The 72,089-nt window shown below is 36.5% G+C and overlaps 3 protein-coding genes across 8 annotated transcripts; 2 read left to right on the top strand and 1 right to left on the bottom strand.

Moving 5' to 3' along the window:
* The first annotated feature begins 5,948 nt into the window (after positions 1-5,948).
* Positions 5,949-8,520, top strand: LOC108984681 (agamous-like MADS-box protein MADS9). Its single transcript, XM_035690841.1, has 7 exons — positions 5,949-6,268; positions 6,456-6,525; positions 7,203-7,264; positions 7,363-7,465; positions 7,574-7,603; positions 7,803-7,847; positions 8,031-8,520. The coding sequence occupies exons 1-7, from the start codon at positions 6,081-6,083 to the stop codon at positions 8,172-8,174; spliced, it is 642 nt and encodes a 213-aa protein (XP_035546734.1). The 5' UTR covers positions 5,949-6,080; the 3' UTR covers positions 8,175-8,520.
* Positions 8,521-34,195: 25,675 nt separating this feature from the next.
* On the top strand, positions 34,196-64,844 carry LOC108983994 (histone-lysine N-methyltransferase ASHH2-like). 4 transcript variants are annotated; one of them, XM_018955800.2, is made up of 18 exons: positions 34,196-34,391; positions 34,561-37,609; positions 37,873-38,026; positions 39,537-39,703; positions 39,838-39,917; positions 49,493-49,624; positions 49,724-49,840; positions 50,528-50,620; positions 57,385-57,462; positions 57,797-57,853; positions 58,529-59,315; positions 59,406-59,461; positions 59,996-60,075; positions 60,240-60,322; positions 60,443-60,522; positions 61,525-61,604; positions 62,839-62,884; positions 63,065-64,844. In XM_018955800.2, exons 2-18 carry the CDS (start codon positions 34,813-34,815, stop codon positions 64,316-64,318), a joined length of 6,141 nt encoding a protein of 2,046 aa, XP_018811345.2. In that variant the 5' UTR covers positions 34,196-34,391; positions 34,561-34,812; the 3' UTR covers positions 64,319-64,844. The 4 variants fall into 4 exon arrangements, with proteins under 4 accessions (XP_018811345.2, XP_018811343.2, XP_018811344.2 ...); XM_018955798.2 differs by having other exon boundaries at positions 37,819-38,026; XM_018955799.2 differs by having other exon boundaries at positions 34,561-37,612.
* Positions 64,845-66,126: 1,282 nt separating this feature from the next.
* Positions 66,127-70,406, bottom strand: LOC108983995 (glutathione S-transferase TCHQD). Of its 3 annotated transcripts, XM_018955804.2 has the most exons (4): positions 70,165-70,371; positions 69,392-69,426; positions 68,140-68,414; positions 66,127-67,067 (listed from the first exon to the last, which is right to left on the bottom strand). In XM_018955804.2, exons 3-4 carry the CDS (start codon positions 68,346-68,348, stop codon positions 66,476-66,478), a joined length of 801 nt encoding a protein of 266 aa, XP_018811349.1. In that variant the 5' UTR covers positions 68,349-68,414; positions 69,392-69,426; positions 70,165-70,371; the 3' UTR covers positions 66,127-66,475. The 3 variants fall into 3 exon arrangements, with proteins under 3 accessions (XP_018811349.1, XP_018811347.1, XP_018811350.1); XM_018955802.2 differs by lacking the exon at positions 69,392-69,426 and having other exon boundaries at positions 70,165-70,406; XM_018955805.2 differs by lacking the exon at positions 69,392-69,426 and having other exon boundaries at positions 68,140-68,342; positions 70,165-70,334.
* Between the last annotated feature and the right edge of the window lie 1,683 nt (positions 70,407-72,089).

Genomic DNA, 72,089 nt, shown 5'->3' with positions numbered 1-72,089 from the left:
GTCACAGTTGAGAAGGCTCTCTATTTGGTTGTTGAGCAAATGTGGGAAAAGAGAGGAATAGAAAAGGAACAAATGGGTTTCATATATTATGTGGGTTGGGTTTTGGCCTTTTGGGGCAACTAGGGAACTCCCCTATTGAGCTAATCAGTGGGTCTAGGTCAGACTAATTGACAAATATTGTTTTCTATGATATTTCTTTAAGCCATCGGATTGCTTTTTGGATGATGGGTTCATGAGTTGTAGTTGGGTTTTTAACTTGATAATTCGTGTTTGGGATTTAGAGAAGCAAGTGTTCATGAACTTGTTAAAAGGCAAGGCATAAAAAAATTGTATGGTGTTGGCTTGAACATCATTGAAAAGTCATTCTTGTGATTGGCATATCAGAATATAGTTCCTTCTGAAGTGAAATTAAGGCAAGAAATAACTTTCGCCCTTTCTAAGGTCTATTAGGGAAAGCTCATTTCTCTTTTTTTAATCCCCATTCATGTCTGATTAGGAAATTCACTCACGACAGTATGATCTGCTATATAAACATCTTTATTTAAGCTTGATATTGGTTTGTCAGAATTTATAAATAAAAATTAAAATAATATAGTTTAAACACTCATAGTAAAAAGAACTGTAGTTGATGATATTGTACAATTTTTGTGATAAAATTAGAAAAGTAGGAAAAAAAACCAACAAAATATATGTTTTTTAAATTACCTTAGTACCCGCATACGACAGCTCTGCAAAGTTTTACGGGTCGATAACTTGTTCGACGTCAGTGTGTGCAAGGCGCTGTAAGTAATGTCGCTTTAGGGGAAAAAGAGACAATATAAAAATAAACACCTATCATCAAATAAATCAGAAAATGTTATGAGATTTAGATTAACCTCATTTAGTATAAGCTCAAGATGCAAAAGTGCTCTAGCATCATTTACCAAACATCTCTCTTGCAGTTCGAGAGTTTCCTTAAAGTCATTGTAATTCTCCCACAGTTGCTCTATCATTGGTGTGTTTGAAAATTTAACATTCTTTTTGTATCTTTGGATGTCCATTATCATTGGAGATTCAAATTGACATGGTTTTTTCCAATTTCAATTTTCACAGCTTGCTCTTTCAGTAGTCTAAACCAATTAAAATGCAGGCAGTCTTTTAAAGCCTCTCTGGTGGTTGAAGATTATAATCCCCCAATATTTCAACTTGGGTGAAGCCTTGAAAGTAGATGTAGGGATACTTTTCTTGTGATTAAAGGATTCAGAAAAGGGTAACTTGTTAACATTCAAATGGAAGGTGACTGCCTTAAGTCTTTTAAAGCCTTTGTGGTGGTTGAAGGTTATAATCCCCCAGCATTTCAGCTTGGGGGAAGCCTTGAAAGTAGATGTAGGGATACTTTTTCTTGTGATCAAAGATTCAGAAAGGGGTAACTTGACAACGTTCAAATGGAAGGTGACTGCCTTATTTTCATTGAAAGCTAGGGGTTCGAGTGGACTCAGGAGCCCATGTGCATCAATGAGAATCTTCTATGTTGTTTGGAAATGGGCTGTAAATACTTGTTACCTTGATGTGCAGAAGAGAATCAATTAAACTTTTGTTATTGGAAATTTGAGGGAACTGCATTTATCATTCCTTTTCATGGATCTTTGTTTTTCTTTTCTATAATGCTTTCAAATAACACTTCTAATTTGTTTAAAAGTGTGCACCCATAAATGTAGGACCCTGACAACTCCGGTGGAACTTATTGAATGTCTGAAATCCATTAGAGAGCATGCATTTTCTTCATCACCATTCCCTGTCATAATAACTCTTGAGGACCACCTTACAGCAAATCTTCAGGCTAAAATAGCCCAGGTATTTTTCAGTTCCTTCTATTAGTTAGGACCACCTTTCTTTTTTGGAGTTATAGTCTAACGGTTGCATTGTTATTTTTTAGTTGATCACTCAAACATTTGAAGATATGTTGTTTTATCTCGAATCTGAATGTTTAAAAGAGCTCCTTTCACCAAAAGAATTGAAGCATCAGTTTATTATCTCAATCAAACCTCAAAAGTAGCGAGGAAAATACAGTGAAGTCACTCAAGGGAAAGAAGTCTGATGAACAAGATGATGATACAGTGTTTTGAGAAAGAAAATTCACCACATAAGAACTTCATTCCTATCTGGTTTCCTGCCTATTAGGTTTTTAGTTATATAAATCTTGCTCAATTCAATTGTAGAGTGATAGTGATTCAAGTCAGCACAAGCAGGATGATGAGGATGATGAGTCATGTCCACTAGGTCCATGTTCATACAAGTGTCTAATTGCTATTAACGCTAGAAAACCAAAGGGTGGTCTAAAGGAGGCGTTAAAAGTTGAACTCAACATGTATTATTAGATTGAATGATATTTTATTTTGAACTAATGTTTTTATATTCTGCACTATGTCTTAAATTACTATGTGAAATCAATCATTTTTATAAAATATATATTATTTTTTATAAATAACCATTTCATAAAACTAAGTAAACGTGCTTGCACGTTATTCCCGCCTAGTATATATATATATATATATATATATATATATATATATATATATTATATCTCCCACCTCGTGCAACACTTGTACTCTCCATACGGGTTGATAGGTGGCAAATAATGTCTACATTGTTCATTAATGAGTGGTGTCTAGATAGTCATTTTTTTAAATTATTTTTTTTATAAAGAGGATAATTAACACCATTTCATGATTTATGAGTTAAAAAACACGTGGAAGGTTTAACAAATCAAAGGTAAACATGGATCTCAAAATTAACCCTTGATTTTTGAATCGGGGTTTCAAAGCCTAAAAGTGCACATGAATGAATATAAAACATACTTTCCCTTGTAGAAAATATTCAACTCATTAAAATTATTTTTTTTATAAAGAGGATAATTAACACCATTTCATGATTTATGAGTTAAAAAACACGTGGAAGGCTTAACAAATAAAAGGTAAAAATGGATCTAAAAAATAACCCTTGATTTTTTAATCGGGGTTTCAAAGCCTAAAAGTGCACATGAATGAATATAAAACATACTTTCCCTTGTAGAAAATATTCAACTCATTAATTTCCTGGCACTTTTTTTTTACTTAAATGAAGCAACTTGGATTGAGTGAGGATCACACTACAATAAAAACAAGTATTTGTGATGATAACGACTATTTGCAACAAAACTGACTTATTTTGACAGGAAATAATCATTTTCGTTGGAAATAACTCCGGAGTTTATCTTCAATTGCCTCCAATACTTTCTAGCTCATTTATTTTGCATCCCTCTCCCCCAATTTTCTCGTAGTTATAATTTCAGTTTAATTCTTTCCATTTATTTTGCATATATAACTTCCTTCAATTTAAACATTTTGTTTTGACATGCACAAATTTGGTGGGTCTTACTACTCTCTTATAAGACATCAATTAAGTACCAATAACTAATCAAGACGTACGTGGTTCATTAATTATTAGGCTTGCTTTATATGCATGCTGTGGACGCAAACTTCTTCTAATTAGGTACATAACATATATCGCTCATTCCTCGTGTTCCTCTCTCCATATACATCATGTGTTATTTATCTTTCATGTGAAAAAAATTTGGGACCATATCCCAATCCATTTCATAGTGTTACTAATCGGGATTGCACAGTGTTCAAACCCCCATGGATATTATAGAACACGAACGTACAACTTTGTTAGGGGGGTCGCCAATAACCAAACGGTTTAATTAGGTAATCTTTATTGTGATACCTCATATTGATTGATAAGTGATAGGTTAGGATACTTGGTATATGAGATCCCACCTACCCTTTTCATGATTGAGAATAATAAGTTATAATTACTCTTTATAATAATTCCAAAGAAGCTGATATAATTGTTGTTGAGTATTGTGAAACCTGGCTCAATCTGCTCGAGCGGGACATTCATGCCGCTCAAGTGGAGACGTCAAGCAGAGAGTTCATGTGTGATCTGCTCGATAGGCAGCTCAAGTAGATGCGATACAGAGAGTTCACTCAACACTCGCTTGACATACCGCTCGAGCGGAGTTCAAGTCAGATAGTTTGCTCGTAAGCCACCCAACACATGGCTTGAGCAGTTGACGGGAAACAGATTCGCTCGAGCGAAAATTGCTTTTTATGAAATTTTAGGGTTTCCGCCGTATACCCTATTATATATTTGTGTTTTGTGTTATAGTGGCTGTACAGTGTGTGCACAGTAGTCGCCCCACTATTATATTGTGATTTCTTAAGTAATAAAAATCCTCTACAGCTCTCGTAGATGTAGGCAAGTTGCCGAACCACGTAAATATTGTGTCGTGTGATTGTTTGATTATTCTTTTCGTGTTTACTTTCAATTATTGTCATCATTTTTCACAAAAATTGTATCATCGATTAATCTAAAACTGCAAGAAAAACCTCTTTTCTCAACCACACAAAGTCGCCAAAAATAGTAGCAAAATGGCCACATATATATATATATATATATATAATTTTTTATAATTTTTTCTTGCCATGTTGTCACCGCTGTTAAAGTTTTACAAATAAGAGCACTAATAGTGGAATCAACAAAGTTTGACCAAAATTTAGCTAGAGAATTCATTTTTATAAATTTAGTTAGTCACTTTTTAACAACACCAAATAAAAGACTCAACAACTATTCTATTACAATATTAATTTTGATATTTTCATTTATTTTAATTCTAATTGTAAGTTGAATATTTATTCGTTATTTTATGGTTGTATTAATGTTTATGGTTATATTAATTTAATGCTTATTGTTCTATTGATATTTATTGTTGTATTAATTTTTCGTCATAGATATAACAACTTGGTAAATATCTGACACAGAAGCAACATCGAAAAAGAACAACTTCAAGCGCAAGCATATTAAATCATCTTTGAGAAATTGGAAGCATGGCGAATTCGTGCTTCAAGTGGAATGTGCGAAACGAAAGCACACGGGAGATGAAGTTTTTATGCCTTTAGTCATAGATACAATAACTTGGTAAATATTTGACACAACAGCAACATCGAAAAAGAACAACTTGAAGCCCAAGCATATTAACTCATTTATGAGAAATTGGAAGCCTGGGAAATTCGTGCTTCAAGTGGAATGCGCAAAATGAAAGCATGCGAGAGATGAATTTTTTATGTCAAAATAATATCTTGGCCAGCAGTTGGGGCTTAATAGATTTGACAAGTAAAATTAAAAAAAAAACTAAAAATATTGTAACTTTGTCGAGTCCACTACAACCTTTTTTTATGCAATCTAGTTAATTTTGGCCAAATTTTGATTTTATTAAGTTCACTACTAGTACTCTAACATTTACCGGAGATTTTTAAAAGTTGGAGTTTTCATTTGAATTTGCGGTTTCTCATTTAAAATTAGGCGTTCGTCTGTATATATAAGTTTCTTTATCACTTCACTAGCTAATATTAATGTCACTAGTGTACAAAATGATCATTTTGATTTGATGGTTTAGATCTGTTTGTTCTACCTTATTTAGTTCCATCACTCAAACGCAAGACATGATCACCTTCACAGAATGCATACAATCCACTGGTTCGATGTACGACATGCAGTAGTTCCACGTTTTCCGTACCAAACATAAACTTGTCCTGGTCTTAGTTCCCAACTTGACACGTTAAAATGCCCGACTTTAAATCCCTAAAAACTAAAAAGTGTTTCAGTCAAAGAGGGGTTTTTTTTTGTTGGTTTCATTGAAACCCTAAAAAACCATCAAATTGATATCAGTCACCGCGTAGTTAAGGGGAAAGAGTCAGATAGAGAGAATAAGAGACCAATGGTCAAGAAGGTGCAGTGAAACTAACAAGGCCAATGAACATCAGATAAAAGCAGTCGGCTTAGCTTTTTCAGGACCCATAAACAAAACCTCCCCTTCTGTATCACTTAGAAAGTTTCTTGTCCACCAACTCAAACTAGAAATGGTCCTGATCTATTGCTTTCTGGCCTTTCTGATCTTTATTAAGTTCTCTATATCTTCCTCTCTCCTTCCTACATTTCACAAACAAGGAGAAGAAGAAAAGGTTAGTGAGGAGGAGGAGAAGTAATTAAGATTGTGAGATATGGGGAGAGGCAAGATTGAGATCAAGAGGATAGAGAACTCAAGCAACAGGCAGGTCACCTACTCAAAGAGGAGGAATGGGATCATAAAGAAGGCCAAGGAAATCAGTGTCCTATGTGATGCTAAAGTTTCCCTTGTTATCTTAGGGAGCTCCGGAAAGATGCATGAATACTGCAGCCCTTCAACTTCGTACGAACTCCGGCCTCTTTCTTAACTTTTGTTTTCCTATATATATATTGATCTCTGGGTGCTTGGGTTTTCTTAGATCTTTGTTTTCCCGGAGAAAAATGTAAAAAAAAAGGTTTTTTCTGACTCTCTCTCTCTCTCTCTCTGCGGGTTTGGGGTATATGGGAAATATTATATTTTGATGATGAAGGCTGGTCGATCTGTTGGAGGATTACCATAAGCAGTCTGGGAAGATCAGGTTGTGGGATGCGAAGCATGAGGTGGGTTTCTCTCTCTCTCTCTCTCTCTCTCTCTCTCCCCCGGTACTCTCTGTCAATCTTTTACTTAAAAACTTCTAATGCATGGTTCTTGCTTTGTCCATGGGAAAATGACCTGTTTTTTGCTAAAAGTATGTTAAGAAACATGAACTACGAACTTTATGAACAGATCCACAAATGATATCGACTCTCTCTCTCTCTCTCTCTCTCTCTCTCTCTCTCTCTCTCTCTCTCTCTCTCTCTCCCTCACACACACGCACAATATTCCATTGATTTTCACCGATGAGAAAGAAAACTAAAAACTACATATGATTTGTAACATCTATAAACAGATCTGGTAACAAAACATTATTCCCCACCTTCCTTTTCCTTGCTAAAACATTGCAACAACCGAATGCATGCAGGATAGCCGTTACATATAATAAATGTATTAAATTCGTGGACAAGATGATCTACGTCTGTCTTATTCAGTTTCTTGACTAGAAGCATAGTAAACATGAGCAGATACACAACTTCTACTTTTCAGATCTGAAATTTGGTTTTTCAAAAAAAAAAAAAAAACCAGCAGATCTCATAAATAAAGTCTGACTCTCCAAGAATTTGTATATTTATTTTTGTTTTTCCTTTTTGCCGTTGAGACAAACTAATTTTTAGGGTTTGCAACCGTGTCAAACTCACAGAACCTCAGCAATGAAATTGATAGAATCAAGAAAGAGAACGACAACATGCAGATTGAGCTGAGGTGCGCTTTTTCTTTTTTTTTCTCTCTCTCTCTCTCTCTTATGGCTTTAGCTCTCCCTCTCTCTTTCTCTCACTTATTCGTGTTGAAGTTTGTTTCAGGCACTTGAAGGGGGAGGATATCTCATCAATGAACGACGCCAAAGAGCTCGTGCTCCTGGAGGAAGCCCTTGAAAATGGTCTTTCCAGTATCCGCGAGAGGAAGGTTTGAATCCAAATACCAGTTATTTGGCCTAAGGTCTTAATTATAGGGCATAGATCGAAGAGATGGTTTAACTCTGCCGTTTGTTTTTTTTTTGTGCATGCATGGCAGATGGACTTCTTGAAGATGGCTAAGAAAAATGTACGTGAAGATCATCAATGAACGACTTCACCATATTGCCTCGATTGAGCTTATTTTATATCTTATGAATGATAGTTGTTGAAGTTACTTATGCAAAAGAGCTTGTCAATCTTCCTAAAAGTACTATGTATATGAAATATTTGCTCATGATCTTTGCTGGCCTGTCCTTGACATTTCTACCTGGATATTGCGCATGCAGGAGAAGATTTTGGAAGAGGAGAATAAGCACCTTAATTTGATTCTGGTATTCATTATTCTGAGATCCCCATTTTTTCTTCAATCATGTCTGCGCATATGCAGATATCTATCAAGTATTCCTTGTTCATGTTTGTCATGAACATAAAAAACTTTCATATCGATTGCAAATTCCATATTTAACAGTACCCTGGCTAGCTAGCTAATTCCCTGCTTAATTTTCTGCATGCAGCACCAACAGGAGATTGCCATGGGAACAATTAGCAGAGATGTGGCAGATGATTATGAGCAGCGAGTGATCAGGGACTATAATTCTCAGATGCCTTTTGCCTTCCGTGTGCAGCCAATTCAGCCTAATCTACAAGAAAGGATGTAATCGGAGTAGCACTACTCATGGTCCTGATGGCATATATGGATCTAAGCTTCTGATCTCTTGCTTGCTAGCTATAATATCTTGAAAAATATCTTTAAAATAGCTTTATAATTTCCATGGTTTGTAATAGCTAGCTAGCTAGCTAGATTTGATCATGCATGCCTAGCCGTTGTGCTAGCTTCTAATTAAGCTTATAATTATTATAAGTACTTAGCACTAAATTAAACGTCCCAGCTAGCCTCATATATAAAGTACTGTGTGATCAACTTGGATTGTCGTACGGCTACTAATTCATCATGTAGACCTACTATGGTATATATTGGTATATATGTTCAACCTAATTTTATAATCTAGATTAATTATATATAATGAACCTGTTTGCGGCTCATAATATTCTCATATCTGGTAGCTTATCATGATCACGTACTACTACTAATATTATACGTTGATGTGATGTTAAAATAAAAATAAGAATTAAAGCGATAATAAGTAATATCACGTCAATAAAGATTGATAGGAGGATCGAGTGGAATAAGATATAGCATATATATACATTTATTGTGCTATATATTTTAACAGCTTGAATTGTTAAACTATTGGTTAAGATCAAGCATTTACCCATCATTGATTTCATCATGATCATCATCTTCATAATTAATCGATCATGTGCGAGAGCTATATATATGTATGTGTATATATATATATATATATATGTTAATTTTTACGAGTTTTTTCTTAATTTCTTTGAAATAATTAATGCAGTTTGTTTCTAGCTAATTACTAGTATATAATATGCACCCATGCACACAAATGTGGAAGTCATGTCCTTAAATATTCTGAATGTGTTCCTTGATCAGTAATTTTGATTGCATTCGCAGAAAAATTGCCAATCAGCTTCATGTTGATGACCCAAAAACATTTAAGTTATTCACATAATTTATTTGTTCAAATATTTGTTGTATAACTCATTGCCAATATTGCATGGTTAATTATGAGGATTTCCTGAAAATTTATCTCCAATCTATTCCAAGTATGTATAGCTTATAATTATTAATCTATATAAGTAATATTTAAACTGTTCCAATTAGAATCCTAGCTCCAAGTTGTCCATTAGACTAATTAATAATCTGATCTAGATCATAATAGCTAGGAATGGCTAATTGATGATCAAGAGCAAGTCAACTCAAAGTATGGTCGATCGAAATATAACCAAGAATAAAGCTTATATATCTATCTCTATTATATAAGAGCCTATCTCAAATGAACAGGAATGAACAGTGCATTTTCTTATTTTTCCGTGTGACATCCGTGTGGCACGTTTAAGTTTACAATTCCGTTTGACATCTGTAAACGTTTACTGCAAATTAGCTGTAATTTTTTTATTTTATTTTAGCTGCAAATTAGCAGTAAACGTTTGACATCCATGTGACATCCGTGTCCAAATTAGCTGTCGATCACATCATATTATATAATATACCAGTACTGGTCCACCATAAGTAATTAATGGGGCAGGTTGCAGCTTTCTATATATGAATATTCTATACTAATCTCTAGCAAAGGGCACTACCAAACCAGTTTTGTTTATGAACAAATCATCAACGAATGGTGATGTTCTGCATTTACTGACATTTTATACTGATACAAGCATTTACTCACATGATGAACCCACCAAAACCACCGCAACCATTGTCCATTGAAATTTTAGTGCTTTTCATTTCCCCACCCTGACATCAACAAGTTTTGAGTACAGAATATAATTACTACTTTATCTCTATTTGGCCGTCTGCTAAGAAAAAGACTGTGCTTTGAATATAGATCATATCAAACAAAGAACACACGGCACCAACATAAGGTTTCCTCAGATCTTTTTGCTTGTGTCAGCAGAAAGAAATTGCTTGTGTCAGTAGGTTGAATCATCACATGAATATAGATAATTATACCTATTTACATATTTAAATAATTAAAAATGATAATAAAAAAGAAAAAATCACCACAAAGAAAGAAACATAAAAAAAATATTATAAAACAATCGGTCAAAATCTTCTCCAAATTGAGCTTCCCTACAAAATAAAATAAAATAAAATATATGTCAAATAAAATATACTTGTCTCATACTTCATTTCATGACTTTTTCTCCCTATCTGATTTGGAAGATTTTCTTTTTAATACACGACAGTGATGCAGGCAGATCAGTTAAATATTTATGGTGCAGAATGTGGTGAGGTAGCTAAGAATGTCATTGGTTTTACAGCTTTTACTTACTTTACAGCAGTCTGATGGGTGATATGATGGGTGATATGGGTGATAGATAAGAGGTCTGGAAAGAGGACGCCTAGAAAGAGAAGGAACATACTTTAAAAGAGATGTGTTCATCTTTAGGAGAGTTCCTATTTTCATAGTGTTCTTTGTTTGGTTCCAGATATTGTTCCTCATTACAGGTAATTTTCTGAAAAATCTTGTATTTTTTACTTCTTCTCTAATACTCCATTTTTCCTTTTACGTACTGATCATCTTTTCAGCTTCTTTGTTGTCTCTTCTCTTATCCTCTATTTTTTTCCTTTTACTGATTTTTAATATTTACTGCTGATTTTTACTGATGATTTCTTACCAGCAGATTTCAAAAACTAGAATTTTCTGGTGTTTGATCATTGTAAGTGCATGATTGTTTAGTGTAATATTTTCTGTTAGTTATTTAGAGTAAATATTTTTTTACTTTCATGTTTTTTGTTCATTGGTTACTGCCATGCTTAGTATTCTCTTTGGGTTACTGATTTGTTTTGTTTATTTTGTATTCATCTTTGGCTGTATTCAGTGTTCAACCTATTTTGTGTTTTTGACTTCTCATCTATTCTCTTCTTTTCTATTTTTTTCTCTTGCTGGTTGTTAATGTTTACTACTAATTTTTTTACAGCTGCTTTCCCAGTTGTCTAAGTGTTCTTGGCTACAGATTTCTCAAGCTAGAACTTTCTGGCGTTTCATCATTGTGAGTGCATGGTTATTTAGTGTGGTGTTTTCTAATGGTACATGCAGTGCTTTTTCTGTTTCCTATTTCCTATAAGCCTCAGCAGATGTTTAGATGGTGTGCATATATCACATAATCTATTTGCCATTCTACTCAATTGATAAAATAAATATTAGTAAATTGCACTCTCAATCTACATTAAAACCAAAGTGCTAACCTGAAACTGAAAACGAAAAAAAAACATTGAAAACTCATGCACAAAACTCACTACCCATTTTTCATTTTTTTTTTGTTTACTGTGTCACCAGATTTGTAGAAGTTTTGAATTTTTTTTGCTAAATTTCGGTTGGTTTTTTTTCCCCTTTATAGGTCTCAACACATATCTTCACAAAAAAAAAAAATGAGGATATAAACAACCAACACATATCTTCACCAAAAAAAATGAGGATATAAACAACCAACACATATCTTCACCAAAAAAAATGACAATATTATATTGTAGCATTAAAATATCTATAACTTAGAAAATAAGTCCTGATCTCAAAAACGAATAAATTGAATGAGAAGGAATTTCTTTAGATGATGGAGGAAAGTTATAATAATAACTTTCTCTTATTTAAAGCTTATTATAGTAAAAATTGTGCTAAAAACATCCATCAACTTATGAAAACCTCCATCAACTTAGAACAAATAGAATATTCAATATTTTTTTTGTTTTTGTTTTGGTGTTACAATATATCACACAATAATCACAACATGCAAAAAAATAAAAAGATCATACACATCATCCAACTTCATATTCATACAAACCTCAGACCAAATAACCCAAAGCTCAAAGCAAACAACCCAAGGGTGTTTGCCCAAAAAAACAAATTGCTCAAAAGAAGAGAGAACACACAATGGATCTATTTAATCATAAATATGACAATTACAAAACCAAAAATAGCTATTACCCAGATGATCAACACAAAATAAGAAAAAATTCGATGAGATGAAAGAAAAAAACCACACTGCATGAAAAAAAATTCTATTTTGTCACAAATCCAAAAATCACACAACCAAAAAAAAATCTTCAACTCAGTTGATATATTTATCCACAAATCTGTAAATCATGCAATCAAAAAAAGCTACAAGCCAATTGATAGAAAGGAAAAAAAAAACATCAAACAACCCAGATAACAAAGGGGATCTACTAAAAGTTCAATCATCCACTTAAATCACACTTAAATCTCAAACATTCACATCACAATAAACCCAAAATCAACGGAGAGAACAAAAACTCAGTTGCAAAAAACAAGCCAAGACCAGAAAAAACAACAGATCAGAAGAAGAAAAAAAAACTCAGATCAGAAGAAGAAAAAAAAAAAACTCCACCTTTCCCATGAAGAACAACCGTGTTCTTCGTTGGTTGACCTAGGCTGCAGTTTTCTTCATTTTCTTTGAGACCAAACACGGGAAACATCTGTAGAGAGAGAGAGAGCAGAAAGTGAGTGGGCATATTTTTCCATTCTCAATCTACATTAAAACCAAAGTACTAATCTAAAACTAGAAAAGAAAAAAAAAATTGAAAAACTCATGCTTTTACCCGTCAAAACTCACTACACGTTTTTCATTTTTTTTTTGTTTGCTGTGTCATCAGATTTATTGTTTTTTTATTTTTCCATGTTTCATGTTTACTTTGTTTTTTCTATTGTGGATCTGTATTTGAAGAGATGGTGTTTACTCTCAATCTACATTAAAACCAAAGTGCTAGAAAGGAAAAAAAAAATAGAAAAACTGATGTTTTACCCGTCAAAACTCACTACCCATTTTTCATTTGGAGCCCCATAAATTCATAAAACTCAAGCACCTTAGATGGCCCAACCAACATCTCAGCAGCAAACAAAAACTCCATGTATATTTTCTACATTCTCACATCCGTTATATATTTTTTACAAAACTCGATCTTAACAGTTCAAATCATCCAATTTTGTCGTGGGAATTAGTTCTAACGCAATCTAAACAACCACCAGTAAATCAACGAAAAAAGAAACAACAATATTCAACCAACAACCCAAACTCATCTATATGCTTATATTGATAAAGATACCATGACTTGAAGTGTCTTTTATTCACGGTTCTTAACCAATATTTTGATATTGAACATGCTTTTGACATTGGGAAATAATTTTTAATGCTATAGTAGTTCTTTGGCAACAATAGATAAATATAATGTTATTTATATTGAAACAACGAATAACCAAAAAATAAGGCAACACAAAAAATCTCTTCACATATTTGAGAAAAATAAAAGGCAAGATACAGCAAACAAAAATACAGAGAAAGAAAGAAGAATAAAGCTCAACAGATGTTTATATTTTTGAAGATGTTGTCTCCAGATTTATTTATTTTTCTGTTTGATCTTTACTTTGTTTTTTCTATAGTGAATCTGTAGAGAAATTAATGGACGTAGTTCGGATCTATGGGTTTTTTTCCCGTTTGTGAATCTCCGCATATTTGAGATTTGAGATTTCAAAGTAATTTCAACAGCACTAGCCTAAACACAAAACCTAACAACACAAACACAACCACAAAAATCCTAAATTTCGGATTCAAAAATCCTAATTAAACAATTACATAATATCATCAAGCAAATTTGAGATTTCAAAGTAATTTTAAAAACACAAAAAAAAAACTTACAATGGGGAAACGAAGACAGAGGGTGAGGTGAGGCCTTGGTTCGTGCGTGGTATCACTTGTAGGCTGCGGCTAGGTTGTGTGCGACGGAGAGTGGGGCTGAGGGACCACAGAGTAAGGCTGAGGAAGAGAGACGAGGGACGAGAGAGTGAGGTAGAGACGAGATAGTGAGGCGGCAGAGACGGGAGAGTGAGGCGAGAGAGTTGAAGAAAAGCAGAGAGAGGCCATGGTGGTGGGAGAAACAGAGAGACACGGAAACGAGGGTGGGTTAGTTCGGGGAGATGGGTATGGCGGCGCAAGGTTTAGCAAGAAGAAGAAGAATAAGAGAGAACAGAGGAGAAGAAATGGGAGCGGGGGAGACGGTTTGTGCGGCGCGATACGATGGGCAAGACAAAAAAGCATGAAACCCTTAGGGTTTCATTTCAGCAGCGCCAAAACGGCTGCGTTTCCGAAGGGCTGGGCTTCCCTTTTCTCTTATACGGGCTGGGCCCGAAGTCACCCACACAAAACCCAACTAAAATAAATCACTATAAAACCACTTTAAAAATTCCAGACTCAAAGAAAAAGAATAGAGATAATATATAAAAATTCACACACACACTCCGGCCCAATAATAATAAAAATTCATCCAAACACTTCACATAACCTCCCAACAAAGAAAGCCCAATCCGAAAAATAATACACAATATAAAATACAAAACACTTTAATACAATAATAAAATAATATAATGAAAGCGATCATTAATAATAAAAAAATGAAATTAAAAAGCCAATAATAATATAAAATATTATTAGAAAATTGAAGAAAATACCTTAACACAAAATGCACAACAACTTTTGCAATAGTAAAATAAAATAATGAAAACTATCATAATAATAAAATAAAAATTTAAAATTAAACAATAATATAAAATACTATTAGAAAATTAAAATTTATATCGCATATTATTGTAATCCAGAAGGCCCAACCTGAAAAATGAAAATAATATATAAGAAAACACATTAACACAAAATACACAATAGCTTTTGCAATAATAAAATAAAATAATAAAGGCAAAAAATTTGAAATTAAAGAGGCAATAATAATATAAAATATTATTAGAAAACTAAAGTTTATCTAATATATTAAGAAAACACCAGAATACACAATAACTTTTGTAATAGTAAAATAAAATAATAAAAATAATAATAATAATAATAATAATAATAATAATATGAAATTAAAGAGCCAATAATAATATAAAATATTATTAGAAAATGAAAGTTTATCTAATATATTATTGTGACGCAGGAGGCCGAATCTGAAAAATGAAAATAATATATAAAAAAACACATTAACACAAAATACACAATAGCTTTTGCAATAATAAAATAAAATAATAAAGGCAAAAAATTTGAAATTAAATAGGCAATAATAATATAAAATTTTATTAGAAAACTAAAGTTTATCTAATATATTAAGAAAACACCTCAATACAGAATACACAATAACTTTTGTAATCGTAAAATAAAATAATGAAAATTATCATAATAATAATAATAATATAAAATTAAAGAGCTAATAATAATATAAAATATTATTAGAAAATGAAAGTTTATCTAATATATTATTGTTACGCAGGAGGCCGAATCTGAAAAATGAAAATAATATATAAGAAAACGTCAGCTCGGTCAAGGTGACCATCTTTTCGATTACTCTCTTGATCATCTTTTAGAGATAGAGGCAATTCGATATCTATTTACCTGGTGTTAAAACGGAAATTTATGAAAATAATAATTATATTTAAAGGTCTTCATATAACTTAAATGCATATTCATGTTTTGGTTAGGTATGAGTAAAATATTTTACATTAGATTAGAAAAACTACTGTTCAATTAGAAAGCATATCCGATACTTTTAGCTCGGATTGCAGGCCTACTACATATGTCATCTCAAAATCAACTAAAGAAACGAACACAACTTAGTGAAAATATGAAAATAAAAAAATACAATAATACAACAAAAAAAATCATAACATTTTTGCTAATATTATAATTTTCTTTCTAATAATAGGTTTTACACATCCAAAAATTAAATGAAAAAAATTGCAAGAAAATGAAAAAATGCGAGTAAAACCTTTAGATCCAAATATAGATCAAAAAATGAATAATAAAAATACACAAACAGCACTTCGAAGACCAATGAAAAAATATATCGCATCTAGATCCTAATTCATATGCAAAAATGAACAATGAAAATACAACAAAATGAAAATATATCCCAAATCCAAATGGAAATGCCAAACGAATAAAGATACCAAAAAACCTTCAAATCCAGATCGAAATGCAAAAATGGACATGAAAAATACAACAAGATGGGAAAAAATGTCGAATATATAGGAACCGAAACCACATAAATCTCAAATAAATAGGAACCTAAACGACATACACAAATGACACTTCAAAGACCAACGATGTTGTGTGTGTGTGTGTGTGTGTGTGTGTGTTTGTGTGTATACAATGCAATCAAAACTTACAATGTCTTTTGTGTCTAAACAGGAATTATCCTCCTTATCAAGAGATCTAAATATATAAAAAACTCTCCACTGTTCATTTCAAGACCTGTAAGTGCCTTTATATATATATATATTATTATATATGTCACTATCTTGGAGACGTTTATTTCGCATTAAGTACTTATTAATTATTCATTTAGTTTGGGTTGTGTGGAACAGTATTATCCAACATTTAGAAGAATTGTTTGCTTCGTTAACATAATGAGAAGTGGTAAGATTGTGTTAATGAGTTATGTAGCATTTGTTTTCAAATAGTAATATTAGTTTTATAAAAGTTAAGCTTTGAAACTATTTTTTGAAGATCATGGAAAACAACCGGCGAAGAAAATCTCGTATAAAGATTTACCCGAAGAGAAAAAAGAAGAACTCCGTACAAAACAGAGAGAAAGATATGCTAAAAAAAAGCATCTAGAAGCAATTCCATCCAATTAAAAGATTCAGCTTCATTTGGGGGTGATCAAATGACTATGTCAATTGATGAACCTTCAAATAATGATGTCCAACATATAAACATCATTCAGGATTTCACTGTTCTACAAAAAGTGTCAAAGAGACAACGAATTTTCCGCGCTGGTGTTGATATCGATGAATTGGTTTCGTCTCATGAAGTATGTGTTCCTCCTGGTGTTAATGTCTGTATAGTTGATTCAGAGGCAACTTCATCATTAAACAATGTGGCGAATCGTTCTGATTGTCCGAGTGATTCTATGGATTTCCTGACACGTAAATCAGGAAACACAAACATAGATGAAACGACCGTCTCTAATCAGTTTTTGATTCAACAGGTTTTCTTGAAATTATTTTTTCATATTTCTTATTCAATCAGCCTTATATTCTTTTTTATTGAAATTTGAGAACATCTTATTCAAATAGGCTCCATGTGTTGTTCGGGAAGAGTCAAGTTTTGAAACAAGTATACCATCACCTCGTAGGGGTAAGAAACAAGTATAATTATATTATTCGTTCTTATTCCATTGTCAACTCTTGACACTCTTCCAGCAGTGTCCTTAGCCAGATCATTCAAACAATTCGATGGGTTTACGCCAATTGTCTTCTGTTCATTTTTAAACTCAATAGGTGGGGGACATCGTCGCTTTGTTGGACGTAGACAACTATTGCAAGTTGTGCCATCTGAAGCATATTCCTTGCCGTATGTGCCTTGTTGCAGACATTGTAAAGCAAAACGATTCTATCATGAAACAAACGGATTTTGCTGTGCAGATGGGACAATTTCTTTGGCCACAAATGATGTCCCTGATCAGCTTTATGATCTTTTTACCTCCGATGCAAATGAAGCCGCGCATTTTAAGACCTATGTTCGGACTTATAATAACAAGTTCGCGTTTACATCTTTTGGAGTTAAATTCGATAGAGATCTTTGCAGACGAAATAAAGGGATTTATACCTTCCGAACTCAGGGACAGATCTATCACTATATCGACGATTTAGTCCCTTTAAATGGTCGTCCTTCTTCTCTCCAATTGTATTTCTATGATACTGAGCACGAATTAGAAAATCGTATTTCTGATTCAGACAGAATGAACCCATCAATTATAGTTCAACTCATCGATATTCTTCGCATAAATCCATATTCTTTGTTTTTCCGATCTCTTGGTGATTTGCCAAATTTGGAAAATCAAATAATCCATATAAGATCAGATGCTGGCCTAGATCAGCGTGTGTTCAATGCCCCGACATCTTCACAAGTTGCAGCAATATGGGTTGAAAATGAAGATGCAGATCAGTTGGGAGGACGGGACATTTGTGTCTTTAGTCATTCTGGTGGAAGTCATATAGTTCAGTATTATTTTGGCTGCTATGATCCACTTCAGTATCCGCTGTTATTTCCTTTTGGGGATACTGGTTGGCACCAAGGCATTAAAAGGATCAATAGAGGAAGCACAGTAATATGTAATGAAACAACCCGATCAATAGATCCTCACCAATCAATGTCAGCAGAAGAATTACTTACAAGAGAACAACGAGATTAGAGTATAATGTTAATCTTTCCATTTTGTACTTAGAGCATTAGCATTGGTCTATACATATGCATATGCAAAATCGCCTCTTTTACATATCCACTTTGTCATTCAAGCAAAATTCTCACATTGGTTTATGCATATTTGACACAAAATAATAATAAAATATTATTATTTTATTATTATTATTGTTTTGCTAAAATCAATTTTTTTATATATATTTTGCAATTAGCATCCACTACATACATTTGACATTAATAATATAAATTCAATAATAAAAAATATACTTTTTTTTATATATTATATTAAAAATATAATAAAATGAAAAAAATATATATAATATATTATAATAATAAAATGAATGTACAAGTGAAGATTTGTTGTGTTGTTGAAAAATGGAGAAAATGAAATGATTGTGAGAGAGAGAGTGGGAGGAGAGATAAATAATGATTACAATAATATTTGTGGGGTGAATAGTGGTTATCCAAATTTGGATAAGCACTGTTCATAGGTAGCTAAATATTTGGATATGCATAAGCCAATGTGGAGGATTTTATGGTCATATTATGCAAATATGACTTTGCATATGCATATGCATAGACCAATACTAATGCTCAGTTTGTACACGTCCAATTTTGTAATATTGCATTCCCCTTCAACTTTTGTAGCATTAAACAGAAAAATGAAGGATCCAATTGTTTCGTGTCGTGAGTATTATTGCTACAAATTACAAATCAGAGAAAATTTCAGATCAATTTTGTTGCTGTCTGGTCGTCTATTGCAACAATTCGTTGTTGAGATGTATGTTAAGATCGAGACGTCAAGATTAGACTATTTTCGTGGCAAACAACAACATATTCGATCTGAGTTATATCAAGGTATTGTTGATACCATTACACTAGGGGAAACTAACGCTTCTAATGTTGGAAAACGAATTATTCTGCCTTCGTCATTTATTGGGGGTCCAAGAGACATGCGAAAAAGATATATGGAAGCAATGGCTTTAGTTCAGCGTTATGGTAAACCAGACATTTTTTTAACAATGACATGCAATCCAAATTGGCAAGAAATTTCAAATGAATTACGCCTACATGAGGAGAGTCAAAATCGGCCTGATTTAGTTGCTCGGGTCTTTCGTGCAAAATTAGAAGAATTAAAGGATCGATTATTCAAGCAACAGATATTTGGAAAAGTTTCAGCATATGTTTATGTTATTGAGCACCAAAAAAGAGGCCTTCCACATGCTCATTTTCTAATTATATTACAAAGAGATTGGAAACTCTATACGCCTGAATCTTTTGATGACATTGTATCGGCAGAAATACCTGATAAAAATACGAATTTGCACTTGCATAACGCCGTTGTCAAGCATATGATGCATGGACCATGTGGAGTGTTGAATCCAACAAATGTTTGCATGAAAAAAAATGGTTATTGCAAAAGCCATTATCCAAAAAATTTTGCATCAAGTACGACTGTTGGAAATGATTGCTTCCCAATATATAGGCGTTCTGACAATGGAATAACTGTCAAAGTGAGATGTCATAATTTGGATAACCGTTGGGTCGTTCCATATAATCCGTATTTGCTTGCAACATTTGACTGTCACATTAACGTCGAGATTTGTTCTACTATAACAGCAGTCAAATATCTTTATAAGTATATTTACAAAGGGCATGATCGTGTTGCTTTCAATTTGGTTTCTGAACAAAATAATCAACAAATTGATGAAATCCAACAATTTCAATCAGCCCGATGGATTGCTCCGCCTGAAGCTATGTGGAGAATATATGGCTTTGTTGTTAATGAAATGTACCCAGCAGTGTATAGCTTACATTTACATCTTGAGGATCAACACCAAGTAACTTTTCGAGCAAATGAAGACTTAATCAATGTTCTCAACTCTGATCGGTCAGCAAAATCGATGTTAACAGAATTCTTTGCATTAAATCGAGTGGATGAGAATGCTCGGACATTGTTGTACAAAGAATTTCCAGAATTCTATGTTTGGAGCCAACAATACAAAGAGTGGACTTGTCGAAAAAAGAAAACTGTTATAGGTCGAATTATTACAACAAATCCATTTGAAGGTGAGAGGTATTATCTGCGGATATTGCTAAATCATGTAAGAGGACCTTTGTCATTTGAAGATCTTAGGACAGTTGATGGTGTTGTGGCTCCAACTTTTCGTGAGGCAGCAACTATGCATGGTTTGCTACAGAGAGACAGTGGTTTAGAAGATTGTTTACATGAAGCATCTCTATATCAAATGCCGTCCAGTTTGAGATGGCTATTTGCAACTATATTGGTTTATTGTAATCCAACCAATCCGAGAGAGCTTTGGGAACGTTTTGAGCAAGATATGTCAATTGATTTTAGGTCAACTGAAGATTCTATGTTGACTATAAGAATGCAAGTTTTGCGCTCAATCTCTTTTACACTTGAATCAATGGGGAAACACATTAATTCATTTCATCTTCTTGATGACGACATTTGTTTTGATGAAGACCAATTCGAATCTAGGGAAATCGATGATGAATTGGCTGTTGAAATTCCAGAAGAAGATACTGTTGCATCAGAAATCCTTAATAGTGAACAGCGACATGTCTATAATTCAATTTTGGAAAATGTTTTTTCAAACAAAACTGCTACATTCTTTGTTGATGGCCCTGGTGGGACAGGGAAGACATTCCTGTACAAGGCACTTCTCGCTGCAGTAAGATCAAGAAAATTAGTGGCACTTGCAACTGCTTCATCTGGTGTTGCTGCATCTATCCTTCCTGGAGGTCGAACAGCACACTCGCGCTTTAAGATTCCATTAGATATTGATGAACATAGCATGTGTTGTGTCAGTAAACAAAGTGCCATTGCAAAGCTACTACGTGTAGCAAGGTTAATTATATGGGATGAGGCCCCTATGTCAAGAAAACAACACATCGAAACTTTAGATAAAATGTTACGAGACATTAATGATTCAGAGTTAACATTCGGTGGAAAAGTTGTCGTTTTTTGTGGAGATTTTCGCCAGGTTTTACCTGTGGTTCGTAAAGGAACAAGACAAGAACATGTTGACGCCAGTTTGGTTTCTTCTTATTTGTGGCCTACATTGATCAAACTTCGTTTAACTGAAAATATGAGAGCAAGATTGGATCCAGTTTTTTCAGAATATGTGTTAGAATTAGGCAACGGAATGCCACCAATCACAATTGACGAAACTGTAAAAATTCCTAATGGCATGCTTGTTCCCTATGAAGATGACTGTACTTCTTTGGATCATTTAATAGATGTTGTTTTCCAAGATATTCATGAATATTCAATAAATATTTCAGTTATGATGAATCGGGCCATATTAACACCAAAGAACAGTTATGTTGATGAAATAAATACATTACTGATTCATAGGTTTCCTGGTGAGCTTAGGCGATATTATAGCTTTGATGAAGCAATAGATGCATCTGAACAATCAGTTATGGAGGATTTTTTAAATACTCTAACCCCAAATAGACTTCCTTCTCATGAATTGTTACTAAAGATAAGCTGTCCCATCATGTTGCTTAGAAACATTAACCCTTCAGAAGGACTATGCAACGGAACACGTCTAATTTGTCGGGCTTTTGATCGAAATGTAATTGATGCAGAAATCGTAGTTGGGCACCATAGCGGAAAAAGAGTCTTTATTCCAAGGATCCCATTCTTGCCAAATCTTGATGAAAATAGTGGTTTCCCATTCAAAAGAACTCAGTTCCCTATCAGATTAAGTTTTGCAATGACTATAAATAAGTCACAAGGGCAAACATTGGATTTTGTTGGGATATATTTACCTCAACCTGTTTTCTCACATGGTCAATTATATGTGGCTTTATCAAGGGCTAAGACTGCATCTACAGTAAGGGTTTTAATACGGCCGATGTCGACTGATCGATCAGAAAAGAACTGTACAAAAAATATTGTCTATACAGAATTATTAAGATTAGCATGTTCAGATTAATGTTCTACAGGTAATGATTTAATTGTATAATTTGAGTTTAACTACTTAAACAAAATTATGCATTTTATAGAATTCTTTTTCTATATGTTTAGTATTGTGTTCTTTATTTCTCATTGTAATTTTTTTTTTTTAATTTAGTATTGGGTTACTACACTTACACCTTTAATATTTTTGTATGTGAACAGTTTTAAAGATGCGGACGGTTTATACATCGATAAAAGATATCACTCCAAGTACAAGGAATTGGAAAATCAAAATGATCGTGGCAGACAAGTCACCCAAACGAACAGGCCAACGCTCACCAGTGAAGTACCAAAGCCTAACATTGATTGATCCAGAGGTATAATATTTATTTCTATCTATTGTCTTTTATTTTTTTTTGGTGTACTGACAACTGATAAATGATTTTGTTATTTTTGTATCATATTTATTAAGTTTTGTATTTTTATTTTTTTTACTACTAATTTGTAAAAAATCTTAAATATATTATTTTTTTAAAACCCAAAAATAATTTAAAATAAACAAAATTATTATACTCAATTATTTATTACAATATTTTTTTTTGTAAATTATTTATTTCAATTTCTTATACTATACAGGGAAATCGAGTACAAGCAACAATGTTTGATAAAGATATAGACTCGCGAGATGATACTTTACATATTTTCCGGTCATATTACATCAGTAATGCATATGTAAGGCCACTGGATCCGAAGTATAGAATTGAAACACATGAATATCAATGGATCTTAAATTCCAAAACGATAATTGAGGAAGTTCCAAAGGATGAAGAACAATTGGAGGCACCAAAGTACCAACTCATTCCGTTCAATGAATTAGACGCTTACAAAGACTCAATTGCAGAAATAGGTAATTCACTCTTGATTTTAGAATATTTAATTATCAATTTATTAAAAATTTAAATCTTATTTGTCAGATGTTTTAGCTGTTGCAATCAATATCAAGCCATGTAGAGAGATAACTTCAGTACATGGACCAACAACTATTCAGGAAATATATGTCATTGATCAAAGGTAAAAATATTTTTTGGGTAGTTCACTTTTTTAAAATTATGTTTCAATCTTTATTTCTTATATATTCTGTTAATTCTTTTTTTATTCCAATTTTTGTAGCTTAAACCCCATATGTTTAACTATGTGGGGTCAATTTGTGCAAGATGAATGCAAAAAAATCTCAGAAATAATTGGGACAAAGCCAGTTATACTTGGAACAAGAATAATAGTTGGTTCTTATAATGGTATTTTTAATAATTAACAATCTTATATTTTTCTTTTATATTGTATATGCTTGCATTAATCATGATCTCTATTTCTAATGAAGGATTGTCTCTTTCATCACGTCCGAAAAGTAAATTTATGATCAATCCTGTTCTTCCTGAGGCAACTTCATTGCAAGAGTGGTAATCGTCAGAAATAAGTCATTATTTGTTTCGTCCTACTTGAATATTAAAATCTTCATATTTTTATTTCTTATGTTGCATTTGTTTTTATGAATTTTAAGGGCGGTAATTAATGATTCATTACTTGAGAGTATTATTGCAAGATGCTTGACATACCCGTCTACATCGCTGTCTTCTGTTGGTATACGAGAAATAATCAAGAATTGTGATGTTGCTGAGTTGATCAAAAGTTTACAACCCATGGCGGTAAAATCCTATTCTTCGTAACAAATTCAAATATTTATACAATCAATTCATCTAAAAAATTATTTTTGATGTAATGTAGAAAGCAAAATTTTGGATAAAGGCGAAGATAATAGTGGTTGACTTGCGCCAGATATTTTTTTACATGTCATGTATTGGTTGTTATAAAGGAACTGGGTATGATTACAATGATAGCTTCCTTTGTTACCATTGCAAACACCAAAGTATTTCCCAACCACGGTATGTATCATTCAAATTTTTTGTTCTGTTTGATAATTTATGTGATAAATTTAATGTATAGCTTTTATTGATTCTAACTTAAAATGATATTTCCATCAATTTTATAGTTGTCGAGCATATGTTCAACTCGACGATGGTACAGGAAGACTATCTGCTGTTATGTTTGGTGAAGTTGTAGAGGAAGCATTCGGTTGTTCGGCAGTTGAGCTGATGAAGCATACTGGTGATGTATGTTTTCTTATTTTCTATTACCTTTATTGTTGTGAGTAAAAACGTCCGTCTTATAATTTTTGACATATTTACTACATTAATTTCCAGCATATATATTCTTTAAATTTTTATTAATCATGCAAGGTTATTAAAAATTTCTTTTGCAGGAACATTTGCCTTATATAGAAAATCTTGTAGCACAAGTTTCACAGAAAGAGTGGATGATTGAACTTTTAGTAGATCTCAATCGACTCAACCAACAACAGCACAAGAATTTCAATGTCATTTCTATTGATGCAGTACAAGAAGACACAAAATGATGGATCATAGTAAAAACATCAAAGGACTCATATTTTGAACTGATGTTTTTGTCGAGTTTGTTGCTAAAACTATCGATGTTATAAATATGTGTTGGACTATGTTATATTTTGAACTAATGTTTTTGTTCGGTTTGTATTAAACTTATCGCAAGTAACTTTGCTAAAACTATCAATGTTATAAATATGTGTTGGAGTATGTTATATTTTAAACTAATGTTTTTATCTTCTAATCTATGCAAGCATGTAATTATTATACTCTGCTTAACTATCATTACCCTTAAATATTTATTAGATTTCTTATTTTTTCCTATATGTCTTAATTTATTGATTGAAATAAACTTTTTTTATAGAATATATATTATTTTTTTAAAATAATTATTTCACCCAACTAGGCAAACGTGCTTTGCACGTTATTTTGACCTAGTATATATATATATATATATATAACACTATATATAGCCATCTTTCACAACAATGATCATGTGTAGGCCTGTTCATCTGGGTTCCCATTACGAGTTCCGGCTCGGAATAAATCTGGGTTCTCGTTACGAGTTCCGGGCTGGTACCCTCATAGAAAAACCCGGATACACCCATGTTGTGAAAAACGATGACAATAAAGTAAAAAACAAACACGGGAAAACAAGCAATCACACACGACACAATATTTACGTGGTTCGGCAAATTGCCTACGTCCACAGGAGCTGCAAAGGATTTTTATTTTTTGAGGAATCACCATACAATGTATGAGACGGCTACTGTTCACTCTAATACAGTCACAAGTCAATAACAAAACTCTTAAATATGTTATGCGGCGGAAATCCTAAACAAAGCAGAATTAGTGATGTTCGTTCGAGCAGCGTGTCGAGCCCGTATTGAGCGAACCTATTTTCCACAATCACTCGAGCCATATGTCGAACGGCTCCTCAAGTGAAGCTCTTTGACTTCCTTCCGCTCTAGCTGTGTGTCGAGCGGTGTCAAGTGAAACTCTTTGACTTTCCTTTCCTCGAGCGATCTGTCGAGCTGTCTTTGAGCGAAACTCTCTGACTTGTATTCGCTCGGGCGGTGTGAACCAGACTCTATATACTCAACAATTCTCCCATTTGGAGACTGGTACACCCACAACATCGCCCTCTACCTTAAACATGATATCCTCCACCTTTGCAACTCACTGCTCCTGTTTTCATGCTAGAAGACCAACTGAAGTTGCGCACAACTTCAGTTTCTCAAGTGTAACACCCTTTGTTAACATATCAGAAGAATTCTTACTTCCACAAATTTTCTCAAGTAGCAACTATCTATCATCTAACAATGATCGTATAAAGTGATACCTGATTTGAATGTGCTTAGTCCTGGAATGAAATACTGGGCTATTGGCAAGGAATATGGTGCTCTGATTGTCACTGTGGAGAGTGCCCTTTTGATTCTTTTTACCCAATTCCTCCAAGAAGCCCTGTATCCAAACCATCTCCTTTGCAGCTTCTGAAACTACAATATACTCAGCTTTTGTACTAGACAAAGAAACTTTCTTCTGTAGATTTGAACCCAATGAAATTGCAGTACCACCCAGAGTGTAAACAAACCCTGTGGTACTTTTTCTGCTATCAGTATCTCCAGCTAAATCAGCATCAACATAGCCCTGCACCTCTAAGCTCTCTCCTGAGAAATACAAGTACGTTTCTGAGGAGCCTTTTAGATACCTCAAAATCCACTTCACTGCTTCCCAATGTTGTTTTTCAGGGTTACTCATGTATCTACTTACAACTCTCACTGCATGGGCAATATCTGATCTAGTGCAAACCATAGCATACATAAGTGAACCAATAGTTGAGGCATAAGGAACCTTACTCATATTGTCTTGTTCCTCTTCTGACTTTGGTGTCTGATCTTTGTTGAGTCTGAAGTGACTACCCAAGGGTGTGCCAACTGACTTGGCCTTGTCCATATTGAACTTGTTGAGTACCTTTTTCACATACTTAGCTTGTGAGAGTCTCAACGTGCCTCTCATGCTAATGATTTGCTTTGCAGCTCCTAAATCCTTCACTGCAAAGTGTTCTTATGTCTGCTACTTCATATTATTGATCTCATCAATACTAGCCCATGCAATAAGCATGTCATCCATATATAGCAACAAAATAATGTAAGAATTGTCAAACTACCTGACATAGCAGCAGTGATCTGCCTGACATCTGATGTACCTTGCACTGCACATGAAGCTGTCAAATTTCTTGTAGCACTGTCTAGGAGCTTGCTTCAGGTCATACAAGCTCTTTTTTAGTCTACAAACTGAACCTTCATTTCCTTGTACCACAAACCCCTCAAGTTGGTGCATGTAGATGTCTTCTTCAAGATCTTTATGAAGAAAAGCTATCTTCACATCTAACTGTTCAAGAAATAGATCTTCAACAGCATCCATAGTAAAAACTAACCTGATAGTTGTGATCTTTACCACAAGTGAAAAGATCTCTGAGTAATCAATATCATGTTTTTACTAAAAGCCTTTTACAACAAGTCTGGCCTTGTACCTCTTACTGCCATCATGCTCAGCTTTCACCCGGTATACCCACTTGTTGTGTAATGCCTTCTTCCCTGATGGAAGTTGACAGAACTTCCATGTCTGATTCCCTAGCAAGGAATCCATTTCATCCTTCATGGCCAACTCCCTCTTGCTAGAATTTTCATCTTGCAAGGTTTCTTGGTAACTCTGTGGTTCTCCACCATCTGTCAACAGAATATAATTCAAAGTAGGTGAGAAACGCTGTGGAGGACGAATAGTCCTAACTGACATGCGAACTGCAGCTACAGGAGTGGACGGCTCTAGATCTGACTGCGGAATAATAAGAATGAGTGTACTAGACCCACACTGCACTATGGCCTCTGGTAGGTCATCTAAACTCACAAACTCAGACTCCTTAGGAGCTGCTTCATCAACTGTACTAGACTTGTCCTTGTACACAATCGTCTCATTGAAAATCACATTCTTGCTTCTTATAATCTTCTGACTCTGATCATCCCAAAAACGATAGCCAAATGCCTCATCTCCATTGCCAATAAAATAATATTTCCTTGACTTAGCCTCAAGTTTACTATCAGCATCAGAATAAAAAAGAACATAGGAAAGACAACCAAAAGTTTTAAGATGAGAAAATTTGACCTCTTTCCCACTCCAAGCCTCCTTAGGCAATCCATAATCCAACGGAACTGATGACCCTCTGTTTATCAAATATACTGCAGTGTTAACTGTATCTGCCCAGAAAGTAGGTGGTAGCCCAACGTACAGCCTTATGCTTCTAGCACGCTCATTTAAGGTTCTGTTCATGCATTCAGAAACTTCATTTTGCCGTGGTGTCCCAGGAATGGTCTTCTCCATTCTGATACCCTGAGTTGCACAATACTCCTTGAACCCACCATCAATATACTCACCACCATCGTCAGACCTCAAGCATTTTAGTTTTAAGTTTGTCTCTGTCTCAACAATGACCTTCCAAATTTTGAACACATTAAATACATCAGATTTATGCTTCAAAAAATTGACTCATACATTTCTATTGTGGTCATCAATAAATGTGACATAGTAACGAAAACCTCTAAGAGATGCCACTGGGGAAGGTCCCCACACATCTATGTGCACAAGATCCAGTCTCCCTTTCTTTAGTGTTCAGCCATTCTTCAAGAAACTAACTTTCTTTTGTTTCTCCATAATACAACTCTCACACATACTGAGATTAATTGACTTCAGTTCTGGTAGCTTGCCTTTAGATAGAAGTTCTTTCATGCTCTTCTGATTCATATGGCCAAGTCTGTAATGCCACAAATCTGTTATGCTCTCTGCAACGGTAGTAACAATAGTATTATTCAAACCAGTAGTCATATAAAGTGTACCAGTTTTCTTACCTCGAGCCAATACCAATGCCCATTTGGTGACCTTCAGGTGCTATCTGAAAACACCACTGAATGGTCACATTATTCAAGCTACCCAACAGAAATGAGATTCTTCTTCAATTCAGGAATGTGTTTGACCTTCTGCAAGGTACATTTGTTCTAGTTAGGGAGTGCAATGTCAATGTCTCTCATCTCTACTACATTCAAAGCCTCTCCATCAACCAGATATACCTTCCCAAAATCACCTGCAACATACTTCTGCATTATCTCCCGATAGAAAGATGTATGGAAGAAAGCCCCTGAATCAAGTATCTAGTCATCAACTGGACTATGAACTGCAAGTAATAGTGCATCCTGTACTTCTTCAGTTACCACATTAGCACTATCATTCTCGGTCTTCTTGGGATTTCTGCAATTCTTCTTAATGTCAACAGCTTTGCCACAATTCCAGCAAGTTGCCTGCTATTCAGGCATTTACTTGCTTTTGCCCTGTTCTTTTATTTTGATATGTTTTTGTTTGAGTTCCTGTCTTGTGCTCTCCCCCGAGAGTCAACATTCAGGGCTGAACTTGAACTCGAGGTCTGGCCTGAATCTCTCCTGCACACCTCATCAGCCAAAATCAAATCACAGATATCATAATTTTTCAACTTTAACTTACCAGCAGAATTACTGACAACCATTCTCATGGCTTTCCAACTATTTAGCAGTAATGCCAATAGTATCGGTGCATATATCCCATCATCAATTTCAATTTCAACAGACGAAAATTGATTTGTGATAGTATTAAAATCATTCATATATTGTGCAACAGACGTACCATATGCCATCTTCAAATTAAATAACTTATTCATCAGATGTATCTTATTATTTGCTGACGGCTTTTCATACATACCTGACAAAGCCGCTATGAGATATGCAGTCGTCTTCTCCTTGATGACGTTGTGTACAACAGATCTCGACAGGGTTAGCCAAATAACCCCCAGTCAATCCAACATGGTCCAATCAGCAACTGGCATGCTGTCTGGTTTAATCCCCAACAATGGAAGATGAAGTATCTTCCCATAGAGGTAATCATCTATCTGCATCATCCAGTATCCATAATCCGTGCCATCAAACTTCTCGATCCCCGATACCTTCACTTCCTCTCCAGCCATCATTTTTCCTCAGACCTGAACATTGCTCTTGCTACCAACTATTGTGAAAAACAATGACAATAAAGTAAAAAAACAAACACGAGAAAACAAGCAATCACACACAACACAATATTTACGTGGTTCGAAAAATTGCCTACATCCACGGGAGCTACAGAGGTTTTTTATTTCTTGAGAAATCACAATACAATGTATGGGACGGCTACTGTTCACTCTGATACAGTCATAAGTTAAGAACAAAACCCTTAAATATGTTATGCGGCTAAAACCCTAAACAAAGCAGAATTAGTGATGTTCGCTCGAGCTGCATGTCGAGCCCGCATCGAGCGAACCTGTTTCCCGCAATTGCTCGAGTCATATGTCGAGTGGCTCCTCAAGCAAAGCTCTCTGACTTCCCTCCGCTCGAGCTGTGTGTTGAGCGGTGTCGAGCGAAACTCTATGACTTGCCTTTGCTAGAACGGTCTATAGAGCTGTCTTTGAGCAAAACTTTTTGACTTGTATTCGCTCGAGTGACTAGACGCTCCGCTCAAGCGGTTTGAACCAGAAATAGTGTTTGAATAATGCATCAACATTTTTTTCATGAAAAAATATTCAGAACATGTAGGCTTTGATTTTTAAAAAAAAAGTTCTGGATTTTTAAAAACCGATTTCAATCTGGGTTTCAGCCTGGTTTTGAAACTTGGGTTTCTGGGCTAGAACCCAGATGAACAGTACTAATCACCCGAGCCTCACTCGACCAAAATGGAGCAAAATTGACCCATTTTGATATATTAAGAGGAGGGGATTATGTAACCTATAGGCATGTATGGTGGTGAAGTGTAGGCAATTCCAAATTTGGTAAACCTCGACCAAAATAATATATGGATTAGCACAAATTAGGTAAATTGAGAAAATAAAGAGAGAATAATGTAACATAGGGAGAGCGAGAGAGAGAGGAAGAATTTAATGACTTGTCTCTTCTCGACTTATGAAAGAGTTATATGTTTCTCAAGAAACAAATGTTGATTTTTTGAGGAAAAAATAAACTAAAAGTATTTACTTAATATTTTTTTAAAAAAAAGAGGACAGTATCCCAATTTTATTGATTAGTTTTTACTTATAGCGAAAGAATATCTTATACAAAAGGAAGCAAGGGTGTAAGGGGATTTTTCCACTTTCCGATACCCTGCCCTAGGGTCCAAGCTTACCCATGAAGCAAGGCACCTATAAGAAAAGATAAAAATGTGGCTAAAGGATTGGACAGGCCTGGCAAATCTCGGCCACACTCCAATCATGGGGACATGTACAGGGCAAAACGAGAAAGATGGGGAACCCTTGATCCTCTGACATGGGAATATCAACAGACCATCGAAGATAAAATAAATCAGGAAACCATGCCGTATTAATGACACCACTAACCGAGCTACATGCCATATTAATGACACTGTCGCAAAGTAATGCAGTATTAAAAGATTCTGACAAAAGGAACATTACGAAGGACATAGGTTCTATAGACTCCTGGTATAAATAGCAACTCTCAGGTATGAGAAACTGATCTCTCTGATCTCTAGACTCTCTTATTTATTTACAAACTTTCAAGAGATTTTACTAGCTTTGACATCGGAGGCTCCCGGCCCAAAGGCCACCCTTTCACAGTTATCTTCTTCTCTATTTTCGCAGGCTCAATTCTAAAGACTTGAATTACTAGAACTTGGTCCAAAGACCCACAAAACACAATGTTAAAAATGTTAGTGATGATCTTCACAAGAGTGATCACGTGTAGGCTTGTTCATCAGGGCTGAGTTTTTTTCCAGCCCGGTTTGGATGAATAGTTATCCGGGTGTTTCTTCCTATCATACATGATGATCTTCACAAGAATGATTACGTGTAGGCTTGTTCATCTGGGTTCCGGTTACGAGTTCCGGTCCGGAACAAATCCGGGCCGGTACCCTCATAGAAAAACCCAGATACACCCAATATGAGTACTAGGTTTTAAACCCGAAACTTTTTTTTCCTGGTTTGAATGTTTTATTTTTTTTTCCTTTCAAACAACTAAATGGACATAAAATCAAAAGGAAAATGCATATTATGTCCAATGAATCATCCATTTTATGGTTTTTTTTTTTACTCTTTTCTCCATGTGGCTTTTTATTGTGGTCAACGAACATGTAAGTTTTAATTTAAAAAATTAAATAAATAGAGTTTGAATGTTGCGTCAACATTTTTTTTATGAAAAAATATTCAGAACATGTAGGCTTTGATTTAAAAAAAATGAATTTCGAGTTTTTAAAAATTGGTTTCAAAACTGGGCTGGATCCAGGTTCCAGCCCAGTTTTGAAACCCGATATCCCGGGCCGAAACCTAGATTAACAGTACTAATCACGAGAACCTCACTCGACTAAAATTGACCCATTTTGATATATTGAGAGGAGGGGATTATGTAATCTATAGGCGTGTATGGTGGTGAAGTGTAGGAAATGCCAAATTTGGTAAACCTCGACCAAAATAATATATGGATTAGCACAAACCAAGTAAATTGAGAAAATAGAGAGAGAATAACGTAACATAGGGAGAGCGAGAGGTGAGAGAGAGAGGGGGGGAAGAATTTAATGACTTGTCTCTCCTCGACTTATGAAAGAGTTATATAGTTCTCAAGAAACAAATGTTAATTTTTTGAGGAAAAAAGAAATTAAAAGTATTTACTTAATATTGTTTTTTAAAAAATAGGACAGTATCCCAATTTTATTGATTAGTCTTTACTTTTAGCGAAAGAATATCTTATACAAAAGGAAGCAAGGGTGTAAGGGGATTTTTCCACTTCACAAGCCCATTGTGCCTTAGCCCAATACCTTGCCCTAGGGTCCAAGCTTACCCATGAAGCAAGACACTTATAAAAAAAGGTAAACAGTCGGCTAATGGAATGGACGGGCTTGACAAATCTCGGCCACACTCCGATCATGGGTAGGGGTGTAATCAGTCTGGTCCGGTCTGGTTCAGTTTTGGACAAAATGTAGGACCGAACCGAATTTACCAGTTTTGTATTTTTCAAAATCGATTATGCCCCGGTTACCTTCCTAAATCAGTCCCTCTGATTTTACCGGTTTCCCGTCCGGTCTGGTTCGGTTTTATGGCTCTTTTAAAATATAAAAAACATATAATAAAATGTTACTTCTTATGATAAAATATCATTAATAATTTAATATATATTATGTTTAAAGCATATGATCAATTAAATTTTCATATTTAAAATTAAACTTTTATTTAATAAATTATAATATGAAATTATTTCATATATGATATATAATTATATATAAAAATATAATATATAATTAAATATTATATATAAAACTTATATATATAAATATTTTGTATGATATATAAAATTAATTTATATATATATTCCAACCGATCCGGTCCCGAAAATTATGAAACCGAAACCGGACTTGGTCCGGCTGGTTTTCATAATATAGGAACCGATTCCGGATCGGACCGGTTCAAAACTGGACCAGCCAGTCTGGTTCGATTTGGTCCGGACCGATTTTCCTATTTCTTGGTTTAAATTTACATCCCTAATCATGGGGACTTGTACATGGCAAAATGAGAAATATGGGGAACTCTTGATCCTCTGACATGAGAATATCAATATACTACCAAAGATAAAGCAAATCAGGGAACCGCGCCGTATTAATAACACTACTACCAGAGTTACACGTCACATTAATGATGCTGTCGCGGAATCACACCGCATTAAAAGATTATGACAAAAGGAACATTACAAATGACATGGATTCTATAGGGGCAGACACGATTTGTCCCTCTAGACTTCTAGTATAAATAGCAAATCTCAAGTATGAGAAATTGATCTCTTTGATCTCTATACTCTCTTACTTATTTACAAATTTTTAAGAAATTTTACTGACTTTGATATCGGAGGCTCCGACCCCAAGGCTACTCTTTCACAATTGTATTCTTCTCTATTTTTACAAACCCAATTCTTCATATTTGAATTGCTAGAACTTAATCCAAAGGTATAAAAAATACGATGTTAACCAAGGGAGTTAGATAAATTTAATCAAGTTTACTCGTTTTTTTTTACTTGATATATATTACGTTTTTCTTTTATTCTAGATTTTAAAATTAATTAAATAAAAGGAGCTTTTCATTCATTGTTTTATGACTTTCTCAAAGTCTTCAAAAGAATTTGACAATTGATGCCAACAAACAAAAAGTGAAAAATATAAAATATAAAAGAGAAAGAAGGTCGAAGACAATGATATAAAGTGCAGTGACTGGAAAGCCCTTGTAGGACACGTGTCGTCGAAGTCCCAAAATCCACGCAGACAATCTTAAAGAAATTGGTTCTAGAGGGCTAAAACGGTCTATCTGCAGCGTCAGCTTCAGAATTTAGTGACCGGTCGGAGACCTCTCTTTCTGCTTTCTTCTGACCGTTTTTGTCGACGACCCCGACGTCCCACCCCAACCAATTCTCTCTCTCTCTCTCGCTCTCGCTCGCGCCGCGCGCGCTGAAAGGAAGAAGGAAGAGATAGCATAATATAGGAAACCCATTTTGTTTGTTTCGTTATTTTTGCTTTCAATCTATTGCCAGCACGGTGCACAGGTATTTGCTTCTCTCAATTCTATTTGCGCGTCATATTTTTGTTCTTTTTCGGATTGGTGGGGCTTTGTTTTTGTATTTTTTAATCTCCATGTGTATACATATGTCGATATTAGTAACCGCATTATGGTTACAATCTGACTTCAGTTTTTTTTTTTTTTAAAATGTGCAGAGTGGTTTTTCTAGGGTTTTCTCTATGCCGTTAGAATTCAAACGGCTTCGTTGCAGGTACTGATTTTATGGTTTTGTTTGAATTTGAAGCAGTTTGGTGATTGTTAACAGGGTCACGGCTTGATTGGACGGTGATTGGGGCATTGCATTTTTTGGGTCCCGGTTATAATTGGTTTCGGAATATTATATCGATCAGGTTTTCCAATAAAGTACTGGGTTTGCATTGGATTATGATTAATTTGTTGAGTTTGAGATGGGCTCATGTGAAAATTTGGCTATAATAGAGAAACCGTTATGTGGGTCAGTTCTTGTGCAGAATTTGAACCTAGAATTTTCAGTGCCATGTGTATCGGAGCAGCGGTCTGGCTTGGGGGTGGCTTACAGATTGTTTGAATCTAAGGCTGACCCCCCAAATGCTGTGGATAGGTGCCCGGATTTTTGTATGGTTGGTGATACTGGTGTGAGCTCCAGTGAGATTACGGAGGCGAAGGAGGCTTTTACTACTGATAGCGATGGGTTGGTGATTGAGACACAGAATGTGCGCGATTTGATGCTGGAGAATGTACAGGGCAGTGAATGTAGTATAAGGGGGGACTGTATGATTGAGATTCAGACTCAAAATGGTGCATCGTGCCTAGAGAATAGAGGATCTCAAGGTGAGTATGACTGTGAAACGCCCTTCGTGTCTGTACAGATGACTGGTTCACAGGGGAATTTTGCTCAACTGGATGAGATAGATAATAGGAGTGTCAGCGTTTCATCTCCAGGTGTCATGGAGGCTATCGATGAGACGAGTGGTGATTTAGCTGGGTTAGAGACTGATGCTCATAATAAAATATCTTCTTCAGACGGTCGTCAAATGCCCTTGGAATTAATACCAATGACTGATTTCCCAAACGGCTATGCTCAGCAGCAGGAGCAGGAGCAGGAGCAGGAGGACACTAAGAACATTGGTGATCTTCCTTTGGAGGTTATGGACCAGAAAAGTGATGTGTCAGAAAGTACAGAAGCTGATGTTCGCAACTGGATTTCGCCTTCAGAGGGTGGTGAAATTCCTTTGCAAGTTTTACATGCAGGTGACTCGGCGAGCAATGTTGAGCAGAAGTGTGATAAGAGTGATGAAGAGACTGTTGGCGATCTCTCTGTAGAAAGGGTTAGTGGGATTTTTCAAAGAACAAGTGATATTGATACATCCTTTCAAGTATTGCCTCCACAGGAATGCCAAAGGGCCTTGGAAAGTTCACATACGTCTGAATTACCAAGTATCTCTGCCCAACAAAATGATTGGAAGAATGATAATGGTGTTTGTGGTGTCTATGTAGAAAGGGTTCCAAAGGTTGTGGAGGATAAAAGTGATATTACAACTGTTGAACTTTGTACCACTATATTACCATTAGAAGAAAATTCCTGCAATTTAAAGGAGGGTGCTGCCAATATAACTCATAACTGTACTTTTGAGAAATCAATTTCTCCCCCATCTTGTCAACCCTTTAGTATTGCCAATCCTAATACATCAAAGGACAAGACAGATGAGGATATTATTGCTTCTATTAATTCTAGCAGTGTGGCTGAATGTTCTGGACATACAGATAATGAAGGAAAAGATACTGTTGGTGTTGGTTGTGGTTTTGAAACCAAATGTCCTGAAGTTGTGTCCTCATCTTCTCGAAGGAAGGGCCAGAGAAATAAATCAAGCCAAAAGATTAATAAAAAGAGGGCTGAAAAGAAACGCAAGAACACATCCCATGTTCTACACCCGTGTGGAAGTATCAAAATTGTTTTGGAGGCTGCAAGACTGAAAAGAAGCTCTTTGTCAAAACCAGCTCGTTCTTCTATTTGGGGATCATTGGAGAATATCACACAATTTTTTGAGCGGAGTAATGGGATCTATGGGGTCGATCAAGTACAGAAGCAAGGACTGGGAAAAGCAAGGGGTGGCCGACGAAGTGGAAAGCAGAACAAGAGGCAAGCAAGTGGAAACTCACAAGGGTCAAGGGGAAATTGTCGTGCTTCAACTAGTCGTGTTCGTTTGAAGGTTAAAGTGGGAAAAGTAGCAGCTCAAAGTTGTCTGAACAATATAGATCCAAAGTTTGTTGATACTTCAGTATCCTCCAATGTTACCTTTTGTGATTATGGGACTGATTTGTTTTCTGGAGCAGGTTTAGAACTTCCGAAATTTTCCAGTGCTGTTGAAGATAAATCACAGGAAGATGGACAACTTGCAAATAAAGACACTGAGGGAGCCAATATTATAGATAAGGCACCTGGTGATGCAGACAATTATCTTGGGGTTCCTTCCCATGTATTGGTCGATGCATTGGGAGGGGCAATTGGGAATAGGTGTATAGATTCTGGAACTTCGCCTGATTCAGAAGTTATCAATTTGACTCCAGATGCCCAAGTCACTACAAGACATCATTTAGATTTGCATGACGCTCTTTTGAGTTCCTCCAAAGATGTTGCTGCTCAAGAACATCATACTAAAAGTAAGAGGGGTAAGAAGAACAGGATCCCTCGTTCACGTAACTCTCTTCTGGAGGATGGACCACCTGGTCCAACTTGCATAAACAAAGCTAAAACATCGAAGAAACAAGGATGCAGACAACATATGGGCGATAGACTTTGCTCTAGAGAGATTTTCACCGCGCTAACTAGCGCAATTGCTTCAGGCAACTCATCAAGCAACAAGGAATTGTCTATGGAACCATTGGTTTTTCCAAAAGAGACGGAACACAGAATGCTTGGAGAGGCTTGGAAAGAGGAAAGTGCTATGGAAGCCAAAACGCGTTCCATCCTACCTGTTGATTTTGAAATGTCAGAGTCACATGATTCCAAGAATTTGCCTCCTCCTACGAAAGCTATGGGGTGTAAACTTTCAAAATCTGGTAGAGTGAGCAAAGGCAGGTCCAAAGCTTCTGAATCAGCTGACAAGAGAGGGAACGTGCGTAGACAGAAGAGGGAGAAGCAGACGAAGTCTGCCAATAAGTGCAAAGTCGAGGAGAAGGTTGTTTGTAATAAAATCTTTCACAAAGTGGAAAGTCAGCCAGAAGGTGGTAATACTCTGCCTGTGGCCATGTATTTTTTTTTTATCCTTTTTAGGACTGGCAATGTCTCCCCTGAATGTATAATAATTTTGTAAATGTGTCGTCACCATGTACACGGGCTCAGCAATAGATGTTGTTTAACTCTTCCCTTTGAGATACTTTTAAATTAGGCAGTTCAAAGTCTGCTTCTTACGTAGCATGACTTGATATTGTAGGTGATCGCAATCTTGATAGCGTTGGAAAAACTGACACTGGTGACAATATTGCAGTCACAAACAAATCTAACTTGGACGTGGTACCAGGTGGCTTAGAGGAGCAGCATCCACCCCCCCGTAAGGCCTGGGTTCTATGTGACGTGTGTCATAAATGGCGTCGTATACCAGCTCTGCTTGCAGATTTAATTGATAAAACAAATTGCACATGGTACACCATCTTTTATACCTGTCTTTACCATTACAAATGTTCTATAGTAGTGTAGAAACCTTAAGAAGCATGGTATTCACATCTTTGTCACTGTATTAGATTCTAATACATTTTTTTTATAAGTAGATTGTCATACATGTTTTTTTCATTGAGACAGTATCTTTGATGAGTTTTTATCTATAGTTTGGGGTAAAAAGGCTTAGTGATTACTTACCAAAAAACGTTTGGGATGAAATCACTTGGTAGGGAAGATATGTGAATAACTTGATTCTATTCAGGTTTGGTTTGGTGCTGGCAATTACATCCTTTCAATCCATGAGAGATGGCTGAAAATTTTCTGAACTCAAGTATGATTTATTGACTAATTGAATAAAAGAAAGCCCAGGCAAGCAAACACTTTTCTCATGATGTAGCTAGATAATACTGGAAATTCTTTAACTTCAGTATGTCAAATGTCCTATCACACAGGCTTTATCTAGGCTCGGGATATGCTTAACCTCTAGGGGTTGCCTCAGGTGGTCAAAGCCTGGTCTTGATGGTATACTCCCTCCAGGTCTAAGGTTTGAAATCTTGAGTGCAAACAATATCTAGGGATCATCAAACTGTGGGAAATTTCCCTTGATGTACCCTATGTGCACTTGCAGGAAACTCCTTGCCGAGGATCTGTATACCCTCTAGATTTAGTCAGGACTTTACACAGGACACGCTATGCAAAAAAAAATCTTGGCTTGGGATATGCCTTCAATAGGATTTGGACACCGAATGTTTTTAGTAAGGAAGCCCATTTCTAGTAAACGAAGTTATTCAACTGTGCTTGTTTTAAGGAAGCTTTTGTGGTGGGTCACTTGCAGTTTCCTAGTGATTTTTCTTGGTGGGATTTGGATTTATCCAGAGTTGCACAAGATTGGGAGGCTGAGAAGGAATGGTGAAGACAAACTTTGTTGGGCCCCTTCAAAGCATGGGGCGTTTGAAGCGAGGTCATTCAATAATATGATATCTTACCATAATGGCAACCCATTCCTATAATTTTATAAATCTCATTTAAGGGGGAGGAGAATTTCATTAGGAGTGTCTGCTTCTCATGGAAGAAAAATGCTTGGAGCTAGAGTTAAAATGAAGCTAGGCATATAAAGTTTCAAACAATGAATTTCTTGGGCACAAGAGAGTTTTCTCCTTGCTGGTTGGAGTTCACCCGTTTCAGAACTTCCAAATCTCATTGCCATTCCGAAACTGTTTGGTACCATTTAGTCTGAAGATGTCATTTCATTCATTTAAGTACTCTTGTACATCCAATCAGATGCAATTCATTATTTCTATTTGTTATATATTTTTGCCTCTCACTTTTAATACATGGAATCATTAGTGGTCCATCATTTCAGTATGTTATATGTACTACCTTCAACTTTTAAGGCGTACATAGTTAATATCCATTCCAGTATATTATTGTCTTTTCAAACTTATATTTAGAATTGAGCATTTGATTTTGCTTTGTGTATTTTTATATTTAAAGGACATGTAAGGACAACCTGGATAAAGCCTTTGCTGATTGCTCAATACCTCAAGAGAAGTCAAATGCAGATATTAATGTAGAGTTGGATATATCTGATGCCTCTGGTGAAGAAGATTCTAATGATGCACCTATAAAATATAAGGGATTGGAATGTAAGCGTTCAACAGGTATGTGGTATTTGCTAGTGATAGAGGATTGGTAAGTTAAAATACAAGCTTGAAGCCAGGATTATATTGAGGTCATGCCATCCTTTTCTTTTTATATTTTCTGATTTGTGACACTTTTTTTTTATTGCCCTCAGGTTACCAAGAGTCAACTTTTAAGCGTATTTCTACTAATGAGTTTTTGCATCGTAGGCGTAAAACTCAGACTATTGACGAGGTATGTAATTGACATTTAATTTGAATTGTTGGGCTATTTTTCATTTCAATACTCATGTATCATTTTTCAGTAGATCTTCCAGACTCTAGCTCTCCTTAAATAGGATATGTACTGTAATTGAGCAGCATAATCTATGCTGCTAACAAAGCAAAAACTCTATTAGTTTTCAACATCCAATTGTTGCACTAAACATTTCAACATTGCCTCCATTTTAACTAGTCTAATTTGTTAGAATTATTTTTCTATTGAATGAAATATATATAAGTTATTGTTTATGTGGATTGGCATGTCCTGTGACATACCAATTTTTTTTTTTTGGATACGTAGAAGATAAATTTTATTAATGAAAAGGCCTAAGCTATGTACACAGGAAGTATACCACAGAGCACCTAAATACATTCTAAGAACGATGAACTAAAGACAAGAAGTCATGAATATTATCCCCAACTAAAACAATAGTAGAAAACCAAAGCAATAAGGTATTTAGAAAGAAATTCTTTAGCTCCACCACTGTGCTTTCCTTGTCTTCAAAACAGTGCGCATTCATTTCCATCCAAGTACATCACATGATACACAACGGAATCATCTTTCATACTGCTGCCACTTGACGACAAACCTGCAATTTCCTCCAACAGCCCATCAAATCCACCACCCTCAAAGGCATTACCCAAGCGACACCAACCCTCCGAAAGATCTCATCCCACAACACCCTTGTTACCTCACAATGTAGTAAGAGATGATCCACCGAATTTCCATTCTTTTTGCACATGTAGCACCAATCCATCACAACACATCCTCTCTTCCTCAAATTGTCCGTGGTCAACATCTTCCCAAGGGCGGCTTTCCAAACAAAGAAAGCAACTTTGGAAGGCACACGAGATCTCCAGATGTTCTTCCAAGGGAATGGAGTATGGTCCTGTGTTATCAAAAGGTTATAATACACCTTAACAGTACATAACTTATGATCCTTAGACCTCCACTTCAAGCTATCATGTTGTGCCCTAGTAGTCCCCGAGGAATGTAATAGGCTGAAAAAGTCAGTAACCATATCTAGTTCCCAATCGTGAAAATTCCTATTAAATAGAATATTTAACTGATGCGATCCATGAGAAAATAACGGCACATCAGCCACTGAAGCCTCTCTATTAGCTGCAATACGATATAAAGCCGGAAAAACCCTTTCTAAAGTCTGATCTCCACACCACATATCCCGTCAAAAACAGATTCGGTTACCCTCACCGGCTACAAAGCGAATATGATTTTTAAAACATATCCACCCCTTCCTTATATACTTCCATAACCCGACTCCATACCCCCCTCTCACTTCGTTGGAACACCATCTACCTCATGCAACACCATATCTCGCATCTACAGTTTCCTTCCACAATGCTCCCCCCTCCCGATGATATCTCCAAAGCCATTTCCTCAATAGTGCTTTATTAAAGGTTCTCAAGTTGCAAACACCCAACCCACCATTCACAATTGGGGCACATACCATCTTCCAACTAACTAGGTGGAATTTCTTCTCCTCCCCTAGGCCTCCCCATAAAAATGCCCTAAAAAGTTTCTCAATCTTATTCACCATCCCTGCAGGCATAGGGAAAAGAGATAAGAAATATGTGGGTAGGTTAGTGAGTGTGCTCTTGATAAGAGTAAGACTCCCCCTTTTTGATAAATACACCATTTTCCATCCCGCCAGCCTTTTCTCTATCTTCTCCACCACCCCATCCCAAATATATCTACTCTTGAAAGATGCTCTTAACGGAAGATCCAAATATTTCATTGGAAAAGAGGATACCTGCAATCCAAAAGACTTGCAAGACTGCGGATATTATGAACCTCACCCACTAGTACCATCTCAGATTTGCTAAGGTTCACCTTAAGCCTTGACACTGCTTTGAAGCAAAGTAACACAATGCTCTTAGAGTTTAGACCTGACTGCTATCCGCTTCGCAGAATACCAGAGTGTCATTTGCAAAAAGAAGATGTGAGATGATAAATGGGCCACCAGAACCATTACCCACCTTAAAACCCGATAAGAAACCCCCATCAACAATAGCCTACACCATCCTACTCAATGCCTCCATAACGATAACAAATAGAAGAGGAGATAACGGATCTCCATGTCGCAAACCCCTCGAGCTATAAAAAAAACCAGTAAGAGTGCCATTAACTAAAACTGAGAATCGGACAGTTGAAATACAATGCCTCATCCAAGAAATCCACCTATTTCCAAAGCCACACCTCTCAAGCCAGTACAAGAGGATTCACATGATTAGAAGCCTTCTCCATGTCCAGCTTCCATAGAATACCTGGGCTTCCCTCCCACAATCTAGCATCGAGGCTCTCATTTGCTTTAAGCACCGAATCAAGAGTATGTCTCCCACGAATAAAAGCATTCTGAGGCTTGGATATAATATTTTCTATTAAGGCAACTTCAGCAATTGACTCAGTAATGCACTCTGGACAGACTCATGAGCAACCGAGAAGCACAGTAGAGAAATCACCCTCTAGCCATGTCATTCACAAGGAATAACTGATTGCCTATCTTCTAGAATATTCTTTGTTATTCAATACAATGTAATCTGCACTCTATAAATATCATGTACGTTTGTATCATGAGATATGAATGGAATACAAGTTTGTTGAGATCTTCTGTCAAGCATCTGTAGTGCGTTTTAATATGGTATCAAGAGCCAAATAGGACTAGCGTCCCTTTCTTCCTCTTCTACATCATGAGCTCAAAAAAACGACAGGGCTCTGAAAATCCCACCCTTCTCACCTCTGCGACCCATTTTATCACTCAGAAGCTCTCCATCGACAACTATCTTCTATGGAAGGCCCAGATTCTACCCTTTCTTACTAGTTATCAGTTGTCTGGTTATATTGATGGCACCATTGCTGAGCTTCCTACCACCATTGATAATGAACCAAATCCCGCCTATCAAGAATGGCGTCTCCAAGACCAAATCATTATTTCGGTTTTCAACTCCTCACTCACCGATACAATACTTTCTCAAGTTCTTGACTGCAAAACTTCTCGTGAAATCTGGATGCAACTATATGGAATGTTTTCTGCTCAGACTTCTGCCCATATCATGCAAACCCAATACAAATTAGCCACTCTTAAAAAAGGTTCCGAGTCCATCACTCAATATTTTCACAGAGCCATTTCGCTCTCAGCTTCTCTTGGTGCCGCTGGGAAGCCACTTCCTCCCTCTGATTTCGTTACATATCTCTTAGCTGGCCTTAGTTCTGACTATGAGTCACTTGTTACCTCTATCACAACCAGACCCGATTCTCTTTCTCCATCTCAAGTCTACTCGTATTTGCTCAATCATGAGTCTCGGCTCACTCATCAAACCGAGTCTCTACTGTCTAATACCAATCTTTCTGCAAATAATACTACTGTCAAACCACCCTCTCCCTCTTATGCACCCTATCGTGGTCGCGGTCGTGCACCTCGTCGTGGCCGTGGCCTTGGTCGCTCAAATCCCAACTCTTCTTCTCATTTCTCTACTCATTCGTCTTCTCGTCCTACTTGTCAAATTTGTAACAAAACAGGACACTCGGCTATCTCCTGCTACTCTCGATTTGATCAGAGTTATCAAGCTTCACCATCCCCTGCTCTAGCTGCTCATTACACTGCTCTGCCTCATTCTTCTTCTTCCAACACAGATTGGTTCCCGGATACAGCTGCGACTAATCACTTTGCAGCTGAGCTGTCCAACCTCAATCTTGGCTCCAACCCTTATCATGGTCCAGATCAAGTCTGCATCAGTGATGGGTCCTCACTTCCGATTTCGAACACTGGCATGGCTAATCTCTCTTCTTCCACTGGAAAATTTCTTCTCACTAAACTTTTGCATGTTCCAAATATCACACGGAATCTCTTATCTGTGCGTCAATTCTGCTTGGACAATTCTGTTTATTTTGAATTTAACTCTTCTGGTTTTCTTGTGAAGGATCTGTGTACACAGGCAGTGCTGCTCCAGGGATCCGTTAGAAATGGCCTCTATGTGCTTCCCACGGCTGGCAAACCATCTTCTTCTTCCATCTCCACTCCCCTGGCTTACATTGGTGAACGCACCACTCCACAGCTTTGGCATGCTCGTTTGGGTCATCCCTCCCCATGCATGACTTCCTTTACTATTTCCAGTTTTCAGCTTCCAGTTGCAAATAAGTCTGTGATCTCCTCATGTCCATCATGTTCACAAGGCAAATCTCTTACCGCATCCTTCATCTCCATCACGCTCCCACAAACCTTTTGATTTACTGTTTTTAGACGTTTGGAGTCCAGCGCCTGTGCTGTCCACCTCTAGCCACAGATTCTATCTTTCTATTGTAGATGATTACACAAAATATATTTGGTATTTTCCATTACATACAAAGTCTGATGTGTCTACCATTTTTCTTGCATTTTTAAGATATGTCAGTAATTCCTTCTCCTCTAATGTCATCTCCATCCAAACCGATTGGGGTGGTGAATTTCGCCCTCTCCATTCTTTACTCAAACAGTTTGGCATATCTCATCGCATTACTTGTCCATATTCCCATGCTCAAAATGGCACAGTTGAAAGACTTCACAGACATATTGTTGAAACCGGTTTATCTCTCTTAGCTCATGCCTTTGTTCCCAACACATATTGGACTGAGGCATTTCAGACTGTTGTTTTCCTTATCAATAGAATGCCCAACCCCATCCTTCATAACAAATCACCTTTCCAAGTTTTGTTTGGTCACCCTCCCGACTATTCCTTTTTACGTGTTTTTAGGTCTACATGTTGGCCCAACCTACGGCCCTTTAATCACCACAAAATGGATTTTCGGTCAAAACTATGTGTGTTTATGGGCTATACTTCAGACCATAAAGGGTACAACTGTTTACATTTACCCTCTGAAAAAATTTTTGTGTCTCGGGATGTCATTTTTGAAGAAACACAATTTCCATTTCAAAATCTGGATAGCCCATCCAGTTGCTCCCATTCCCCCGGTTCACAGCCCCTCCCATTTCCAAAGGCCCCTTCGCTTACTGGTCCTCCCTCAAATCTCTCTGAGCCCACTAACCCAACTTCTCCCTTACCTCCGTCCAACCCATCCACTCAATCGAATTTATCCCCTTCTCTCAATGAACCCTCTTCCTTAGATACAAACCCTAATACCTCGCCCTCTTCTTCTGTCGTTTCCTCTCCGCCCTCACCTCGTGCTCCTCTTCCCCATCCCATGATTGCCCGTTCTCAAGCTCATACTTATCGGCCTCTTGTACGCTCGGATGGCACTATTCTGTGGCCCACAAAACCCTCTCTCTCCCTCACCGAATCACTTCCCGTGCCTGAAGATCCTTCCTCTTTCACCGAAGCTTTCAAGTTCCACGAATGGCGTCTTGCCATGAACACAGAGTTTCAAGCCCTTCTTCATAATTGCACATGGGAACTTGTTCCACCTTCCCCAAGCTTTAATGTTCTCGGATCCAAATGGGTCCTCAAATCTAAACGGCGCGCTGATGGTACTCTTGAGCGGCGAAAGGCTCGCCTGGTCGCCAAGGGTTATCATCAACAAGCTGGCTTAGATTACACCGAGACTTTTAGTCCGGTTGTTAAACCCAGCACAATTCATCTTCTTCTGTCTCTTGCCGTGCACCATAACTGGCCCCTCCATCAACTTGATATCCAGAATGCCTTTCTGCACGGGGACCTGGAGGAGGACGTCTACATGCAGCAACCACAAGGGTTTGTTCATTATGAATTCCCTTCTTATGTCTGTAAATTGCGTAAGTCCATCTATGGTTTGAAACAAGCCCCTAGGGCTTGGTTTTCTAAATTGAGTACTAAACTGTTAGAACTTGGTTTTATTGGTTCTAAATCTGACTCCTTCTTGTTTATTTACTCTGCTTCTAGTGAATCAATTTATGTCCTCATTTACGTTGATGATATTGTGGTTACTGCATCTCAACCATCTTTAATCACTGAGTTCATATCGGCTTTGAGTTTAGCATTCCCGGTCAAGGATTTGGGTGCCTTACATTATTTCCTAGGTCTAGAGGTCCTTCGAGATGCTACGGGTCTTTATGTGTCACAAACTAAATACATCTCTGACCTCTTAGCCAGGAATAATATGCACCTCTCCAAACCTGTCAGCACTCCTATGTCTGTTTCTGATAAGCTGATAGCCTCTGATGGAAATTCTTTTGAAGATCCACATCTCTACCGTAGTGTTGTAGGTAGCCTCCATTATCTTGCCTTCACACGCCCTGATATTTCTTTTGCAGTCAACCGTGTCTGTCAGTTCATGCATTCCCCTCGTCTTCCTCATTGGCAGGCGGTCAAGAGGATTTTTCGTTATCTTTGTCATACATCCACACTTGGCTTGCATTTCTCACCCACTTCCTCTCTTGCACTCACGGCCTTCTCTGATGCAGACTAGGCTGGTTGCTCTGATGACCGGAGATCAACTGGAGGTTTTTGTGTTCTGTTTGGATCTCATCTTATATCTTGGGGCCCACTGTTGCTAGATCCTCTATGGAGGCAGAATACAAAGCTGTTGCAAATACAGCTTGTGAATTAATTTGGCTTCAGTCCTTGTTAAAAGAACTTGGAGTCTTTCTTAACACACCTCCCACCTTATGGTGTGATAATATTGGGACCACATATCTCTCCATTAATCCTGTTATGCATGCTCGAACTAAACATGTTGAATTGGATTTTCATTTTGTGCGCGAACGAGTGGCTGCCAAGATGCTCAAAGTTTCCTTTGTTTCAAGTAAAGATCAGCTAGTTGACATTTTTACCAAACCGCTCTCTGCTGCAAGGTTCTCTACACTTCGCTCAAGTCTCACAATACTATCTGTCCCGCTTGAATCGAGGGGGGATATTAAGGCAACTTCAGCAATTGACTCAGTAATGCACTCTGGACAGACTCATGAGCAACCGAGAAGCATAGTAGAGAAATCACCCTCTAGCCACGTCATTCACAAGGAATAACTGATTGCCTATCTTCTAGAATATTCTCTGTTATTCAATACAATGTAATCTGCACTCTATAAATATCATGTACGTTTGTGTCATGAGATATGAATAGAATACAAGTTTGTTGAGATCTTCTGTCAAGCATCTGTAGTGCGTTTTAATATTTTCCAACATTGGACTAAGCCGGTTGGCAAGAACTTTCGAAATAATTTTATAAATACTACTAACCAAACTTATTGGACGAAAATCCTCAATAATTGAAGCCTCGTGTTTCTTGGGGATGAGGGTAATAAAAGTCGCATTAAGGGATTTTTCAAACTTCTGAAAAGCATGGAATTCATTGAACACCTGTAAAACATCACCTTTCACTACATCCCAACAAGTTTGGAAGAAACCCATTGAGAAACCATCCGGGACTGGCGCTTTATCCTTAGCCGTACCAGTGATGACCTTGAAAATCTCTTCTTCATTGAACGGTCTCTCCATAACACTCACATATTGCGGATCAATTGCTTCATAAGACAAAGCATCAAGCTTCGGCCTCCAATTTGCCGATTCGGTGAGAAGAGTCTCATTATAATGTACAATATGATTTTCTAATTCTGGAGAAGAGGATAACACCTGAATACCAGAATGAAGTGACTTAATAGCATTGTTTCAACTATGTGAATTAGCCACTTTGTGAAATAAATTTGTACACCTATCCCCTTCTTTCAACCAAAGAGCCCTGGATTTTTGACGCCATGATATCTCCTCTGACAACAAAACCCTCTCCAACTCTGCCACCACCATTCCCTTCCTCACTAATATCTCCTCCGAGGCATCTCCCAATAATTCCCTACCCTCTATCTCCTGCAATTCCTCCAACAAAGTAGACTTCTGATTGTTTGTGTGACCAAAAATTTCTAAGCTCCATTTTTTCAGATCTTGTTTTAGAGCCTTAAGCTTGGCTGCTAAAATGAAACTTGGCGTGCCACTAAATTGATATGATGCCCACTAGGCATGCACCGTATCTACAAACCCATTCGCTGTTAGCCACATGTTCTCAAACTTGAAGTATCGGCGGCCCCTATGAATGCCCCCACAATCTAGGAGAATGGGAAAATGATCTGAACTGACTCGAGCTAATCTTTTTTTACTTACTTCTGGATAGTGAGCTTCCCATGACGGAGAGACAATGAATCTATCCAACTTCGACCAAGCCCAGTCGTTAGACCATGTGTACTCACCCCCCACCAAGGGAAGGTCCATAAGATCTAGATAAAAAATGAACTCAAAAAATTCCTCCATGGCCCTAGAATGCCGATGATGCCCTGAACGTTCACTAGGAAAGCGGGTAATGTTGAAATCACCTCCCATACACCACAGCACATCCCATAATGAGTATATACCTGCCAATTCCTCCCACAACCTTCGCCTATCACAGTCCCTATTTGGACCATAACACCCTACAAAAGCCCATTCCTATCTATCACACACATTTTTGAATAAAATCGAAACAAAGAACTCACCTACACACTCCTCAATCGCCTCAACCACTCTTTTATCTCACATTAATAAAACATCACCTGAGGCTCCCAATGAGGCCAAATAAGACCAGCCCAAATGCAAGCATCCCCATAAGCTACGCACAATATTTCTATCTAATAGACGCAACTTTATTTCTTGTAGACATACCACATCACCCTTCCACATCCTCAATAAGGTTTTGATACGAAGATGTTTATTTCTATCATTGAGTCCCCGTATGTTCCAAGATAAAATCTTGGGCTTCATAAAAAGCTTAACTTGCCCTTCCCTTTTGGTCTATCCCTTCCACTACTCCATTCCTTAACATCATAATTGATGGAACACGTTAAACGTTTAAGTTCCCTATCCTGTTTTGTGGCTGATTTCGAACGGCTAGCTTCAATAGCCACTACCAGAGCCATAAATTGCTCTTTCTAACCTCCAAAAGAAACCCCAAAAACATCTTAATTTGGCATACCAAATTAAATTGCATTGTTAAAATATTAAATAAAAAGGTACACTTTACTGATAAAAAAATAAAAAAGGTACACTTAATTGGCAATTTGATGGGCATTTTGAAGCCAACTAATGAAGCTGGTACCAATAGATTTTGGTTAATGTGATCTGCTTTACATTTATTATCTTCACAGGATCAGTGCTTTAAATTTGTATACAAATAAGTGATATTCTTTTTCCCCTCATGCAGAAAATATAGTGCTTGATGCAATTACTCTCTCTCTCTACCTCCTCTGTGTGGAATGTTTAATTTCACTACTGGTTCAGATCATCCTCAATTGCCTTAATTCTTTTATCTTTTCATGGTCATTGGAATATTCTCTACTTATGACTTTTCTGTGAATGATGTTGATTTCCTGATATTGTTAGTTTTATTGTACATGTTCTTTATTCTTTATATTCCAGCATAGTCAACCACTTATCTATCCTGACTACATCACTAACTTTACGTTGTTTTAATTCTTTTTCCCATTGTCTAAACTTGGGTGTGTGCTCTTTATGTGATGCTTTTGTTACATGCAAAAGCCATGGCTCTTTAGGTCAATTTATTTTTTTCTATGTTTATATATTTTATAATTTCTTCAGATAATGGTTTGTCACTGCAAGCCATCTCCGAAAGGCCTATTGGGTTGTGGAGATGAATGCCTGAACCGAGTGCTTAATATTGAATGTGTCCAAGGTACCTGCCCATGTGGGGAGCTTTGTTCAAATCAACAGGTATTTTAGCTGTTTATTACTGCTAGCAATGTATTTGTTTCTCTTAGTGAAATTAATTGCATGTAAGGGGCATTATTTAGTCCAAATGCTTGATTGCAGTTCCAAAAACAGAGGTATGCTAAGCTGGAATGGTTTCGAAGTGGGAAGAAGGGTTATGGGTTAAAGTTGGTGGAGGATATATCCAAAGGGCAGTTTCTTATTGAATATGTTGGAGAGGTAATTAAGGAATTCTCTCTCTCTCTCTCTCTCCATGTCTTTTCCTAGTGATAAGTCCCCACTAGCATGGAGTGGATGATGTGGGCTGCCATTTGATTAAAATCTTACATCGAATTTATTGGTGGATGAAATACAATATATTGATTCTTTGCACTAATTAATAATTTAACGTGGTTGTGCTATACTTCTGCAAACGTTGAACAAAACCAGTTCATATGAAGGTTTGTTTGCTTTCCACATGAGCTTTCTCTCTGTCTGTCTCTCTCTCTCTCCAACCTGTCTATAAGTAGAATGAGAACTTGGTGGTGACCTACCCCCCTCACTTTTTTCTGCACAGTTAACCTGCATGCACCAAACAGATCAATTGGCGAAAGGAGAAATTCATGTAGCCCAATTAAGTGGGTCAAGGCTTAGTAAAGTTGGCTACCAACATAAGCTCAATTCTCTTTTCCATAAATCAAAGTTGGCACAAAACTGGACTTTCTTCCTTAATGGAATAAATCTCTTAGTGTTTTATTAGAGCGGAATATTTAAGGGATAGGAATTTATCTTTGACCCAGCTGTATACACTCAAGTGCCAACTACTCAAATGCTTTGATGTGTGTGCGCTCACATGTAGACTTGGAGGTGTATTGTGTATCTGTAACATAGCTTTCTCTGACAAAGATTTCTGTTATATGGTTACAGGTGCTTGATATGCTTGCTTATGAAGCACGGCAAAAGGATTATGCTTTTAAGGGTCATAGACATTTCTATTTCATGACATTGAATGGCAGTGAGGTTTGGATCTGTCCTCTTTATTATTATTATTATTATTATTTTAATTCAACTACATTTTTTGTTTGATTCAAATTTGTTGGTAGCATGTTGTGATTCAAAATTCTTCTATATCATGTTTAGTACTTCTCAAGGTTTAGTCCTCAATGAGAGTCGTTTCATTACCTTAAGTTCTAAATACTTACATTTATGTGGAAGCTTCAGCAAAAATATTTTCTTTAAGACTTTATTTATGTGGGCTATTTCTATAGATTTTAATGGTCTTAGTTTCCATGATTTCCTCGTATCTATCTGTAGCCTCTAACTAGGTGCATTCTCTTGTATACTACCAATGTACTTGGGCTATGCCTATCTTCATATTAATAAAATTTATTTTACTTACCAAAAAAAAAAAAAACTTAAGCAATGATCTATCTATCATTCTTCATGATGTCCAATTGCTTTGCTACTTAACACTATGGCTCTTGGAATTAGATATTCAGTTTCTTAGGTTAACAATGTTGTCTTTCAGAGTGGGATTTTCTCTCCGTACAACCTTGTTACTGATGAGGTTTGTTGGGTTTCAACGGTGAGATTACTATTGAGTTGAATTTTTTAAGCGAGATTAGTGGGATTTTGGGGCTTCCGAAACACAGTGATAGAATCAAAAGGTTTTTGCCTTGTTGAAGGATGGAAATTTCTTGTTCATTATTGAGAGGAATTGGAGGGTGGTGAAAGAGATGAGGCTGGGAATTCCTACGGTGCAATGGTTTGCCAAAACACTAGAGTAATGCATGAAGGGGGAAAATAAGGATTTTTACACAACGTCAAGGGAGGGTAGCGGAAGCTTCATTGCGCAGAGGTGTTCAAATGCCCGTAGCTGCTAAGTGTCTCTAGTGGAGTACGGTGGTGGTGGTAGATGCGGTTTCATTTTCATACTTGAAGAGTTGGGAGGTAAGGGCTGGAGGAGAATGGCGGATGCATTGTGGGAGGAGGGGTAGTGTAGAGGCCTCAGGCCATGGGTGACGGTGAACCACCCACAGAGTCACTCGTATAGGGAGGCTTTGGTGTAGCAAAAGGTACTGATACATCCCATTGTGCAAAACAGGGGTGGAAAGGCTCCACCTACCTTTGGGACAGCAAGTGCACAGTGGAGAGGTGGGGGTGGTAGGCTTGTTGTGTGTTGGGCATAAGGGTGCTACTTGCATCTTGGGGGGGGGGAGTGTTTTCCTTCGAATCCACCACATCCAGGGGCGGGACCCATCTACCATCCACCCACGACTGTCCCAACCAAAAAATACAAAAAATAAATAAATTCAAACACAGTGGAAACCACAAAATACGACAACACAACAATGAAAAAAGTTACAAAATACAAATAAAATCCACAACAATACACATTGAATTGGAACAACGGAAACAACAAGAAAAAAACTAAACTAGCAAAACAAACCTAAACACAATACACAATCTGGTGACTTCAAACGCAAACGTCGTCAAATTCTCACCGCACCGCCAGAGAGAGGAAAGAGAGAGAGAGGGGGGGAAGAGAGAAGAACAGGATGCGGGTTGTGCCGCCACGGCGATTGCGCAAGGGTAGCGGCGTAGAGAGCCAGAGAGAAAAGAGGGGGGGGGGAGAAAGAGAGAAGTGACTTCGCCGGGGGGGGGGACCCTAAACTTAAAACCCCCCTCCCTCCCCACCATTAGGGTTTTTTTTTTTTAAATATTCATTGCCAAAATAAAACGTCGTTTGTTAATATATATATATATATATATATAGGCAGGAGGAAGGCGGGGTGGTGACACAGGGTGGCGGGGGGTGGTGCCCTGCCGCCCACCCTTAGTCCCCACCCTTAGTCGGGCAAAGGAGGACGTGCACAATACCTTGTTGGACGTGAGAATGCAATTGTCGGCAATGCATACGAAGGTTGATTCTCTAATACGGTGCTTAGAAGATGAAAATAAGAAGGACCTGGGCTATGAGGTTCATGGGTCCAATGAAATAGCAATTAAAGGGGTCTGGGCTAGTTTCAAAGAAAATGGGCCGCTCCGCTCGGTTGGGCTTCAGGTTGTGGGGCAAAATAGAGATAAGGCTAGGGCTGGAAACTAGCTTGTGTGGAGAATTAGAACGGGGGGAGAGGCTAGGCCTTCTACTGGCAGGAGTTAGTCAACCTCGTCGGACAAGGTGCCGAGGAACCCATTGGACTTGCGGGTGGCTAAGGAACCATCGACGGTGGCCCGGAAGGAGAAAGTGGAGTCGCTGATAGCAAACCCAGAGATGGATCTCAACATTTTCTCACTGGTAGACGTTGGATCTCTGGCATATCACTCATAGACAAGGCCAATGGGTAGCAGGGAAGAGGCTCAGGGGTTTTTCTCTCTGGCGAAGGTCTCTAGGCAGCTTCAGGTAGTTCAAGGGACGGTATCTAGGGCAGAGAATGGTATGGGGATCCGGGAGGAGAAGTCAATGACTTTTGACTTTTCGTCTGAGTTAGAGCACTTGAACTATATTCTTCAGATGGTGTACAAGGAGACCGAGGTGGACCTAGTGCTGTTGTGCTCCTTGTCTCCCTTGTAACAGGAGGTTCACCATCGGATTGGGTGACTTAGAAAGTGAAGGATATTCAAGATTGTGTGGGGATTTCTTGTTATGGGTTTGAGGAGCGATTCAAGGCATTACTCATTGTTGTTGAGGCGGGTCATTTTCAATCCCCTAAATTTGCTTCTAGGAAAAAGAGGGAGCTGAAGCGTCTCAGTTGTTCAATCAATTATGACCGATGGGAGGGGAGTACGAGCAAAAAAAGATCTAAGGTAAAGGTTGTTTCTTCCCATGAAGCCTAGAATTCTTTCTTGGAACATTCGAGGTCTTAATGATCTCAATAAGCGCATTCGGGTTAAGAATCTTTTACGCCACTGGAAATTGGATATTGGTTGTTTGCAGGAAACCAAGATTGAATTCATGGATCATAGCATTATTACTAGTATTTGGGGTTGTTCATTTGTGAGCTGGGTGTACCTTGCTTCTGAGGGAGCATCTGGGGATATTCTTATTATGTTGGACTCAAGGGTGGTTGGATCTATTGAGGAGTGTGTTGGAAACTATATGGTGGGATGTTTGTTTAAAAATGTGGCAGATTGTTTTTGTTAGGCTTTTGTTGGTGTGTATGGGCCAAATGTGAACAAACATAGGAAGGTTTTATGGGAGGAGCTTGCGAGTTTGGGCTGTTGGTGGAACTTACCATGGTGTATTGGTGGTGACTTTAATATCACTCAGTTCCCTAGTGAAAGATTGGGAGAAGTCCGGCATAGCCAGGCAATGAATGAGTTTTCTTAATTTATCTTTGATATGGGACCTAGTGGATTTACCGCTAGTTGGTGGCGTGCACACTTGGTTTAATAATAGGGCTTGGTCTCGTTTGGACTGATTTTTGGTGTCTCCTTCAGGGGAAGCTCATCACTCTACCTTGCTACAGAAGAGATTCGATAGAGTTTGTTCGGACCATTTCCCTATTGTACTAGATTGCGGAGGCATTCATGATGGTAAAAGATACTTTAAGTTTGAAAATATGTGGCTGAAAGTTGAGGGTTTTGTGGAGAAAGTTAGGTCGTGGTGGTCCTTGTATTCTTTAGAAGGTTCACCAAGTTTTATATTGGTTGGGAAATTGAAAGCATTGAAGAGGGACTTGAAGAGGTGGAATGCAGAAGTCTTTGGACATATTAATAGTAAAAACGGCCCCTTATGGAAAAATTAAAGGATTTGGAGGAAAGGGAGGTGAGTGCTCCTCTTTTTGAGGAGGACTCTTGCAGGAAATTATCTATCACTTCAGAGTTGGAAAATGTGCTACTAATGAAAGAAATCTCGTGGAGACAAAAGTCACGTGCCCTCTGGCAGAAAGAAGGGGATAGGGACAGATGTACAAAATTTTTTCACCAGGTGGCTAATTCTCATTGTAGGAATATTGCCATCGAGGTGCTTTAGGTTGAGGGACATGTATGCTCTGATTTTGATGCTATTAAGAACCATATTGTCAATTTCTACGAAGACCTTGCTGAAAAATCCCTATGGAGACCCAAACTTGATGTTATGCCTTTTGAGACTATTGACCAATTAAGCTCTATGTGGTTGGAGAGAACTTTTGAATTAGAGGAGGTTCTTCAGGTGATTCGTGAGATGGCTAAAGATAAAGCCCTGGGTCCGGATGGGTTCTCAATGGCCTTCTATCATGATTGTTGGGATGTGGTGGGGTAGGATATTATGCAGGTTTTTGAAGAGCTCTACACCTTTGGTAATTTGAAAAAAGTACTAAGGTTTCTTTTATTGCTTTTATCCCTAAGAAAGTTGGGGTAGTGGAGGTGAAATATTTCTGGCCTATTAGTCTCATTAATGGGGCGTATAAGATTATCTCTGAGGTGCTTGCCAATTGCACGAGTGCTGTTATGAGTAGTATTATTTCAAAATCTCAAAATGCTTTTGTGAAGGGGAGACAAATATTGGATTCAGTTTTGATTGCCAATGAATGCCTAGATTATAGAATCAAGGAGGGTACACCCAGGCTCTTATGCAAGCTAGACATGAAGAAGGCTTGCGACCATGTTAATTGGGATATTTTGTCTTATTTACTTGGAAGGTGTGGTTTTGGGGATAGATGGATTTCTTGGATTATGCATTGTATAACCACTGTTCGTTATTCGGTTTTGGTGAATGGAGCACCGGAAGGCATTTTTAACAGCTCTAGGGGATTAAGATAATGGGATCCCCTCTCCCCTTTGTTGTTTGTCATTGTTAAGGAAGCATCGAGTCATATGTTGGGAGTGGCTGTTAATGGAGGTTTCCTTGCTGGATTTTCAATTGGAGGTGTTAATATATCTCACATTCTCTTTGCTGATGACACGCTACTATTTTGTTAGCCAGACCGTGATCATATGCAGTATTTGAGGGCTTTATTGCTTTGCTTTGAAGTTGTTTCAGGCCTGAAGGTAAATATCTCAAAGTCTAAAATGGTTCCTATGGGTAATGTGAACAATATTCAAGGGTTGGCAAATATCTTGGCTGTAAGGTTGCTTCGCTGCCCTTTAAATACCTTGGTCTTCCGTTGGGGGCTGTTTTCAAAGCAAAATCTAGAAAAAATTGAAAGAAGATTGGATGGTTGGAAAAGATTATATTTGTTTAAGGGTGGAAGATTAACTCTCATCAAGAGCACTTTATCTAACCTCCCTACTTATTTTCTGTTACCTGCAAGTTTGGCCTCTCGTATGGAGAAAACTTTTCATAACTTTCTTTGGGCAGGTATTGGGGAGGAAAGTAAGTTCCATCTTGCTGGTTGGGATAAAGTTTGCTCACCGATACCTTGCGGTGGGTTGGGGGTGTGAAATGTGAGGGTCTTCAACAAAGCCCTTTTGGGGAAATGGTTGTGGAGATATCATAAGTAATAGAGGGTGGGTTTTTTTTTTTTTTTTTTGGGGGGGGGGGGTCTAATGAAGTTAGGGGGACGTGGTGTGGGATTGTGGAAAAATATTAGAGCTGGATGGGGAAGATTCTCCAAGCTTTTCAGGGGAAGAGCTTTTCAATATGCACCCTGCATTAAGATCCAAAATGCACCCTGCTTTTCAGTAGGCTCTAGGGGAAAACTCTCCTTTTGGCACAGGTATGGGGCACAAAAGTTCCAATATGCACCCTGCGTTAAGATCCAACAATTAAATTGTATTGCATCCCGTATTTTTCCTGTATCTCAACAGCCAAAATTGGATTGAGGGTGATATTGAACCAAAAGTGAGATTTTGAGGGCACAATGAGTCAAAAGTGGTAGTTGGGGGTACGACATTGCACAAAGACTTTTTTGTTGGTTAAATGCTTATTTTTCCCATAAATGAGATAAGCATGTTGCTGTCAACTTTAGTAATTTTGAGACAAGTATTAGGAAGGTTGACTTTGTGCTAAGATTTCAGGCAGTGGTAGCAGTGGGCAATATATTTGGAGCTCTCAGCCGGATCTTATGTTTTGTTGTGGTGTTTTCTTATTTGATTCTGTTATGGATGTTATAGTGACTATTAATGAGTTGGTCTCGTGGGAAAACTTTATTGGGGTCTGAGATTGGTGAGGATGGTGGGAGTTGTTGGTTAGAGTTGGTATGCTTGTTTGGACATTTTGTATAAGTGACAGGTTGAGCAGGTTCAAGTTGAATACTAGTATTTGATGGGGACAACATAGGACCTATATATGTGTAAGAGTCCAACCTAGCTTTATCCATGTGGACAGTTTCTTTGGCAAGCTACTAATGATAGAAAACTTTCAAAGATATGTATCATATTGTACTTGAAAAAAATATATGAATCATATTGTTGGTTGCTGTCAGATGTGCAATCACAATGGTAAGACCATGGATTGAGATTTGCTACATGGACCTTGGGCTAGAAAACATATATTTGTTAACAATCCTCTTTTTCATGAAAATGATAGCAAGCTCTCTTGAAGTTGAATCTCCACCATGGCCTTTACTACATGTAATAGTATGTATATGATATTCTTCTTTTGATCTGCATCACATTGTGGATAAATTGTGCATATGACATTGATAGCAAAGTAAGAACAGCTAATGCTAACAGGTAGATTGTACTCCTCCAATACAGCTACTCTTCACCATTTGCTTTTCTACATGCGGATCAAAATAAGAATAACATATTTTGGCATTAGCTATTCATATCTTGATCTGCATCACGTTGTGCATAAAATGTGCCTAGTTCATTTCTCTCTCGTGATTATCAGTCATTCATGATTTCCATTATTTCAGGTAATAGATGCATGTGCAAAAGGAAATTTGGGCCGTTTCATTAACCATAGCTGTGACCCTAATTGCCGTACAGAAAAGGTGAATTGTGTTATATTCTGACTTAAGGATGAAGAAACTTTCTGCTATTACATTCTTGTTATTCGTTACTGCAACAACTTTCCTTATCACAAAAAATTAAGGTAGCTGACAGTTGTCACTGATGAACTTTGCATAAATGCTGTTTGTGATGCACTCCCCCCCTTCCATTATCGCATTTTGAAGTGTAAGAACATTGGGTTTCCTTTTTGTTTTGAAATGCACTTCAACCTCATTTCATTAGTCTCAGGTGCTTGAGCTTGATTCCCCAAGTGTTATTATTAATCAATTTTCCTACTCTCTTATAAATACTTTTTTTTAAATGCTTTCTGAGCAGTGGATGGTGAATGGAGAAATTTGCATTGGACTATTTGCATTAAGGGATATTAAGAAGGTATGCTTGCACCTTGCATTAGTTACTTTCATCCCTAGATCTTTGGTTGTTGTCCCCATGAACACGCTATATTTCTATGTTGACATTTCTGTATAGCCATATCTCAATCCCACAGATTGCAACCACATATCAGCAGGGATTGTTTCAGAAAATTTTACTTTTGAGCTATATATGTGTGATTCAGATAAGAACTTATAAAATTTTCGGAAGCTTTTAAGGTGTGATTTACTCGCCCTTAAGGTTTGATTGCCTAGGACAACTCGGTGTGATTACCTTGGCTAGATTCTCCTTTTGTTTCCAAATTAGTTTCAAACAACCTGCTGCTAGAAAAGCCATCAAGATTCACTTTTTTAACATCGAAACCAACCAAGAATCCATCTAGGAATTTAAGTATATGATGTGGATCAGTGCTAGGATCTTTCTGTAAAATATTCTGGTTAAGAAACAAGTGAAATCTGTATACAATAAAGATGTTTTTCAAGTGAATAATTGAGGGTGCCATGAAGAAGACAAATTGAGACTGAGAGGTTATAATTGTATTTGACACATTTGGAAGTCTAATGCTGCTCTTCACGGTCTCTCCTTTGGAGACATTGTTACTGCCTAATCGTTTTCTCCCTTTGTTATTTGCATCTATAACTATCATCCCCTATTAAGCTTGACTTGTTCTGTCAGGATGAAGAGGTGACATTTGACTACAACTATGTCAGGGTGTTTGGGGCTGCTGCCAAAAAGTGTTATTGTGGTGCACCTCAATGTAGGGGCTATATTGGGGGTGATCTTCTTAATTCTGAAGTAATTGTTCAAGGTGATTCGGATGAGGAATTTCCAGAACCTGTGATGCTTCTTGAAGATGGTAAAAAAGTAGATAGCTTTGATTGTGCCGAGATTCAAACTGCCAAGAGTATATTAAAGGCTAGACGTGGAATGCATAAAGCCACAAATGATGTTGGGAAATTGGATAGTACCATAGAAAAGGATGCTATGAATCAATCTGCTGCTTCCCAATTACCCAGCTCATTGGATCTGGAGGTATCCAAGGAAAGGTTACCATCTTTTGTTCAACCAGTAGAGATATCCCAACAAACTGAAGATGTAATAAGCAAACCAATGCCTGCTGTTCAGAAAGAGAATTTCAGAGAAGAGGAAACTGTGAACAAAGCCTCATCCTATGCAGATGGATTAGAAATTTCTCCAACATTGACTCTTAGCAGATCGTTATTTGATAGCACTGATGCTAATATGAAGTCTAAATCTGACACAGTTGAAGACAAGCGAGTTTCATCAAAATTACGTTCTCAGATGAGAGTTTCTCGATCATCTAGTTCTGTTAAAAAAGGGAAAGTGAGTAGCAATTCTCTGAATACCAACAGAGTTCTGATGACAGCGACCAAATCTCAGCTGCTGTCTATTAAACCAAAAAAATTACTGGCGAGTTCTTCTAACGGCCGCTGTGAAGCAGGTTTGCAACTTTCTATTTCACTTGTCTTGACTATTCGTTCATTTCAAAAGGGATACCATATTAATGGTTAGTGCCCTGCAATGCTCACAGTTGAAGAGAAACTTAACGAGTTGCTGGATAATGATGGAGGGATTAGCAAACGAAAGGTATGCAATTTTAATGTTATTCAAGTTGATACTTTGATTTGATAGATTTGATTTAGGTAGCTCAAAGGATGATGTTTACAATTTTGCATAGAAGATTGTTTTTATGCCGTGTCTCTCGCTTTACTATTGGTACAGTCATTTCAAATATTGGCAGAAGAATTCTGGGTGGTTCTTGGTGTATGCTTATCTTACCTGTTTCATTCTTTAGATCCCTTATGATCATCATTTGTTTTTTTTTTTTTACTATTTTATGACCATTATGTGTCTAAATAATTGAAAAATCATTATTACACCTCGAGGGTGTTTATATTGACAATAAAACGTGTGTTTCCATGTCCTGTTACTCTGTATAACTCGTAATTTGATATCCTTAGTACTTATTAATTTTACGTCCGCTGAACCCTGCATTTACTTCCTTTTTCTGAAGCATTTAGTCTCACTACAACTAATACGTACATCTTTTGCATTTGTACCTCATATATGCATGTAAAGTTGTGGGTGCTCGATGTTTTAAGCCATGTTATTTTCGTGCAGGATGCCACTAAAGGCTATTTGAAGCTTCTGCTTCTCACTGCAGCATCAGGTGATAGCGGCAATGGTGAAGCAATTCAGAGGTAAATTTTATATTTTTCATTTTCATTGGATTTTGTTGCATTGTAATTTACTTCACTTTCTCATGGTATATAGGTCATTGATTTATATATGTGTGTGTGTGTGCATGTGCAAGTGTTTATTTGATAACTTTTTATCACTTGTTTTCCTTTTTGTTTTGTTGTAGTAATCGAGATCTTTCAATGATCCTTGATGCTCTTCTGAAAACAAAATCGCGTGCAGTATTGATCGATATAATCAACAAAAACGGTAGTCTATCCTGTGCTTTGTCACATACTCTACAACTAGTTTCTGTGTTGTTGGGGGAATTAAAGATACTGTAGTGGTGCCTGCATTCCTTTAAAGGATTACTGTTGCTTTGTTTTTCAGGGTTGCGGATGCTGCACAACATGATGAAGCGTTACAGGAGGGATTTCAAAAAGATTCCTATCCTCAGGAAGCTTCTCAAGGTGCTTCCATTGGGGACCTTGGATATCTCAATGGATTTAGTTTTCTCTGATCATGACTATGGAATTAGAATAGCAGAGTCTTTTGCGTGAAAAATTGGTTGGCATCTGTTAATTGAGAAATTAATGCCTTCTTTGGAAATTGCACAATTCTCAAGGAATTTTGATTCCTGGCGTATACCTCATACTTCTATCATTTTGTCAATTGGTAAGAAAAGAAAAGCTATAAGAAGGGGTAATTCAGGAAAGAATGAAAAAAGATTGACTTTGACACATTACCTAGAAGGAAAAGACATGTTGCGTTTGCACGGTCTCCAAGGTTCCTCGTCATTAAAAAAAGGGGGGTTTTATGGCTGTAAAAGTTATATGAGGTAATATAGAAGTTTCTTTTGCATTTTATTTCGACCCCATAATACCATCTCAGAACATTTTTTTGAATATGACATGAGGTTACTTATTAAAAACAAAAAACGAACATCACATAAGCATGCCTTTTACCAAAGTGGTCAAAATATGAATGTCTTCTATAGCTTGGCAGAATAAAGATGCAATGAATGTTGCATCATACTATGTTTTCTGATGATGAAGGAATCTTTTATGACCACCATTGTATTAGGTTGATAAGATTCCATTTTTCATAATAATAGTTGATGGTATCAAAGTATAATGCTGGCTAGCCACTCCATCACTACATAAAAAATAATGAACTTGTAAAATAATTGTTTTAAAGATTGTGTTAGTCTTACCTTACCAATGGACTAAATGATGCATGCTGTTTGTAAATGGGTCAGACTTCAATCTGGAGGGTAAACTGTTTTTCAAATGACTGGCCAATATTTTGCCTGTTCTCATTTGTCGCTGGGAACCTTCTGCGTGTGTGCATGTATGTTTGTCTTTGTGGCTTTTTTTAAGAGTTTGATTGGGCTTTAGTAGAAGCTAATTAATGGGATTGCTGTCTTTAGGCTTTTGAATGGGGAATAGAAAACTGACGTTCCATTTGTGCAGGTCTTAGAGTATTTGGCAGTGAGGGACATACTTACGCCTGAACATATTAATGGGGGTCCACCTTGTCATGGCATGGAGAGGTTAGAAAATATTATCTAATTTTTAAATTGAATCTTCCTACTATGATGTTTTGGCCTTGCCCCTGGATTGTTAATATGTTTGTTTATAAGATCCTTCCAACTACATTACGGTGGTTAAAACTTGTGGTGCTACAAGTTTTCTCCACTTTTTGCATGCACATGCACAGAGGGAGGGACTTTTTCAAGGGGCATTTAACTGAAAACCAAATGGGGAAGGAGCATGGAAATTTAAAATATAACGTGGGGGAGAGGATGTAGCTTTTGACAACTTCAAAGGGATTGGCCCCAATCTGGAAGTGAATTTTTTGTATCTTACAAAACAGAAGGAAACCAAATTCAGAAATGTTTTAATGCTTTGTGCCTATATATAGGCTTCTTTCACCATGGTCATAACCTAAGAATTACTGCTAGCCTGTTGAACATAAATAGGCATAAAGCATGAGACAAAAAATTGCCCAATTGAAATTACTGTATCTGAAGCATTTTTAAATTGTTGAGGTAGGCTGATTGCCATCCCCCAGTGAATTCTGAATGGACTTCTTTATGTGTATAATTATTCCCCAGCTTATTCTTGGTTGTAAAGATACATGTTTGCCAAAAAGAAAATAGAATAGGACCTAGAATTTCTGGATCTTTGGTGAATGTCGGATATAAATATTTTTCTGCAAAGATGTGATGGCATCCAAGTGCTCTCCAAAAGCTCGAATGTTATTGCTTGTTTAGATTATCCTGAAACATGTTTTTGTTCGTAGTTTGTATCACTGTGATGCTCACGTGTAACTGTAATTAAAGTGGCTGGTGGAAGGACATTGCATTTGACTCTGTTAACAACTTTTATGTATGAACCCCTAGGGGTTGGCTCAAGTGGTAAAGGTCTTGGGCTTGGGGGTATGCTCCCCCAGGTCTAAGGTTCAAATCCCCTTGGGTGCAAACAATCTCTAGAAGCCATCGAACTGGGAGATTTTTTCCTTGAATTACCCGTTGTGCACTTGCAGGAAATTCCTTGCTGAGGGTCTATGCACCCTCGGGATTAGTCGGGACGTTGTTCCTGGACACCCGGTGCCAATAAAAAAAAAAAAAAACTTCTTTTATGTATGGGTCTGAGGGTGGCCAAATCATAGATTTTCCGTGCCAACTCAAACCGATGATTTTTTTTCCTACTTAATTTAATGAATTATTATGATAGGCATGCTGCTCTTATTATATATCCCTGAGACGCATGTGTTCCGTGCAGCTTTAGGGAATCAATCTTGTCACTGACAGAGCATGATGACAAACAGGTTTTTTTCTTTTTGGCAAACTAATTCCTTAGCCTTTTGAATTTCATTTAATATGCGATAATTGTGTCATTGTCTTATCTTATATTTATAGGTCAGATCGTTTCAGAATTCATTAACTGATTTCTGTCTATGCATTCTCTTGGGTGAGATTGAATATTCACTGTATATATGCCTATGCAGGTGCATCAAATTGCAAGGAACTTCAGAGATAGGTGGATTCCTAGACCTGTTCGAAAAGTTAGCTACTTGGACAGAGATGATGGGAGGATGGAGATTTTACGGGGTTCAAACTGCAACAGGTTTTTATCATCAAACAACTATTGGCATGATCAAGATGCAAGACCTACGGAAGCAATTGACTGTGTGAAGCAATCAATGGTTGCAATGCCCTCGTACGATTCTGGTAACCAGGAGGGTTGCTCTGCTCCTTGTGTAGGTGGTTGCCTGAATAGTGAGAGAAAAACACGTAAACGAAAAAGCCGATGGGATCAGCCAGCAGAGACAAACCCAGGTTCGAGATCACCCCTGAAGGAACAGAAGATTGAGTCTTCATTGATACAGCAATTTGAATCCTGGCCATTACAAGGAGGCAGTGTTGAGGAGGCTCTGGGTCATACGGACACAGTAAGCAGAAAGAATAGTAATTTCCATGGTTGTGTTGATGATCACTCTCAGCAACATGAAGCTCTTAGGGCTGACCAGGGAAGGCAGAACATCCCTGACGATGTTCCACCTGGGTTTTCATCTCCCCAAGCTCAGGGTTTATCATATGCTTCATCAGCTGCTATAGATCTCCATCGACAAAATGTTTGCCATATGAAGCATCCTTTTGATGCAGTTGTTGGACAGCCACAGGGGAAGTTCATTTCTCGCTTGCCTGTCTCGTATGGAATGCCCTTGTCAATCGTACAGCCTTTTGGCACACCCAATGCAGAAAGTGTAGATGGCTGGTTTATTGCTCCTGGCATGCCTTTTCATCCTTTTCCTCCATTGCCTCCATTTCCCCGGGATAACAAAGATCGTCCAACTTCTCATGCTTCTAATCCTTTGTCGATTGATCAACCTGCAGTAGGACAAAGGGACGGCCATTATCCCACCCCTTGTCACGCAGATGAAACCCTTAAAAATTTGGACATTCCAAGTTCATATAGCCAACAGCCATTTAAGCGAGCAAGTGAATCCTCATACAGCTCGGGAAGGAGGTATTTCAGGCCGGAGAAATGGAATGCTACAAAAGCACGGCTCCCATGGCTTCGAAAAAGGAATGGGTGGGGACACGTGGCGGACAGCTTGAGAGGTTCTTCATTCAGCAAACGTATAGGAAATGTAGCAAATGAGGCGACCAACTCATATTTACCAGAGGATGTGAGCTGTGCAGGAGAAAAAGCTGGCAATAATTTTTATCAGCAATCCCAGAACCAAAATCATCATTGATTTATAGGACAAATTCTGAAGATCCTACTTGATTTCTTCTATACTTACCATTCTCAATTCTTTTGTTTCCAAGTTTATATCTAATGAAATCTTAATTAATTTCAGAATTCCAGTCCTCTTAGTCTGTTATACCATACCCAGGTGGAAAAAGCACCCCAATTCCACTACCGAATAATAAACTCAAGAGTCCACCCCTCGAAGTGAGTCATTCATGTGTATGTATCATTTTCTCATTGAAATTTGGAAGGCTCGTGCATTTTTAAGATGAGCAGAACAAGAGACCATGATCGATTATTTTGTGTCTTCAAGTTATGCTCCTATATTTTTGGGCATGATGATGCACAGGACAGAAGATGGAATTGTTTTGACTGTTGTGATGTTGGAAGGATTTGTTTCCAAACAGAGTTTGGATCTCTAATAGCCTGTTGAAACTCAAAAACAGTATTATTGATCAGTTCACTGACTGGTTTGTTGTAAAGGGATTAAAAGGATAGTTATTGTCTAATGAAATGATTGTGACAAGGCATACTGATTTTTATTTTTTTCTTTCCTTTTTTCCATTTAATCTGGTGTATTATTCTTATAGTTATTGTGATATATTTGATCAGAAATTTTTTTCTCATCTATTATTCACTACTACACACTCCACACTCTATAAAAAATACTCTATTTTATGAAAAACTCTCACATTCTATAAAAAAAAAAAAACAACAAATGTAGAGTGTGAGAGTGAATAATGATTGATGCATAGCATTTCTCGCTTGATCAATTCTCTACTGGGATTTCTAGTTTGGGAATATAAAGGGAATTAAAGCCTCATTTGTTTTCACAATACTTTTTAACTCAACTTAACTCATTTTATCTAAGCATTACAACTTTTTAAAATCTCTACATAAAATAAAATAAATTATTCAATTTTTTTAAATTTTAAAATAAAAATAATATTAAAAAATATATTTTAATAATATTTTATTTAATTTTTAACTTTAATCTTAATCATCTCGACACGAAAAGAAACCAGTCCTAATTACACAAAAGATAGAGAAAGCTAGCTCGCTCTACGTCTTATCAGCAGCCAAGAAGAAGGGTGTCACTTTTTCACATTAGGCTTGGCTACTCCTTGCTATGCTTTACTTTTCTATCGTAAGTAGTCATCTAAATCAGGCTCAACTCAAATTATGGTGTCAAAACTAACCGGAGTTGGCTCAAGTGGGAAGAATCTTGATGGTTCAAAGTTCAAACCCTTGTATGCAAAGTGCAAACAATATTTAGGAGTGGTGAAAAACCAATAATCTGCCAAATTACACAACCAATAATCTACCAAATCTGTGTGATGTGAGCACCTTTCAGGTCTCCTTGTCAAAAAATAAAAAATGAAAAACCATTGCAACTCTTGCAGCATTCAGGAAATGCTTTCTATATGCTTTTATATTTATACATGTGGGCAAGCATGCTTTACTGGTATGCATATGCGAAGAACATTCGATTCGTTAGATTCAGGTGGGAAAGGCTAATCTCTATAGTAAATCAACTTAGAATAGCATCATGAAGATTGTGCTAAAATGAGATTCAAAGTGATTAGGGCTGACAGCTTGAGATTTCTGGAGTCTCAAACTCGCTACAAACCTTGATACAACAAGCTTTTGGGTTAAACCATCTCAATCTTATTATTCCTTTTGTCCGGTATGAAACTCAATCACATAGCAATCACAACAGTAATATGTAAAATATTTAATAAAAAAATGAATGATAAAAGGATGATAAGGTTGTATTCAACAATGAAGGGGAGATGGGGAACAGAGAAATTTGATCCATCAGGTTGGAGCAATCAATCGATTATATCTTTGGTAATTGTCACCTGTTCTTCAGTTTTGTGAGGAAAAAAAAAAAGGTAAATACATAATCTCCAAGCACTTTTTTCCTCTGTATTTAATCTCACGAGTACATAAAAAATTTTGCTGCAAGATCTAACTTCCGATATGGTGTTAATAACCCACCCTTTTTCACACTTCATCTTTACTGACTCAAATCCATGTTTTACCACCAACAAAGAGAAACACCATGAGAAAGAGATAAAAGAAGAAAATCGAACTCAGAATTTTCCCTTACATTTATCTCACTATTCATTCTATCAACCCAGAGCTATAAGTACTTCAGTCAATATCTTTTTAGCATACTTCTGATACGAACAAAGCACCATGTTCTTATTAGCGTTCTGTACCTTCCCCAGCCATCAAAGTACTTCCCAATAACCTTTTTATAACTAGGCCTCTGCTTGACCAAAAGCCAGTACTCAGCAATGTTTGGCCGGCTCCTTATATACTCATCTTCCAAATCCAAGAGTACTAAGCGAGCCAGTACTGGAATGAGCGTTACATCAGCCAGGCTAAACTCTTCCCCTGCTATATATGCTGTTTCATTCAACTGTGTTTCAACTTCATCAAGAAGTCTAATTAAATGCTCCTTGTTCACTCGCAAAACATCCTGGTTTTTCAACTCGTCTTCTGTCTCATATGCTTCTCTCAGCTTATGATGGTAAGCTCCTGCTAGATCAGGAGCTTCAGCCATCCGAGCAATCACCACCCGCCTTATGAATTTGGACACATAGAAGAGGTACTTCTCTGGGATGTGGGAAAGTGTGAAGAACTTTGGGTTCCAGTCTTGTATCTTCTGCATCCATTCAACAACTTCTCTGCCACTAAAGGAAACACCACCGCCTGACGAGACAATAGCAATTCTTTCTATATACCTGAAAAATTCTCTAACTTATTATCTCCCCCATCTTTGATGAAGGCAAAGTAAAATTGGAGACAATATCAAGTATGAATGCCTTCTACACACCTAAAATAAGAAAGAAGCAAGATATATGGGGGAGGAGAGGGAGCCATTTAAAGGTAATAGCAAGCATACTGATTAACGAAACTCAGAGCTAAATCGTAACACAACAAGTTTGTCTTATTTCCCGGAAGAAGTTTACAGAAAAGGGTAATTCAATATGGAAATAAATATAACCACAAAGTTACTGTATTGATTTAGGTGTCATCATGTTAGCCTATAACATAAGAAATTCGTGTTTGGTTGATCTCAGCCATGCAAAAGCTTATCTATAGGTAAAGCTTTGTCAATAAAGTTCTTATTTAAAATGATCTTATCTAGTCGTTTCATGGAAAATATGATTTCCCCACGATATCAACTTCATCATAGTAGATAAGCAGACTGAACTGGAAACCAACCACGGTGGACAACTGGCTATTGGATTATTAACATAATCAAGAATTAAAGAAGACGTGCACTGGGCACTTGCAGTTCCGGAAACCACATCCACAACAGAGTCAATGAAGCCAGTCCAAAACCTCTAATAGAATAAAGCAAGCCACAATATACAGGTTGAGGTGAAGTGAGAAAGTACAGCAACACAGAGTTTGAGTCTATAAGAGTAAGTTCCAGGGCCAGAGAGTACCAGAGAGATGCTTTACTGTATATTTCGGTGGGAGAAATTATTTTTTAGTGAAGCTTTGTTCTGTTGGTGAGTAATTTCCCACAGACTTGTTTAGTTTTAACATTGTATGAAGACATTGAAGAGATTCAACAAACATGACTCATCATATTATAGACTAACTTGAGAGGATCCAGACCCATGCCTATTCATTGACATATTTCAATTCTCTTTAAGTTATTGTTGTTGTTGTTTGTTTGTTTATTATCATCATAAAATATAACTATTTATTATTATTATAAAAATATAACTAAGTTAAAATGTCATGATGTTTAGTTTCGACATTAAGATTAACAGTAAAGGGTAAGTGAAGGATTTGACATACTGGATTATCTCAATAGTGTTGAAAATGATATGAGAACCATTCTTGAAAACTGGAAGTTTTCCACTCGGATTCATTCTGAAGAATGAGGAGTCCATATTCTTGCCTGTTATGGGATTGACATGGTATGACGTGTAATCAATGCCTTTCTCTTCCAAAGCAAGTCTCACCTTTTGGCTATCCAAAGAGTATGGGTGATGATATAGCTGCATGATTTTATTAACATCAGCTCCTATGACGTTACAGGAACTGTTATAAGTCGAGCTCTTTCATATCAACTTCAGACGTCATACACAGGGATCAAGAAAAGAGAGTAAATAAAAGTCAGCAACTGAACAATAACAGGGAGATCAATTAGCATATAATTTTCTCCAAGCAAATGGATAAGAAATTAAAATACTACACACATAAGCCCACAAATATTAATAAGAAAATATAGTGCTAAGGAATAACATTTCCAGAGTAGCAGTGGAGACAACAACAAATACTATACAAAGAATGTTTTCTTCATTTTACATGTACTGTTTTTAGTAAAGGCATCGTACTTATCCACAAAAGAAAAAAAAAGGCATTCTATCAGTCTCAACCTCTATGAATTCAACAACTTATCACTATGAGATTCTTGGGTAATATTAAGTTAATAAGTAGACTCCAGAGACAGTTTGCACACTTAAAAGTTAGAGCTTTTGTAATATAGTTGGTCTCATTGTATCTTTCTGTTAAAGCAGACCCTAATAAATTATAGTGTGGAGACATACAATCTTGTACTATAACATTCTCAATTAATATAAAGCTTGCAAATAAGACTACTGCAACAGTTTACAAATAAAAGTATAGCTGTGCTCATTGTGTCTTTCTTCTGCATAACATAAATTTATAAAAATAGATATACCACTAAAAAGGAAAAGAGGAAGGAGAGAGTGTGAGTGAGTGAGTGAGGGGCAGAGATATGTGAGAGGGAGAGGAAGCAGAACAAGTTCCATAGATCATCTCTTCATTCTGAGTTTACTTCTCCAAAAATGTCATAAAATATGCTTCTATTAAGGAACCAGAAAGTGGGGGGATCATGAAGGCCTAGAATATGTTAAGATTTTCAAATGAACTTTTATGCTGAGAATCGTTCGAGATTGAACAAAGAGATAATCATTGATCATAATATTTTGTAGCTTAGACTTTTTTCTTCCATCTTCATTTTATAGCGGCTAGCAAGAAAAAACAAAAGGTGAGAAGACAGAGTAAGAAGGATTTCATTTACCGGAAATCTAGTAAAGATAGGATCATACAGGGAGTCTGCACCAATCAGGTATGATCAATCAGAAAACTTCTTGACTCCGAATACCAACATAAATAAGTCAATAATAAGATAAATGCATCTACCCTATTGCAATATAAGAATCTTGTTTTCTTCTTCTTCTTGTTTTCTTTTTGTTCATTTTTTAACTTTTCGTCAACCAAGCATAGGATTAATACAGTTCCTGCATCAACTCCAGAATGGAAGAGGAATTTCTCGGTGATACGAGCTTGAGTTCGATCAAAGTGAGAAAGAAAATAATATATGTCATTAACGCAAATACAGAAAGCAATTTCATGCGGAAAATACACACCAATGGCACATCATGTGAAATACAAAATGAAGATAGCACCCGCGATTCAGAAATACATTCAATGGCATATCATGCAAAACACAATACTTCTCCGAATAAGCAGGAACTGATCGACAAAGATTACTCGCAGCCAAATACAAACAAACCCAATAGACTAAAATAGAAATGCAAAATCAGAGTTTAAAAGCTTCACCAGAGAGAGTTACGAGAAAAGAAAAACAATAAAGTAATCACAGATTAACCTTCCTTAAACCAACCAGGAGAAATATTCAGAAATAAGAAACAAAGATCACAGTCAAATTCACGGCAAAATTCAAGTCAAAGCACACAAACCGAGAAACACAAGTAGTAAAATAATCAACTTTGCATCACCACTAGGAAAATCTATGCCTTGAAATTGTGCAAGAGACTGACAGAGACTTACCCAGAAGACTTGGAAACGTCCACAGGTGACGGGTATGAGATAAGCACACAAAGAAAGACCCCTTTTAAGAGCTGTTAGTAAAAAAAGACCCCTTTCTGGAGGACTCAGAAGTCAGAAAGGCATTAAAAGGAGTGAGCGAGAGAGAGAGAGAGAGAGCGCAAAAAAAAAAAAAAAAGTTGGTAAAAGAGAGAGAACAATACAATAGGAACAATGCTTCCAAATGGAAAGCGAGAGAATCTACTATTATCCACACGCTAATGCCACAAGAGGCAAGAGGAAGAAAATGTAGGTGTACTCGCTTGGATACGAGGAGTTAAGACGTATACACTAAGATTGACTGAACACGTGTACGTGTTGGCCAGATTCTCTGCATGGTAACTTCTACTGTGAAGGCCTTCATAAAACGGTTTCGTTTGGTTATTAAATTTATCTAAAATTTATTATTATAATTTTTTTAAATTTTAATATAAAATATAATAAATAATTTAATTTTTTAAATATTAAAATAATAATAATATTAAAAAATAATATTATAATAATATTTTATTATTTCAATTCAATATTTAAACACAGTCTAAACATGCATTAACATATTATTATTAGTTTGATGTTTTTAGATAAAAATTAAAAAAAAATTATTAAAATATTATTATTATTTTAAAATTAAAAAAAACTGAATCAGGATTTAAAAAGGTTAAGTTGTTTATTATATTTTATGTCAAAATTTTAAAAAATTATAATAATAGACGAAGTGAGATAATTTTTAATGAAGTTCAAACATGAAATATATAATGGATTGTAATTGCTTTGCTAATGCCAAAACTTAAGAAGAAACTCAAAATCCTAAAACTTAAGTCTCGTTTGTTTTCGGAGATGAGATGAGATTAAAATTAAAAAGTTGAATAAAATATTATTAGAATATATTTTTTAATATTATTTTTGTTTTAAAATTTGAAAAAGTTGAATTGTTTATTTTATTTTGTATTAGAAGTTAGAAAAATTATAATAATTAGATGAGATGAGATGAGATATTTTTTCAAAATAAACGATGCCTTAAAAAAGGTACCATTTTCTTGATCCAATAACCTCCTACCATCAAGTTATTATCAATAAGTCAACACATGGTGTCATGACATATATTCTTCTTGCTTTTGTCCTGGTTGGAATAATGTTTGACAGATTAAAAATGTTATGTATAATTATTTTTATGTATTTTTTAGATACTTCATTAATATAATTGATTATATTACTTTTTTTTTAATAGAAAATAAATGTATTATCCAATCACAACAATAAAATATATAAAAAATATATAAAAATAATTGTATATAACAGAACACATTGGCTATACCCTACTTGTAAATCTCAAACTTTTATGATGATTATGATATGGGTAGTGCTACAGCCCCCGCTGGGGGCTCCCGCTGGGAGCTCCCGCTGGGGCTGTAGTATTATTTAATATATATTTTATTTAAATAATTTTTATATAGATTTTTTAATATTTTAAAATATTTTTAAAAAATAAAATATTATTAAGAAAATATTTTTTTAATCCAAAAGTAAAAAATATATATTAAAAAATATTTTCTTAATTACGAAGTAAAATAAAAAATTATAAAAAAATATTTTTATAATTTTTTATTTTACTTCGTAATTAAGAAAATATTTTTTAATAATATTATGATTTTTTTAAAAAATATTTAAAATAGTCATATTACAGCCCCCTTTGGGGGCTCCCGTTGAGCTTAACATGTACTTTTTTATGTGTAATTTTTTAATTTATTTTTTATATAGATTTTTTTTTACACTTATAAATATTTTTAAAAAATAAAATAAATTTAAAATATCATTAAAAAACATTTCCTTAATCAAAAAGTAAAAAAAAAAAAAATCATTAAAAAACACTTCTTTAATCAGAAAGTAAA

Source organism: Juglans regia, chromosome 6 (genome assembly GCF_001411555.2).
Source record: "Juglans regia cultivar Chandler chromosome 6, Walnut 2.0, whole genome shotgun sequence".
Classification (NCBI taxonomy): domain Eukaryota; kingdom Viridiplantae; phylum Streptophyta; class Magnoliopsida; order Fagales; family Juglandaceae; genus Juglans; species Juglans regia.
Note: the sequence above shows the minus strand (reverse complement) of the source record. Positions and strands in the feature narration are given on the sequence as shown.

Bases quoted from the DNA above. Each gene is read 5' to 3' on its own strand.
- LOC108984681 (XM_035690841.1), top strand. From the start codon at position 6,081: ATGGGGAGAGGCAAGATTGAGATCAAGAGGATAGAGAACTCAAGCAAC. The intron at 6,269-6,455 runs GTACGAACTCCG...TTGATGATGAAG, and splicing joins TACTGCAGCCCTTCAACTTC to GCTGGTCGATCTGTTGGAGG. The intron at 7,848-8,030 runs GTATTCATTATT...TTCTGCATGCAG, and splicing joins AGCACCTTAATTTGATTCTG to CACCAACAGGAGATTGCCAT.
- LOC108983994 (XM_018955797.2), top strand. From the start codon at position 34,813: ATGGGCTCATGTGAAAATTTGGCTATAATAGAGAAACCGTTATGTGGG. The intron at 39,918-49,492 runs GTATGTAATTGA...TAATTTCTTCAG, and splicing joins AAACTCAGACTATTGACGAG to ATAATGGTTTGTCACTGCAA. The intron at 49,625-49,723 runs GTATTTTAGCTG...GCTTGATTGCAG, and splicing joins AGCTTTGTTCAAATCAACAG to TTCCAAAAACAGAGGTATGC.
- LOC108983995 (XM_018955802.2), bottom strand. From the start codon at position 68,348: ATGCAGCTATATCATCACCCATACTCTTTGGATAGCCAAAAGGTGAGA. The intron at 67,068-68,139 runs GTATGTCAAATC...AGAATTTTTCAG, and splicing joins AACACTATTGAGATAATCCA to GTATATAGAAAGAATTGCTA.